General features: G+C 40.8%; 2 protein-coding genes across 2 annotated transcripts in view; one reads left to right on the top strand and one right to left on the bottom strand.

The window, feature by feature from the left end:
• Positions 1-3,755: 3,755 nt before the first annotated feature.
• On the top strand, positions 3,756-18,780 carry OPN3 (opsin 3). Its single transcript, XM_030499752.1, has 4 exons — positions 3,756-4,107; positions 13,934-14,253; positions 15,366-15,617; positions 18,483-18,780. The coding sequence occupies exons 1-4, from the start codon at positions 3,756-3,758 to the stop codon at positions 18,744-18,746; spliced, it is 1,188 nt and encodes a 395-aa protein (XP_030355612.1). The 3' UTR covers positions 18,747-18,780.
• Positions 18,781-56,512: 37,732 nt separating this feature from the next.
• The window catches only part of PIGM (phosphatidylinositol glycan anchor biosynthesis class M), a 5,346-nt gene continuing 910 nt past the window's right edge, over positions 56,513-60,948 (bottom strand). The window contains exons 1-2 of the mRNA XM_030499479.1: positions 60,009-60,948; positions 56,513-58,456 (exon numbers count right to left, since the gene is read on the bottom strand). The exon at positions 60,009-60,948 is cut by the window's right edge and continues 910 nt beyond it. Coding sequence (XP_030355339.1) covers positions 60,602-60,948 — 347 coding nt within the window. The 3' untranslated portion in view covers positions 56,513-58,456; positions 60,009-60,601. The remainder of the gene's footprint in view (positions 58,457-60,008) is intronic.

The raw sequence follows: 60,948 nt of genomic DNA, 5'->3' as shown, positions 1-60,948 counted from the left end.
GCTTATTGGTCAAGCCTTTCTTGAATTGCCGTGCATGGACTCCCTGCTCTGTGGAGATATGTAGTTGAAAAGAAAGGAGACATTACCTTTGTGGTTATTTAAATGATTGATATTAATCAGGTGTGTTTCAAGAATATAAAAATCACTTCAAAAAAAACAGATAAAGACCATAGTCTTTACACACACTGGGAAAATCAGCTGAGCAACATTTTTGAAACATACAGGGAAGACAACAATTTGGTATTAAACAAAGTTACTAAAAATAGCGCATGCAGTGTCTCTGCATGAAATAGCTAGTTCTTCAGGGGAAGTGGTGTTTTAAGATATGCTACCTAACAAAAGCAATCAAACTTCTTGAGGTTGACACAGAAAGGCAGCACTGAAAAGGGAGGAATAGCTTGGAAAAGGATGGATAGCTTGAAAAGGAAAAGGGAAAAGGGAAGGGATAGCTTGAAGGTGCATTTTTGCTAGTTCCAACAGTAATTCTCCAGGACAATGTTTCCCTTGTGTGCCAAGGTACTCAGTGGTTGGTCAGATACTGCATCTTGGTCAGAGTCCTGGTGTATTTGATACAGTGCTTCCAGCTGAATCCTTGTTCAGCAGTGTTTCCTGTTGATTAATTTTTCCAGTTTGTGTCATCTAAGTTTGTACAACATGAGGCTATATTTCTCATTTCCCAACTGTTATTACACTGGTTTAAGGTTTATAAAAGGTATTAACGTTCATCCTCAGAGTGGAAAAGTTAAGAACAGAAAGCCATGTTTTGTTACCTTGCAACCACCCGTGAAGAAACTTTATGTTATATAGCATAACAAAAATACACAGAAACCCCAAATAAGGAAGAATTGCTTTCAGTACCAGGTGATTCTGTTGTCTTTGATGTTTAAACTGAAAAAGAAAAAAATGTACAGCACAATTTTAAAATGAGATGTGATGACTGAGTGGATTGACATACAAAACCAGACAGGAACTGCATTAGAAGATAAGCTAAGTCTGAAAGGGAAATTCAATATTGAATTAATGAGTAACAGGAAGTCCTTGCATTAGTAAGTCTACAGTAGCATTAACGCAATGAAAAGCATTTTCTTTCCTGTCTCCCTTACTGAAACTGTGGAAAGCATTGGATATGGAACAAGGTAGAGATAATGTTTATTCAGAAGTCAAACCTCCCAACTCTCCTCATCTTAGTGTGTAATTGTATTAGTCTCAATTATTGGAAATTCTCAGGCCAGTGAAAAATTAAGCCTTTTCGGTCTTTATCTCAAGAACTATCATGAAATTCTATGCAAGTTTCAAAATTCTGACCATGTTATTTGACAGCTCGTAACAAATAACCCGAAGCTACTGCAAAAGACAAACAAGCAAAAGGTGACAGATCTTCTTTCCTTCCTCTACTTCCTTTACTCAAGGACAAATTGTCCCCAAGCAAAATAATGGTTCAGAATAGCCCAAAGAAAACACAGTAGCTCTAAAATGGCCTTAGTTCATAGAATCACAGAATCATAGAATCATAGAATGGTTTGGGTTGGAAGGGATCTTAAAGATCATCCAGTTTCATGCCCCCTGCCATGGACAGAGACACCTCCCACTAGACCAGGTTGCTCAAAGCCCTGTCCAACCTGGCCTTGAACACTGCGAGGGATGGGGCAGCCACAGCTTCTCTGGGCAACCAAGTTGTACACATGCCAGGTGTCCTAGAGCTTAGATGTCGTGGTACATGCTGCAGCCAACTTCCAGCTCTAGCACAGATGTTCTTACAGCATCTCATCACCTCCCAGGGTGGCCCAATTGGGTGCCCTCCCTACTGCAAACATTTGTGCTTCAGTGAAACATGTTTGAGCCAAACACTTTTCTAAATTCAGAATATTCTCAGTCTTGCAACTTTTCCACTTAGTCTGCTTTGTGATTTAAAGATCACATCCCAATGTTAACTGGATTATATAGCTAGGATTACAAATTCTGCAAGATCAAGATCTAATCTCAAACTTTGCCGTTAGGCTTGTGTACTTTTTTTTTTCCTTTTTCTTACATATTACATTATCAACAGACATAGATCTATGTTAAAAGCCTTGTTTTAGTGCCAAGTGGTTGGGAACAGATGAAAGGTTTCTTTTGCCCATAAACTCTCCTTACCCTACACAATGCAGCTATATATAGATACAGTGAATAATCGTTTGGCTTTCATCTGCCTTTAAGGCTAAAGAATTGCAAAGAGAACATGTAAGAAAAAAGAATGACTGGAGAAAAATGTAAAAATCCAAATTGAAAAGCTGAAGCCAGGGGTTTTTGGGGAGGCTTCTTTCTGGTTTTGTTTCCGTTTTTTCTTTTTCTTTTTCTTCTTTTCTCTTCTCTGGGACTGCAGTCTGGCTGTCTACCATGCCCTTTGAAATAATAAGTTTTACAAAGTTCAAAACAGGCAGCAAACCACCAGCATCTTCTGATTCCTGAAACAAATGTATTGAGTAAAGCTTTTCTACTCACTATCTGCTTGCCAGGAAAGACAGGAAAGAGCCTGTGACTTGAAAGGCATGCTAGCAGAAGACAGAGAGAGAAATTCTATATAGATATGTGTTTTGAAAGATATCAAACCAACTCAACTGTCTGTGTTTTCAGTCTCAGTTCACAAGGAAACACATCCTCAGTCTAGCCCTTTTAATATCACTATGTGTATAAGAGAAGAAACATAGGTATTGTTTGCCAAGACATATTTCCATGAAAATTCTGTTGCTTCCACAGCTGACATTAATTGTTTGGGGATTTTTCACCTACACTAAGAATAGATCTAAACTGAAAATTTTATTTGGGCCTTTGTGAAGGCTGCCGCACACCAGCACATGTGTAGGTCTGCTAGGAAAGCAAACAAACTGCAGGTCTTCCTGTGAAGAAAACTGATGTTTGATTTGGCAAGGTGTTTTAGGCCTTGCTGAGCAAAAATCACTGTGATATGCTCAGGGACAGGTTGGGTTTGGAGGCAGTATAGCTACCCTAGTGCATCTGGGAGTCAGTACGACACCCTCACTGAAACCTGCTAGGACTGTACACAGGCAGCTTGGCCATTCCTGTGTACTGTTTTCACGCAACACACACCGGAGACAAACATATACAATTAGGTGACTTCATCGCACAAATTTTGGTACCTTACTTGCTCCATGGCTGACAGAAAGGTGTTCACTTGTGCCACAAGTTTGCCTGAGCCATAATGCTGTTGGTTGCTTTAAGGACACAACTACTATTGCCGCCTCTGAGCACTGTGGGGAAGCACCTTAGAAGAAACTATCGCCATAATACGAGTTCTCATCAGCAGGATATCTGGAGAAGTTTAACTATGGGTTCAGCAGTTTCTGCCTCTTCCAGGAGTGGGGCGCAAAGATGATCTGCCCAAATGCAGCTCCCCAGAGGGGAGCGCTGCTGAAGGCAGCAGTGCTGAGCCAAAACACACAGAGAAGATTTTAGGGAAGATGAGGAGACAACCGCATCCAGGCCATGACCAGGCTGCCAACCGCAGCAAGCGAGGGGGAGAGGCGAGGTACTTGTTGAGAAGGAGCCGTGCAGCACCCGTGTATGGCGGCGTAAGACGCTCTCAAGGTTTACGCCGCCGGGCTCCCCACTGGCGGGCAAAGGCGAAGCCACCTGAGGGCGCGCCCTCGGTGGGCGGGAAGGCGGAGGGGGCTCCTCCTCCTGCCCTCACCAGCGGTCTGCCATGGGGCTAGGAGCGGGCGGAGAGGTTTAGCCCCGCTGTGGCCGGGCTACGAGCCATGCAGTCGGAGAACAGCACGGGCACGACGAGCCGCCCGGAACCCGCGGCGGCGGAGCAGGAGGTGCCGGGAGACCGTCCCCTCTTCAGCGCCAGCACTTACGAGCTGCTGGCACTGCTCGTCGCCACCATCGGCATGCTGGGCTTGTGCAACAACTTGCTGGTACTGGTGCTCTACTACAAGTTCAAGCGGCTCCGCACGCCCACCAACCTCTTCCTCGTCAACATCAGCCTCAGCGACCTGCTGGTGTCCGTCTTCGGCGTGAGCCTTACCTTCATGTCCTGCCTGAGGAGCCGCTGGGTGTGGGACGCCGCCGGCTGCGTCTGGGACGGCTTCAGCAACAGCCTCTTCGGTGGGTGCTGGGGTCACGGTCGCCTCCTGTTCCTCCCTCTCCCGTTGGGTCCCTCCTCTCGGCTGTCCGCGCTCTCCTTGCCAGCTTTCCCCGGGGCTCCCGCTCCCGTCCCTCCTCCCGCCTCTCCCCCGCCCTCAAGCAACCGCCGCGTACCTCACAGCCTAGTCTCAGGAGTTTCTTCCCTTCATCATCCCTTCGTCCAGTTCCAGTCAGCGCAGCCCGCCGGCCGCTCCTCGCTGGGAGAGGCGCTCTCCCTCCCGGGCAGAAGGGAGTGTGAAGAGCTGCCGCTGTGGTGGCTGGCAGGGGCCGGGGTTGGGGTCCCTCTGCAGGCGGCCCCGCACGCCGGAGTTCTAGTAAGAAGGTCGGCAGCGCTGAAGAAGATGATCCGGAGCCGACACTGAGTTCATTGGGAGTCTGTTTCGGCCTCCCGCCTATGCTGGTGTGACGGGAAACTTAGGGGAAAAGAGCAGCGTTGTTAAAAGGGGTCTCCGAGTTGACCGAGTGTTGCGCAGACAGCATGGGGTTATATTTTACGTGAGGAAACGCTGCAGTCAGCGGGCGAGGAGCGCTCCCGACTCCGGTGTCAGGGCTAGCAGTGTCCTGCCATGGTGGCACGGCTGGAAACGCGACTGCGCCCCGCAGCAGCTCTGCCCGTCCGCCTCCAACGCTGCCCAGCCTGCGCGGCCGTGCCGCCAATTCCTCTGTCCATATGCGAAGTTCAAGGACTGTCGTAACAGTGTCAGAGGAATGCGGCTTTGTTTTACTGATAAAGGATGCTGCAAAAGAACAGGTTTGTGTTTCTTACGGTGAAAGTGGCTACATCAGTTGCCAAATCTAAACCTCATGTCAGATACTTTTTTTCTGGGAGAGGTGTGTAAGTTAAAGGTGGATCACAGCGTGCCAGTGCAATGTGTATGCACTGAAAATTGGCTCTAGTGAGGCAAATTAAAGTCTTTAGTAAGCTTTGTAGCTTTCCTGCATAATCTTTGTTTCACATGGCACTCTGGTCTGCCTTTGGGTTGCTGGGACAAAGCAAATCAGTCATGATTCCAGTAGACGTAATGGATGGGAACCTGTTTATGTAATGAGTGGGAGCCTAGCTGACAGTTGATTCCCACTCATGGCCAAGAGGCATAACAAGTTAATTCCCACTCATGACTGAGAGACATAACAAAGTACATTTTTTGTCACAGTGTATTCGATAGATTATGTATTTTTATGTTCATCATGACAGTTTGTTGGAAAGAGGCAGGAAAACATAGGTGTGCAGCTGTTCTATGACCTTCATACTTGGCCACACTGGGGCTCCTGGCCAATGCTCTCGGTGTGGACAATAGTGAGATCATGAGAAACTGCATGGCCCCATGAGTAAACAATTATAGATCTGACATAAAGCCAGTTGTTTTCTAAGGGTATAAAAGCTGGACCCTCTTGCAGCCAAATCTGAAGCCTCACCTGCGGATGGATGTACTGCGCAGGAATTTTTCCGTTTACCTGATGCTCCCAGCATTGGCTGCAACGGGGCTTCCCAGCTGGAAGTGTGGGCCTGGATGGCAATTCAGTGGTAATTGGTGATGTATGTATTTCTTCTTAATTTCTGTTCTCTCTATGCAGTAGAGATTTGATGCATTGCTGATTTTCCTCTATATTTTACTTATATATATATGTGTATATATATGATTTGCTTTATTGTACTTATTTACTATATATATAGAGATATATACCCAATTCAGGTTAGTGTGTTTGTTTGCTTTAGTGTGCTTGTTTAATAAACCGTGCGTGTTATACAGCTGGTCTATGGTCGTTTTGTTGGTCATTTTGCTGCAACTGTCAGCAGAACAGTTGCTCTTGGCTAATTTGACTGCTACTGCATAGTGCAGCAAAAATCTTATGGCTTGTATGGCTTGGAAGCTGTGGTGGATGCAGGATGTAGTTACTCACTTGTGCAAGGCTTGGTATTGGATGATTTCTGTGGTGTGCAGCTCTCAGATATTTGCTAGTGTTACCAGGGAAAGCAGATGTTCATGTTCTGAAACTTTTCATTTCAGAAGGTCGCAACAGAACTACAGACTGTGTGTCTAGGAATAAATGGCTGGTTTTTGTGTTCCTTGCAATTGTCCGCTTCTGCATTATGATAATTTTATTACTAGGCAAGCCCATGTAGTAATATCTGCTTGTCTTGTGTTGTACAACTCAGAATTTGCTATTCGTGCTATTGCTGGCTGTTTTTCCTGGGACTTGAAAGTTTTTCATTGAGCCTTTAGAATGTTCAGAGTTTTGCTAGCTACAGTGCAAAACTGATCATTTTTACTACTGAATATATGTCCTTGTACACAAGTAACAATCCCAACTTTCTTTTACTCCTTAGAATCTGAAATCAAGATACAGTTTAGGTACATATGTCTTCATAATAGAGGCCATGAAAAGAGCTTCTCTTTGCTATTACAAAGCCATTCTTTGCACCCCATATACTAGTGTGGAGAAAACAACATGGATCAATTAACTAACTGACAAGTCTTTGATGACGTGGTTGTCTGTTTTAGACCTTAATCCCCATTTAATTTAGTTATACTGAGTTCCAGTATTTATTTTTAATGGGTGGTGTATCCTGGTGGAATATGATAGCTACTTCAATTAAGTGATGTATTTAAATTGTGAGGGTTGCCTTTCCATGGACGTGTGCAGTCAACTGTATGCTGGTCCCACTGAGTCTGCCACCCCCTCCTCATGTAAAAGCTTGTAACTCTTTCCCTCTTCTACTCTTGGTCTGTAGTTGACCAAGCTGCAAGTAGTAGCGATCCGTGTAATCTCTTAATCTGATTCAGTAAAACAACTCATACCTGGGAGGTTTGCTGTCTGTCACTGAGAGCATAAGTTTTTGGGTGTAATTGCTAGAGCAGACACTTGGCAGCTAAACATACCCAAATGTCTTTGTTAAAAGATACAGATATCCTCCTACCTGAAGCAAGTATTTGTGTGTGCAATACAGGCTCAAGGCATAATAATCTTTGTGTGCATCTGCTGGTTTTTCACAAGCAGACAAACAAGATTTTTTAAAATGACAGTGACTGTTGCAGGACTTGATGTGCACAAGAAAAGTTTGTATACTGCCCATCCCCAGGCAATGGATGTCTGCTTTAATGCCTTCTGCACATAGGAATAGGCCCTGAGGGTTCAGAAGTAAGCTAGTCTGATCATATGGAACATACATATGTACTTTTCAAACATAACTCACTTCAGCTACAAGAAATGGCAACTAAACCATCTGCCAGGAGCGTTCTTCTAACGCTTTCTGATATGTTTTATTAGGCAAAAGAAGAAAAGAGTGGTAAAACTGGTTAGTAACAGGAATGATCTTGAGGAACAGGAGCAAAAATCACATCTCTGAGGCAGTGTCTGGACAGAAGATTGCATAGTAAGGGTGTACTTTGGGGTAGGCTTTCTATTATTAAACTTTCATTGTTCGTGATTGAAAGGCTAGTGCTACTGAAGTGTGATTAGAGACACTTGTATTTCCTAACCGTAAGCTGTTCTTGTAAGGGTAAATAAACACTGCCAGCTTTTAATGTCAAGTTAATTGAAAGTATTATGACCCTTCTGGACAAGTCACTATTGGTATATGGTGGCTAGATCTTGATGAGATAACAAGTAAATGTTGAGATCCAGGTGTATACTCCTATCCAGTAATGTGAACTGGAGCACGGGAAATTTTGTAAGCAGTTTTACTTTCCTGAGAAAAGCTGCAGAGTGTACAGCTGAGGCCATGCTATTTACTTGCTTCAAGTCAAGCTGATTTCCTCCCTACTTCTTCTTTCTCTCTCTCACACACACACACATATTATACTGACATAAGGACTAATTGCTAGAGACTTTCCTGTGGACCTGGCTTCAGTTACAACCTATTTTAAAACAAAGCAAACACGTTTATCTGTGTATCATTTTTAGCTACGTCATCTAAGGATTTTCTCTGCATACTGAAGGAATGAGGCCCTGTGCCACTCTCTTGCATTAGCAATGTATGTTATATGCACAGATTTAATCTCACTAAAAGCGTTTTATACAGTCACTCAGCAGACGGTTTTAGGATCTTGTGTTACAGACAGCTGGAGACTCAGGTAGCGTGCTTTCAGCTTTAGCAATTTTTTTTTTAAGTCAGTTAATCACCTGCAGGATTGAATATAAAAGAGGTGATTAATTCCTCTGTAGTTTTATAGGAGAGGTGTATATAAAACATACAAGTCTATTATGCCTAGGAGAAGTGATTTTCATCCACCTAGATTTGCCTGCAGGTGCTCTACTTTGTTGAAACTTTAGAAGTGATACATAGCTGTTGCCTAAAACATATCATACACCTAATTGCTGAATTTAAATAGACTGGTTATATATTTTGTAATACAAAACTGCAGACTGAAGTAGCACCTTGTCTTGGACAAGAAGTTGCTTCAGCTAAATTGCTGCTGTCTAGCTTTTCAAATGCTAATGAAGCAAGGAGGGATTTCAGAAGAGAGGCTTTCCCCTCTGATTAGTATGCAAAATAGTAATTCAGCACTTGGATATAGGTCAAGGATAAATTGATATAGAAAGTATGTCCTTTGACAGAAGTCATGGTCTGTCTCAGAGTTGAATCTCTTTTGCTACATTATGCCATAGCATAATTTCTTCTTCTCTTCCTGGAGAGAAGACTCTGGGGAGAACTTATTGCAGCCTTTCAGTACTTAAAAGGGGCCTGTAATAAAGATAGGAAGAGACTTTTTAGCAGTGCTTGTTGCAATAGGATGAGGGGTGATGGTTTTAAACTAAAAGAGGAGAGATTCAGGCTGGGTGTAAGAAAAAAATTCTTCACAATGAGGGTGGTAAAACACTGGCACAGGTTGCCCACAGAGGTGGATGTGCCATCCCTGGAGACATTCAAGGCCAGGCTGGATGTGGTTCTGGGCAACCTGGTCTCGTTGGGGATGTCCCTGCTCTTCATGAGGTGAGGGAGGGGAGTTGGACTAGATGACCTTTGAAGGCCCCTTCCAACCCAAACTGTTCTATGATTCTAAAAACCCAGGGTGCAGAAGGAATAATTATCACATAAGAGACATAATCAAATTTACACCAAATGTAGTGTTTCAATAGGAAAACAAATAAAAAATGGCAAAAATTAAAATCTTCTTTCAAAAAAACCTAAACAGTGAGAAATGGTCTGTCATTCCTCCCTGATTCTGAGTGGCTGGCTGCAGCAACAGAGGAAGAGTTGTAATATAGAAATTGCACACCACAGGCTTAAACAAGAACACACTTATCTTCTGCTACATTTGACCTATGCAGCTTAGATGGGAATTACCCCATTCATGCTAGGGTAGTTTCCCAGACTTAAATCGGAGCCAAAACTAGCATCTGTAGTTCCTAAACAGAAAATGTGTTTATGCTTATAATCAGTACTTACAGATAGGAGTATTCTCTGAGATGAAAATCTGTAGATCAGACAAGTACTACCTGCAAACACTGAGCAGTCAAGTCTTTCAGAGACAGTCAGGAAGACTGATTTACTAGTAGAGTAAATCAACCCTAAGAATCTTGGGCCTTAGTCTTGAATCAGAATACATATATCTTGAGTATCTCAAGAAGCTTTAAGCATGACGAAATCTGTTTCAGGTAAAAACTAAAAATGAAATGCATTTTCATAAAAATGAAAAACGAAATGAAATGCATGTTTTTGCTAAGAGTCAAAGTAATCAATTCCCGTATTTGCCTCTTCCTCGCTTGAAGAATAGTGCAGGTTCTCGTTTCAGGGCTAATATCCAAACAATAACCATAATGGCTTTCTGTAGCAGATTTTTTTTTTTTTTAATCCGCACATATTTCATCGTATTAAAATATGCAACTCAGAATGAAATCTAAATCGTTTCTAGAAAAGCTGCTTGGGGGCTTGGAGGAAATAAATTTCAGTGTTTTCCTCTGCACTAGGCCACAAAAACTGACTTGTACATGGAAAACAGAGCCATCTACATGCATAAATCATATATGAGGTAGCTGGAATCAGTGCAAGAACATACATGATGTAAATATGTAATATGTAATATTTTTTTAATATCTTTGCTGCCATGAGTGTTATTAGTTTGTATTATTACATGTGGAGGCGGCAGGCATATTCCAGCTCTAGCCACTTAGAGTCCCTTGGGCGTCTTCTGCTTTTATGGCTTTGCAGCTTCATAATGGAATTTGTTGCCACAAAGTGTGCACACAGAATAGCTGAAATTCCCAGTAGTTGTGAAACTCAAATCGCATCTAAAGTTTCCAGTCATTGTTACAGATCATTCAAAGATATTAAAGTCAGTTCATACTTTAATGGTCTACCTCACATAACTAGAATAACCTCATCAATAACCTGTCCTGCTTCTTTCTCAAAGTTTTTGTTAGACATATCAAATGTGTGTTGGTTGCATGTTGATGCAGAATGGAAAAGATGCATAGCGGGGAGGAATTTCAGATTTTTTCTGTTCTAGTCTTGTTCTTCTCTGTATGGAAGTCATATTGAAAAACCAAGAACCTCCCCCATCCCCCAGCTCAAAACTGGACCTTATGGTTCACTGACTTATAGTGGAACATAAGCTCCTAAGTAATTTTGAGAGTTTTGGAGATTCTACTTATTGAGGGGTTTTGAGGTTTTTTTTTTGGTACTTTAGATTTAGGAATAAAAGAAATAGTTGGAATTTCTACAAGCTGGAAAACTCTTGCCAAGAATTACACTCATTATTTCTATCAAAAGCAAGAGTTTGTGGTGTAACTGAGAGTTGTGCAGCTGCTTGTATTTTGAGGGCTTAAAAAACTTGTGGTAGTATTTGAAACCTTGAAACCCTAGGTTTAACCTTCAAATTACACAGAGTTTACAGTAAAATCAAATCATACAGTCCACTAATGAAGATTCATAGAATCATAAAATACCAGGTTGGAAGGGACCCCAGGGGTCATCTGTTGCAACCTTTCTTGGCAAAAGCACAGTCTAGACAAGATAACCCAGAACCCTGTCCCACTGAATCTAAAGTTTCCAATGTGGGGGAGTCCACCACTTCCCTTGGGAGATTATTCCAATGGCTGATTGTTCTTATTGTGAAAAATTTTCCTCTAGTGTCCAGTTGGCATGTCCCCAGGAGTAATCTGTGCCCATTACCCCTTGTCTTTTCTGTGTGACTCCTTGTATAAAGGGAGTCTTTGTAGCCACCCTTTTAAATACTGGAACATGGTGATAAGTTCTCCCCTGAGCGTTCTTTCCTCAAGGCTGAACAAAACCTTTTCTCTCGGCCTTTCTCACATGTCTTCCCAGTCCTTTCATCATCTCTGTGGCCTTCCTGTGGACCCTTTCCAGCCTGTCCACATCTTTTTTTTGCATAGCGGGAACCAAAACTGAACACAGTATTCCAGGTGTGGCCTGACAAGCATTGAGTAGAGTGAGCTTTATCTCTGCTGGTAATGCCCTTATTGATGTAACCCAGCATCCTCTTGGCTTTCTTTGCCACAGCTTTCTCTTATTGAGCCTATTGTCCACCAGGATCCCCAGGTCCCTTTCCACACAGCTGCTCCCCAGCTGGGCAGATGCCTGTGCTGCACTCCTGGCTTATCTTTTCCCAGACCTTACAATTATCCTGTTGAACTTCATATGGGTCTAGTTAGCCCACTCTTCCGATCTTTCGAGGTCTCCTCGCAGGGTGGCCTTCCCCACTCAGTTTGATATTATCAGCAAACTTCAGGGTACACTTGATCCCATCACCCAGGTCACTCATGAACAGCATTGCTCCCCATATCGATCCCTGGGGGACCCCACTAGTGGCAGGTTTCCAGTTTGAAAAAGAGCTATTAACCACTACCTGGTTAATAGGTTAACCCTGGGTGCAGCCAGTTCCCCACCCACCACACAGGCCACTTGCCTAGACCATAATACATCAGTTTCTCTAGGAGGAGGCAGGGGGAGACTACCAAAAGTCTTAGAGAAATCCAGGTAGACAATGCCCAGCGCTCGCCTCACATCAACCGAACAGGTTGTAGAGGTTGGTCAGGTTTGTCAAGCTCGTTTTGCCCCTGGTGAGTCCATGTTGGCATTTCCCAGTTATGTGCTTCATAACTGGGAAATTAGGAGGATTCACGCCATAACCTTCCCAGGGACTGAAGTAAGACTGATGAGCCTGTAATTTCCTGGATTCTCCTTTAAGCCCTTCTTGTAGATGGAGGTGACATTTGCCTTCTTCCAGTCTTCTGGGTTGTCCCCAAGTCTCCATGACTTCTCAAAGATTATGGAGAGAGACCTCACAACAACATCAGCTACCTCTCTTAAAACCCTCATGTGGAGAGTGTCAGGGCCCATCTACTTATAGGTGTCAGGCTCCTGTGATAGTTCACTTACTACCTCTCATGGTGGATCTGTGTTTGCATCAACCTGGATTTTTTGTTCTCAGAGCCTGGGATTAATATCAAGCCCAGGAAAAAAGTAATATTTCCATATGTAATATGGAAACAGTTCTAAAATATTCCTATGCAGTAATGGGTGTTTTAAGTCATAAGAGTTACTCTCTGGGATTTCTATGTTAAAAAGATGGACAGTCAAATTTTCAATCCTAAGTTTTCTGCATTCTGTGGGAGTCTAGTAGTATGAAAATAAAAGTGCATGAAATACTCTTTTTTTTTTTTTTTTTTTTGGTAACATTAAAGGAGGGGAAAGCAAGAAAAAAAACCCAAACCAAACCCTGTGCAATCTTGGATATGCCTCTGAGTTAAATAGCTTCAGAAATGCTGATGACACTACTCAGAAGTTGTTCCTCTGGCTATTTCTGTTCCAGTCAGCAATGTCTGAATGCTGAGAGATGCTGCCTGTAGTTCAATTCTGCTCATTCAGTAAAAGCAGTTTATTGGTAGTGTGTGGATAAGGTAATGCTGAGAGCTGAAAATAATCTGTGATTTCTGGCATAACACGTTAGTAAGTGTGCAGTGGGGTTGAAAAGAAAGAGAGTGCACAAATAATTGAAAATAATGCTGATATTTTTGTGGTATCAGCAAGATAGGAAAGGACACTCCAAATAACCCAGTGTCTTCCAAATGGGACTCTTTCAGCAACATAAACAGCAACATTCCTGGTAGTTCTTTGGAATGCGAAGACTGCCAGGAAACCATGAAAGAAGTTGGAATTCTCATAGTCATTTTGTTCACATTAAAGGTGTACATCTATACTTTCAGTTGTTGAAGGCTTTCTTCGGCTTGAGTCTCAACTCTGAATTCCCTAGGTTTCTAACAGATTTTGTTATTGCTGATTCTCATTTTTATATGGCAGCTAAACCTCAAAAAGAAAAAAAACGCAACCAAAAACAAAACCAAAAAACCCCCAAATACCCCAACCTTAAAACAACTCCCCCCAAAAAACCCCACCCCAAAACAAGCAAACAAAAACACCCCAAAACCAATCAACCCAACGACAACAACAGCAAACCCCTCAACAACTGCTAACAGAAAAGTCTCAATGCGAGCATGATTTCTCACTTAATGAAGTAATATTTAGGAAGAAATATTGGTTTGCTCTATTTTTTTTTTTTTTCCTTGTCCTACTTCTTGGCTATTGTATGTCATGGGTCACATGTCAGCACCCTTCTCTGAGGAGTTTTGAAGTTAGTGATACTGTTTGAGTTAGTAGTGAGTGATTGGGTGTCACCCACAAAGCTTATTGGTGTAAGATTCCTAATATGAGCCAGCTAATTTTGAGTTAACCTGCTAGCAAAGGAAGCATTTGTCAAGAGGACTTCAGTCCAATTTGCAATGTTTGTGAATAATTTAATTATTTTCTTTATTTTTCTTACAGGAATTGTTTCAATTATGACTCTCACTGTTCTTGCCTATGAACGCTACATGCGAGTAGTCCATGCAAAAGTGATTGACTTCTCTTGGTCTTGGCGGGCTATCACGTACATCTGGCTCTACTCATTAGCCTGGACTGGAGCACCTCTTTTGGGCTGGAACAGATACACACTGGAAATCCATGGATTAGGTTGCTCAGTGGACTGGAAGTCAAAAGATCCCAATGATACCTCCTTTGTGATCCTTTTTTTCCTTGGCTGTCTAGTAGCACCTGTTGGGATCATAGCCTATTGCTATGGCCATATTGTTTATGCAATAAGAATGGTAAGTTAATTCAAAAAAGAGTTCTCTTAATGTAACATTTTTAGTGAAAAATGCTGTATATTAAGCTTGGATCAGAGCCTAAATTCACGCTCTTCCTTTCTATTCCAACTTTTGAATGTTTAATATTCATCCATGTCAGGGACCACTAGAAAGGATGAAGGGTTGGAGGAGAACCAACCTAGAGTTACCAAGATCTATTTGTTCTCTAGTTTTATGGAGAGGCAGTTTACAGAACAGCTCACACTCACTAATCCACATAAGGATTTTTTTTTTTTTTTGCCTTGAAAAAGGGCAAAAATAAAACTGCAGTTTTCCTGATTAAAGAACACTCTCCTCCTCCCCACTCCCGAGAAGATAACCCTGTAAAACTCTTCCAAGTGGATATTAAGCCCTGTTAAAACAGTTTTCCATGTTAAGGCAACTCATTTTAATTCAGTCCAGATCCTTTGTGTCAGAAAGTGTTAATGTTTTGTATTCTGTGAGTAATTAGTCTGGATCCATTCAAGTTTGTGGTCAACAGTATTGAAACAATTGATAATTGTTATAGAGAATGCTCACATACTTGTCCCATCTTTTCTTCACTTTATGACTCACTCAGATAGCACTGGGAACCTAATACTCTACTGTAAATAAAGATTTCATAATTTCAGGGTAACAAACTAAGTAGCAGAGCAGTACAGAGAAATCTGTTTACGAAATTTTCTTCTCTTTAAAGATTGCTGATGATGCAAATCTACAGGATTGTCTAACTAGTCAGACAAAGAATCACTAAATGTAAACTGAACTTGCTTATGCCAGTGGATGAGGGCAAGTTAGTTTTCTAAAATACTTATAATTGCAGCATGTTTTGCTATATCACTTGATTTGTTGTTTTCCAAAAGATATGCTATCCTGGTTTTCCTCAAATTGTATTTTTACACCTAATATACACAGTAGAAGTCTGGTATGCATGGCATAAACTTCCAGAAGAATTGTAGTTCACAAGCTAAGGTGTGCAGTGTCTCTGCCTAAAATTGAATTAGTAAATTAGTTATAAATAAATGTAGAACTAATAATTTTTCAATAAAATATAGAGTTATTGTACTTCACTATTTTCTCTTTTTCTCCTGCAGCTTCGCTGTGTGGAAGATTTCCAGACTGTTCAAGTGATCAAACTTCTAAAATATGAAAAGAAGGTGGCTAAAATGTGTTTCTTAATGATCTCCACATTCCTTATTTGTTGGATGCCCTATGCAGTGGTTTCCCTCCTGGTAACATATGGCTATAGCAACCTTGTAACTCCAACAGTAGCCATCATCCCATCTTTCTTTGCCAAGTCAAGCACTGCTTACAATCCAGTCATCTATATCTTCATGAGTAGAAAGGTAGGTGCACTAAAGTAAATCAGATCTAAACTCTGCAACTAGTTATTCAAATAAGAAAATCTTTAATCCGTAAATCTTACTTTTTTTTTTAATTTTTTTTTTTTTTTTTTTAATTTGAACAGCTAGAATAAATGGTGAAGATCTAACATAATTAAATTCCCTGATGGTGCTTAAAGTACTTACTTATCAGAAACTGCTTTTAGATGTCTGGATTCACACATGAGAACACACATGAAAGGGAAGGAGTGTCAAAATTTAAGTGTCTGGTTTTGACAGTTTACCTATGAAAAGGATTACACCTAGAAAACCGCATCTAAATCACTCCCTTATCACAACAGACCTCCATCAGAGAAAATTCAGAATATCCAGGTTTTCTAGGAAAGAAAAAACCTGCCTCTGACTTCTCTGTTATGGAAACACAAGGATTGAACAACTCTGCATGGTATTTCAAATATTACACCAGTAACATTTTGCAGAGCTACATTGTATTCATAACCAGAATCTCACGTGGATGACAGTGAAATGTTTTTTGGGGACAAATTATGTACTGTTAAGAAGACATACTTTTCCGTGAGAAACAAGTTTTTATTTTTGTCTGCTTTTGTATTCTTCATTATGAACAGTAGACTGCTGATATAATGGTTGTAATAGCTCATTTCAGTGCTTTACAGAGCAAAGAGACAATGGAAGTATTTGGAGTTACCAGGGGCGTGTCAAATATATGGAAACTAGAGAACTACACATCTTTCTCTAAATCATCAGTACTATAAAGATAACCGCTGAATGTTCGTGAATTTATTTAGACATTAAAATAGCTTGACTGTAACCCAGAAAACTAACTGGAAGTGTAACATGCACATCATAAACTTCTGAAACCAAAATTGTATAGAGTTAAATATATCTGTATTTTAATAGAATCACTTGAGAAAGGGTATAAACCCATCAATGATTGCTAGAAGGATTTCCCTGGGGTTTCATTACCTCTTGGCTCATTATACAGATGGAACTTTCTGTGATTCCTTACCTGGTTTGCAATTGCCATGCAGCAGCCTGAGCCAGCCAGCAGCTGTGGGGACAAGGCAGCCAAGTCAGTGGGTCTGATCTGCCAAGTCAGTGGGTCTGATCCGCCAAGTGGGCAGCCAGGCAAAGGGCTGTAGGGCAGCTCAGGCCAGGACTGAGGTCAAAGGTGAGCTTAAATGCTGTTTCTAAGTGAAGGCAGGAAGCCTCTAACGTGGTGTCTTGCAACTTCCCCCCCTGCCAGCCTATTTCACAGCAGGCTGATGCAAGGTTACACAGCTGCACGGTATCAGAGCTGACCTGGATATTGGGAGCTAATAACAATTGTGTTCAAAAAGAGTATTTTTCAACAGAAGGATTCTTTTTAGTACAGTGGCACTGACTCTGTACCTAGATGTCAGACTGAGTAATTTACCTGAAAAAGATTGTGTAGGTTCTGATATTCAGAAGCGAATCAAACTGGGACCAGGCAAATGCCAGTGAAGTCATAGCCAGGATAAGAACAAATCGGCTGAACACGCTTATTGGAGACACATTGTGAAGTGCTTCTCACCTCTAATTCCAGATTAAGACCAAAATGATAATATTTTCACTTATCTTCTGGGTTATTTTGCCTTCAAAAGGAATCCTAAAACCAGTTCTTCTCTAGAATATCCTCCCTCTATTTGACATGTTCTAACATGCTTGTGCCTTCTCACTTCTGTGCTACTCTGAGGTATGACATCATCTCCAAAATCTTCAGGGCCTCCACATGACCATTCTCTTGCACCAGATTGTCTTTCTCTATCATCTTGTAACTTGCTAGGTCCCCTTCCCAAATGGACCTATTGCCTCACCTGTGTCAGAATAGCATTAATTTCCTATAAGAAAATCTTGTTCCAAACTGGCATGTCGGAGGGCTTCTTGCATAATAGCTGGAAAAACAAATAGCCATGCAGGATAATACAGAATAATCTTTAACACAGCTAATAGAAGACTGTTAAGAAAGATGTCCTCCCTTTTCCGAGAAAAGGTTGATTGTTTCTTTCTAAGCCCCCTTTGTTGTTCTGTGGGGTTTTTTTCTTGCAAAACCAGAGAATTTCCCCAAAGGATCATATTTAAACTTTAGATGTGTGCAGACGTGGAACTACTGAGTGAGTGTATCCTTTAACCCCCATACCTGAATGCTTTGCTTTGTGAAGAGGTGACCATAATTGGAGCATTTAAAACAGTGCTACCACTGGAATTATCATTCTTTGTCCTGATATGAGCTTTCAATGAATACTTTGCATTAATTTAGTCTCAAGGTGGAACAGACTTCCTGTATCATAAGTGGTTTCTAGTTAGCTGAAAGACTTCTGTTCCCTCCATATCCAAAGGGAACACTTTAGTTCTGTGTTACCAGCCATTGCAATTTCATTTTATGTCTGTGTCCTTCAATGCTTTTGTTAAAATTCCAGACCCTGGAATTAAAAGGAAGAAAACACTTTGTGTCTCCTTCTTCCCCTTGTTTCTTCCCTCTGCATCCTCCTGTGAAGTGTTTATGAGAATATTCTTCCCCTGCTAGATCAAATGTGTGATCTTTGAATACAGGAACAATACCTATAGCACTAGGAGCTACATGGAGCCTAGACCCCATGTTCTTTGCAGATCTTGCTGCTGGTAAAATATTAAATTGCATTTCAGTGCTCCCTACTGGTTAGGTGATCCTAAAGGTACTCACTAAAAACCCACCATGTTTGTTACAGAAATCTGCATGTTGAGTCATTTACTGTACTGCTGTCTTCAGTAGATCATATGTGATAATGAACGCTTAGGAAGTGAATACTTAGGAAGTTGTAACTTCATTCTGATTATTCTCTCTTGCAGTTTCGACGATGCCTTTTGCAACTCCTGTGCTTTCGCTTGATGAGATTCCAGAGGACCGTAAAAGAGACACCAGTGACAGGGAATAACAAACCAATACGGCCAATAGTTATGTCTCAGAAAGCAGGAGACAGGCCAAAGAAGAAAGTGACTTTCAGCTCTTCCTCTATAATTTTTATAATCACCAGTGATGAAACTCTGCAAATAGATGACAACAGTAAACACAATGAGACAAAAGTAAATGTCATTCAAGTAAAGCCACTATAGAGATGAGTTAAAGAGATGTGAGAATGAGATGGACTTCAGCCAGTAGACTGTTTAGGCTGGAGACCAGTTTTAGTGGCAACGCCTGTGGACTACCAAAGGAAAACACATTCTTAAGCTGTGAAATACTGAAGGGATTCTGCATCTAAAGCTCTGCAGGCAGTTCAGTTTTGATCACAGTGCTGAAATCTCTGCATCTGTGCCAAAATTGCTGATGGATGTCTTTACTATTCATTTTTTTAAAGCATATTGTAGGACTTCCATTCAGGAGATCTTGGTCAGGCTGGAGGAATGCACTGACAGAAATGTTACAAAGTTCAGCAGGGGTAAGTGCAAAGTCCCGTGCTTGGGAGGGAAAAATGATCCTGTAGTACAGCAGGCCAGGCCCTGGATGCCTGGGATGCAGCTCTGTGGAAAAGGATGTGGAGTCCTGTTACTTGATGAGTAGGACATGAGCCTGCAGTGTGCCCTCGTAGCAAGGAAGGGCAGCAGCACCTCAGGCTGTACTGACAGGATTGGAGCTGGTAGTCTGAAGTGATTATGTCCTTGATTCAATCTTCAGTAGACCATATCTAGATACTGCATTGACTTTTGGGACCCCAAAACAAGACAGACATCTGTAAACTGGGGTGAGTTCTGTGGAGACCCCAAGATTGTCAGGGGTTGTAGTACTTGGCTTGTGAGGAGAGGCTAGGCGTGCTGCACTTGACCAGCCTGGAAATGAAGCATCTTCAAAGGAACCTAATATTAGCCTTCCAATAGGGATGGGGAGGTTTTCAAGAAGATGGAGCCAGGTTCTTCAGGGCATTTTGTAGCGGTAGGATCACAGACAGTGAGCATGAACTGAAACGAGAGATTCAGATGGGTTATAAGGAAAAGGTTTTTCACCTGAGGACAGCCAAGCAATGGAACAAGTCAGACTAGAGGCTTCCCAAGGTTTCTTTAGTATGGAATTATAAGGGTGGAAGGAGGAACGTTTGAGGTTGGCTACAGTTCAGTTGGTCTGAATTGGTGCTTTGCAGTGTAGGGGCTGAGAAAAGTCATGTCATCAATGACTGGGGTTATGGTTAAACCAGAAGCCCCCAGAAAGCTGTCCCTCTGCACTCGGCAAGCCATTCTCTTGGTGCTACCTGGTAGGACCCCGAGCTACATAGTGAAGAAAATAATGCAAATCAAAGCATCAATGAGAAAAGGTCATTGAAAAGGGAGACTTGGATTTTTATTTTTTTGTGTTATTATATGTGCTTTATGCATCTTTATCTTGCATCCATTTATTCTGTACATGAACAGAATAGGACCAGGAACATCATCCTGTATTAATCTTGAACCTGCTCTGGTGAAAGTAACTGTTAGGCAAAAGTTACCTTGCTGTTCTCTAGCTGTAGTTGTAATGTGAGTAATGAGAGATCTAGTTGTAATGTGAGTAATGTTTTTCTTGCAGTTCAGTGAACAGAACAGAGAGATTTTTACCCCTTTTTTACCTTTTAAAATATTGCTGGTACAAAATGGTGACAGGATTCTGCCCCAGACATGGCTTCCTGTCAGCACTGGGTAAGTTAGAGAACTAATTTTTCATTACGGCAGTTGGTTCTCTACCACATCCATTGCACCAGTGTAATTTCTCTGCCTCAATCTGCTAAACAGGCAGTGTGGATCTGCAATATGCAGCTTTTCCACCTCTTTGAAAACGGTAAGAAAAGTAAGAAATTACTTGTTTCCTCTGCGGACAAATCTTCTGAGAGTTTTAAAGGGAATGTGCTAAAATGCTGTTGGCACTGTAGCTGTTCGTCCTGCAGTCAAGAATAAAGCTTAAAAAATAAATAGAAAAAATCAGGGTCTAAACATAGAAGCTTTCATCTAGTGTTCCTGGGGAGTGGGGAGTGACTTCAGCTCAGAACAAGTGACTGACTTTGTGCTTGTATCTCTGTTTTTGAAGAGGTAAATTCCTTATATGTGCACCCCTCCAGAGCTTTAGCACTGGTAAACAGGCTCTGAGTCATGTTTAAAAGTGCATCTGGAGTCCACTTTGGTTTCTGGATTGAATCACATAATCTGAGAGAAAACAGATAGTGATATACTTGTCTTTGTTTCTTTCATATTTGTTATTTTTAATTTATGTATTTTTTAAAAAATATGTAATTTTAAATACACAGATAAGTTGTCTTACCATGTCAAAGATCTGCCCTTACTGAAGCATCTTCATTGCAATGTCAAGAACTATGTTTTCAGCCTGTGATCACTACATCTATGCACATTTGTATTTACAAATGGAGAAAGATGTACATCAGCATTCCATGTAATGATTCCATCCTTTTAACATAAAGTTTGGTATTTTAGTGTTTTCTGTATATTGAGTCTTCAGTGAGTGATTAAATGTACCTTATTTATATTAATGTGTTGTTGGTGAAATACTTTTTCCCCCACCAAGAAGGAGATGGTTTGTGTTCATTACTTGTTAGATACAGCTTGAAGGGTGGCCTTAGGCCCTGAAATAACAATACCATTTCAGTAGTCCAGCTGACCTTTGTGAAGAACAGGGAACAAGTATAGAGTCTGTAAACAGAAACTACTCACTGTTCAGATTTATGAAGGTAAAATCTGAGTGATTAACAACAGTATATGATTTTTAATAATTGATGTACAATTATTAAAATACATAGCACGCTAAAAGTTATGTAACAATATATGAAAACTAAACACTGAAAATTGATGTAAAATTGTTATCTTGGCTACTTTGCAGAACTTGGTGGCCTTAAATGATAAACCTTATGAAACGTTTGAGGTAACTTGGTATAGCCTGTAAAGCTTCACTAGCTTTGTAAATGTACCCATGTGAAGTTAGCGTGCTGCAGCCCTATTTGCTCATCTTTTAAGCTTAACTGTTTTTTGTGGGTGGCTGATATGCAAAATTCACACCCTGCTACAGAATTTAAGCATTGTAACAGTCAGTCTTCTAATATCACCAGGTTACTTACAGATTTTTTTAAAATATTTTTTAAAAATTTCAAGTCTGTCTTTGGTCTATTCTGGGGATGTCACAACTGGCTAGTTTAGCAAGGACTCATGTGGGACCTTTCTCTCCCAGTACAGCGAATGGAAGAGGAAGATGGTTAGCATTAACATTTGGACCATTAGCTGTTCCTAAACTAACAGAAATGCAGACTAAGAAAGAGAAGGAGAAAGTGCAAAGGGCAAAAGGATACACTATATATGAAGATTTTAAATAAACTAGTCGGTAAGAACTTTCATGAACCTGTCATCAAAGGGAAGTGGCAGGTGTGGTGAGTACCATGACAGCCTCAGAGCCAATTAATTTCTCTTAATGATGTTTCATTGATTTTGTGCATTACTGGAAAAATACATATGATGATTTAGCTAGGATGCTATTTGTAACTTGCAAATGCAGGAACCTTGGTTAACTTGCTGCCCAGCAGCTGCTGTTCCAGGACTCTGTTGTGAGGCATTTCCACATCCCTTTCATGCTGGGGAAGGATCCCTTCTCACCCTGTGTTATGAGGCAGTCATGAATCTTGAAGCTGTGTCCACCGACCTGCCAGTGTAGATTGCTGCTGCCCTGGGTCCCATGGAGGCAAGGAACTGTGGGATGTGTGGTGCAGATCTGCTCCACAGCCTTGTGACCTTCCTCCTTTTTCAGCTCTCAGAAGCAGCTAGATTTATGCTCAATGTATCTGACTTCATACGTAACAGTCAAGTCTTAAACTGCTTATACATTATCTTTTATCACAATGATTACATCAGTCAGCAGATCAGTATTCACAAGCATTATCCTTTGAGCTCCTGTCTTTGTGTAATAGTGGTCTCCTGCTGCTATTTCCTGCTAGAATACTGCAACAGCTAAGTGAAATGGATATTTGAGCACTATATTGTGCTAAGCCATCTAGAAAGAACAGCCTTTAGGACTACATTTATCCTTGGCTTATAGAAACAACCTTCAGCTCCAGAATGGAATTTCACTGAATAATATTCAGAGGTAAGAGATGAGAAAAATCTGACTATGATGGTAGAAGGTTTCACAATCTCGTATTTGACCCACATATAAACATCACAGGTTTAAAATATCTCGTCAGGTATTTCTTTTGTCAGTCTATTTCACCACAGTTAAAGAACCTTATTTTTTGTCTATCACAAAGGAAAAGAGGAGGAGGGGGGTGAGGCTGGAACAGTCCCAGAGGGTGGGGATGCCACTTCCTGCTGCTGTTAAAGGTTGGCAGTAGGTGTCCCTTTTGAATTGGACTGGTACTTGCACATGCTCAAGTCCCTCCCTCGGTGGCATGAAAATCAGGAGGGAGAAGAGCACAGCTGATCTCCCTTTCTTCTGCAGTGTGCAAGCGGTGCAGCCTCGTCCCCACTTGTCTGACACCCAAGGTCGCTTTGCCTGCTGCTCTGACCTGGCTCTGCATTTTATTCATCCAGCGCAAGCTGAACATTATGAATGACTTTTTCTTTCTCTCTCCTTACCAGATTAGTATTGAAGAATTACTTGTAACGCATTAAATCTGAAGAGGAAATTAAATTGATTTTCAGCACAAATTAGAATGTAGGTTATTAGCAACAGACTTGGCGTTAAATGCTGCCTGGAACTGGCTCTGCCTCTCGTTTGTTGCATTTTCAAACAGTGTTTGCGCTCCCTCTTGTGGCTTGCTCACACCGGTGCCTGCTGATAGGAGAACGAGCCTCCTAAAAACCTGTTTTCATTACACATTTCCCCTGCATATGGAAAGAATCACTGTTTCATGTCTATTATATTTTGTTTATATTGCATATGCTTCTGTCTTTGAAAAGTTATGTGAAATAGATACCTGTAAGTAATAGGAAATCTGGCCTGTCACAGTGATAATTTGAGGAGTTTATGTCTCTGCACGTTCTGGAGAATGCAGCCAGATAGGAGGCTGGTTATATAGATTGTGTAGGCATGGTGCTGGAGCAGCATATTAAAATGCTTCTAAATCAATTTTTTGCCTTGCTGAAACTTTGTCCAAGTGAAGGTAAAATTCGTTCTGTTACTTGTCAAGGCAGCTTGAGGTCTGCTCTGAGGGAGAATAAAGTGTATGCATACTGGTTAGCCATGCTAGTTTTCACCAGTCTATCTTTATGGACAGATGATTGAGACTGAGGCCAGGATATAGCGTAGAATTATTAAACCTTACTTAATAGGCCTACTGGCACTTCTTCTTTATTTATATTAAGTTTCCAGATGTAGCTAAAATGGGATTTTGTTTCCATGATGGATGGATCTGAGAGAGCAATGAGAAAATTCTCTTATCTTCACCTATCCCATCGTCTTCATGGTTTAGTGAATTGACTTGCATTAATACACCCTCGATATACTGTGTCTTTCACTTTGGTTTGCTGTGCTGGTGTGAGGTGTGTATTGAGTAGATAGCATGGGCCATGGCTGATACCTTGAACAGTGTCTGTGCACATTCCATCTGAAATTAGTCTTTTGTAACGCTCAGATAAAAGCCTGCAGATGGAGGCACTTACACAATTGGGCGGTATTTTCTTTCCTTATGCCAAATACATCTTTATTCTGGCACTCTTTCAGTAACATGTCTGCCAGTTGGGTCCAAGGAGAGCTTAAAGCATGCCTGATGGGCTGTTGAACATGAATTCTGATTATCCTCCTGGAGGTAAAATACAGAAGAGGATTTTTGTCCACTTCTGAACTCTCATCACTGAGCTTAAAACATCTTCTGGGTAGAGAGTATTAGTACAGCACCTACGTGCATCACACAATACCAGTCTACACCTCCATTTCACATGATGGCTTCTATCAATCATGACTCAGGGCTTTGTAGAGATGGTTGCAAAATAAGTGTTTTCGTTGAACCCATTAGAAAACAATGAAACTTTACAAATCACAGGACTATGTATGGTTTTCAGTTGCCTGAAAGCTTTTAAATGAGGGAATATTAGGACCGGGGCGGGGGGGGGGAAGGGGGGGGGGGGGTGGGAAGGTGTGGGTATAGGAAGACATTCTTTTATTTTCAAAAATACCAGAACAATGCCTTCTAGTGTGAGGCAATGATGGTAGACATATGACTAGTACACATGATGTTTAAGAGTATAAACCATGTCTAGAGATGCTCAGTAAATAAATAGGTCAAGTAACATGGCTATTTACAGCTACACAAAATAGTCCAATTCATAAATATGAGATGTATTTAAAATTTTAAGTGGAAGCTTAGCTATAGCTGTCTCTCTCCTGCCCTGAAGCTACTTCTCTTAAAGTTAACAGCATGTCTGGTTTCCAGAGAATTGCCATCAAATGTACTGACAGTGGGGGGGAGCATTTGTTTTGATAACTGTATTGAAATAGCTTATTGGTACCTATTGCTGCAATAATGTGTGATAGAATAATAATCATATTTACTTTGAGTTTTCTCTATTTCATACATCCAGGTCAGGGTATTGTTGTAAAAGACACTGAGCTTTTAAAATCAATTTGGGGGATCACATGCTGCCAATGTCCAAGGTGAAATGAGGCATCAGTGATTAGAAATAAGACGTGCTGCTGTGTGATGTGGACAGAATGTTTTCCGGAACAGTACATCCCAAGCCTTACCTTTTGAGCATCATCTCCTAATAACTGGTCCTTGAAAAACTACAAAGAGGCATATAAATGCATCTTTCTCAGAAAGATAATCAGCAACAGAAATTATGTCTAAAATGTCAAATATAGAAAATTTGCTAACCACGTCTTTCTTTATCTAGGCATTTATTCTTCTTTGAAATGGAATTTTTAGACTAACAAAGCATTGCTTTTTCTGAGTGAAGGCCCTTCCATTTTTTTCTGGTTTTCAACCAGTTATAACATTCTTTCACCAAGATTGTGTTTCTTTCTAACAGAAAGGCTCAAATGTGTGGATTTTGGTGAGTAAAGAGGAAAGCATAACACACTTGAGATTTCTACCTTATTGCAAGGAGGTTTGTGAAGTTACCATTAACTTGGCAGTGGGGAAAAGGACTGAATTACTATCTACAGAAATTGTAAAGTGAGACAGCATTGGCATGTACTTTAAATCTAATATATCCAATCATTTATTTTGCACATAATACACAGTTATATCTAAACTTAAGAGATTCGTTGGTCCTAAGGATATGCCAGCTTCCATTTGAAACAGCTTGGGATGTGCAAGTTACACAGTGAGACAAATAAGGTGTGTCACCCTGCAGAGGGAGCCGTTGGGTTATCAAGCCAACCATGACTACTGTATCTTTGTTGCTGGAGTTTCACTTTTTTGTGTGTTCATTTGTTGCATGGTTGGTTTGGGGGGTTTTGTTTCTTTGGTTTGGTTGGTTTGAGGGCTTTTTTGTATGTGGTTTGGTTGTGTTTTGTTGTTTTTTAATAGTGAGCTTGCATGAATGCTTACAGTTTTAGTTTCCTTCAGGCTTTGCTACATTTTGCAGAAGCTCATCTCTTAAACCATTTGTCCTTCCTAGAGGTGACAATTACATGCTTAGTGCTCTCTCTACTAATGAAATAAGATAGGAAAAGAGGTCCATCCTGTTCCAGAGTACCAAGGACAATGCTTAATTTGTATATAATGCAGCAGATCTCATAAGGGTACAAACTGTCCAAGCGTCATAGAGTGCTCTGTGCAGATGGGAGCAGCATTCTGCTGTGACTGAGGAAAGGAGAATTGAGTTAGTTTCATAGGAAAGAAGCCTTACCACCGGGGACAGTCTAATGTAACATGCACAGAGAAGAGGTGGTCTTTACTTATCAGAATTTTATTTGTTGTTGTTTTTTCTAGTTTTAATTATACTGTACTCCTTCATTGCTAGACTCCCCCCAAACCAGAAAGCTGCTCTCCTTTGCCAGTCTCTGAGGTAACTCTGGCATTGCCTCAGATGTTGGCAGTAGACACATGCTGGATTGTAATTATGTCAGACTGAGAGTTCCTCTTGGGAAGCTAATGCTGTTCCATTTGCATTATATGTGGACTCAACTGGAGGACATAGACCTACTCTAAGAGATTTTTAATTGCAGAGAGCTTCAAGATATCTTCCATGCTACAGTGTCATACTCCTTGTATGTCAATGTCCTAACTCTTACTCTCTAGTATTCCCTCTTCACTTAAAGGTATTTATTTTGCTTTCTTCATGAATAAATGTGCCACCAAATTAGGAACTCCACTCGTTTCATAACAGTAAAAGTCTGAAAAATGTAACAAATAATTTTCACCAGACTGTGTCAGATCATTTCCTACTGTCTGTGGCACTTTTCTCTTGATTTCGGAGCCTATAAGCAGAGACATATCAGTGATCTGCAGGACTTTCCTGCATTATGACAGGCTCATAGCATCTTTCTTGGTGCCAATATGAGTCCAAGGAGAGCTCCTGTTCTTTCACAGGTCCAAACATTAATTGCTTTAGTCAACTGTAAATCTGTGTTGCCTAGAAATAGTTTTCCTATGTTTTCTGGCTTGTCCTTGTGTCTTTATATCCTTTCTGAAATAGGCCTCCATTGGCTCTGCTATACCCTGGTTTAGATAATAATGGATACTTATCTCCTCACAGAAATTTTCCATTCTGAAGAGAGAGGAGCATGCTTTAATTTTAAGACCCACTAGTTTTTCCCTAGTAGATTTTCAGTCCAAAGTTCTCAAATGTGGCTAAATTTTTGTCAAATCATGATGAGACGTACTAACTTGTAACACCTTTCCCAGTGACACTTCCCCAAATCTAACTCGCTTAAAATTAACAGCAAGAATTGTTAATATTTTCTCAAGCTGAAGAATATACATCAAAGGTCTCAAAACTATGTTGGTGGATGAGAAAAGACCAGCGGGATGGGGAGGCCAGGAAGCAATATCACTGCTGCAAACCATTCTCCCTATTCCTTTCCCAGCCAGTGAAGTGCATGCTTCTCCTGCTTCCTTTTCTACACTGGGTAACCCTCTGTCCCAGGCAAAATTCATAATTCATAAAGTCAGGGTAAACTTTTTTCCGCATCCCTAACAGATTCAATTCAGTACATGCTGCTTGGACTGTACTTCAATTTGCTGTGTTAACATGGAAATCTTTCACAGTGATTTCACACTCCTACAAAACTATGCTAGTACTTTAGTTAGGTTTTGGCTTTATTTTTCCCCCTGTCCACTTACGTCTTTGTAGCCCAGTCATCTCATTGCTACCTCAAATGGCCTTGGAAAAGATTTGGCCATGCAAGCCTCTTCTTGGAGGCTTTCACATGAGTCTGTAATGATGCTTTTTTTCCACTGCATGTCTGAAAGTCCCTGAAAATAATAGCAGCATTTTTCTGACAGATCTATTAGATAGGTAGAAACAGTTTGTTGCACTCCCTGATCTGGGTGATGTTACACTGTTGTTCAGGCAAACCTGTGTGGTACAGATAATGATTTTACTCAACCCGCTGTTGCCCAGGGGGTTGGCAGCAAGAGCCTGAAAAGCTCTGGTGACACTTAGTTCCCACCTGAAGAGTCACTAAGACCTGGGCTTGAGAAGCTGAGGGGGGCTGAGGAGCCAAGGGGGACAGCTTGTTCTTCGTGAGTAATAAGTGAACAAGGGCTCAGTGCACCTGGGTCCTGAAACACTGTCCAGGTAGTGCAAAAACCAGCATTTGATGGGGATGGACTGTCTGGAGTAAGTATCATCAGTTATAAGCTGGCAGAAGTAGAGTTATTCAGCTTACCTTGGAGCAGATATATGTATTTGACTAAATGCCAAGTTCTGTGGATTCCACTGCCCTTTATCAACTGAAAACTACATTGACAGTGATGCCTGCTTATCACAACTGCATGGCCTCAAGTTGCTGCTCCACTAGGGTGCAAGTCACCTGTTGGTTCTGTATCAAATTTATCAGACACCTTGAATGTCTTGAATACCCTGGAGCATCTCAGGTTGCAGTAGGCACCCGCATGGGTGCAAAAATATGGAGACTTAGATCTCCACTGACTACAGTAGAAACCTCTACATTTAGTTCATACCCAAGCATCCAAATATGGCTGATTGTGGCTTGAATCTTCTCCCTCTTGGCTCTTTAACACAATGACTCTGTCACTTCATAGAGTTCTGTTGCAGGCTCCTGTTTGCTTCCCATCTCTCTCTCTCTCTCTCTTCCTTTCTGTCTGTCTGTCTGTCTTTCTGTCTCCCTCTCTCTTTCTCTCTTTTTTTCCTCTCTTTTTTTCTCTCTTTTTTTCTCTCTTTTTTTCTCTCTTTTTTTCTCCCTCTCTCCCTCTTCCCATCTCTCCCTCTCTTCCTCTTTTTCTTTCTGTCTTGAGCAGAATACCATGAACTTTACCCAGCATAGTTCTCTGGCAGTTAATCACCTAGCACCACGGCTGTCAGATGTAATAATGCTTTCTCCAGATGCATGGTCTGGCCCAGTTTTTTACAAGTATGTCAGGTGGCTGATAGTTTGACGCAAGCTGTTGTCTGGACTGTACTTTGTGTGTGTATCGTGATCAGTGCTGATTTCTCATATGAGTTTGACACTAATGAACGCAGTTCCACTAAATGGTGTAATTTCCTTGGAACGGTGTATTCTGACTGAAAAGCATTGCATTGAAATATTTTTGGCTAGCACTACTTGCTAAGAATGAGACAAAAAAAGGTCTTTCAGTCTTTTCTATAAATAAAAAGTCTTTAAACATGTTTATGTCATCCCAAGCCTGTAGGGTTTCTTGTCATTTCAAAGTGAGCAGCTGCTGAAGTATTACAGGCTTCAACTGCAGATAGTTAATGCTACTGTAAAAGTAGCAGAAGTGATGGAGAGAAACTGTTGAGAATATTACTCCTGAAAACCGTGTTCTAACAAAAGTAGTTTTTCTTGGAACGGATTATTAGCCTGAAAAGGACAATTTTGACTTCCCCATGGAGAGTGAAGAACCATCAATTGACAAATTTACTGTTCCTGAGAATCCTTCAAGTCCAGTGCTATTTGTTCCTTCATACTTGTGGGAAGTACAAATACATACTTCATTCTTCATTCTGAATCTAAAATAGTTTTCAACTTGTTTTTATCAGTTTGTTGACAACCAGTGGAAATGCCAAATGGAGATGCAAAATTCTGCTAAATGAAGATTACAGCAATTTGCATGCATTTAGCATTCTGGGGAAACTAGCTGCATGAGATACAAGGCAAAAGGGACTCAAAACAAAGCTTCTCCAGTAGAACCTACTTTGCATCCTGAAGCAGTAGGTATCTCCATATGGGCCCCCATTTGTAATGATGCTCCATTACTGCCTGATCACCCCAAATTTTCCTCACATTTCTCTACAGTGGCACAGTACTGTATCTCATACAAGAAACCAAGCTGAAGGCAGGCCCCACAGGAAAGTCTGTGACAGCAGAGGGAACGTTTTCCTGTAGTAAGCGCTCTGTGAACATTCCTACTCCTGAAAAGACAACCCTTCCAAAAGACATTTGAACCACTTTTCTTCCCAAGCAAGAAGATATATTTATTGCTGCTAACAAGTAAGAAGAAGAAAGCAGAGAGAGCCACAGGGGGGGTGATTTTTCTGCTGGTGAAAGTAATTGTCTTTCATTAAATAACTTGCAGTCCCAAACTTCAACACTCCTTTCCTTAGCAGCTATTTTGGGATTCAAGAACATTTGAAAGTTATATTTAATTCCAGTGTCTAATTATTTTTTTAAACTTCATTTTAAAAGGCTGTTGAAATAAAGGTCACAAAATGCTAACTATAAATTTCCCAGGTCACTGCCTTTCAGTGGCTGTTGCAAGAATGGGTAACAGTGTTTTAACTATAATATGTATTAAATATGCTAAAATATGTTTCTACTCCTATTATCCTAGCAAACTTGAAGATCACAAGGCATAATCATTTAGCAGACATTTTTCCACAGCTTGATCAACCACTGAGTTGATATAAGAATCCCTTTCAAATACAGTTGTTAGCAGTAATAGCAATGCTAGATGTTTCTTATTATCAGCTAATGACTTAGTTTCAGGGAACTTGGGTAGACATCATGGCTATTTTTTTCCATAGTGCAGTACAAAATATGTCATTATCAGAAGTTCAAACCCTTAAAATGCTGAACAGATAAGAGCTAGCTTTCTCTGTCTTGGAGACAGACTTTCCCTTAATTTTGTGAAAAGAGAGCACAGGGGTTAAGTGCCTTTCCAGCTTGTTGTCTTAGTCAGACTTCATCATCTGTCAGATTTCCTTACAGTCACTCTCACACTTGGCTCTCAGTATTACACTGCAGTAAGAATGGGAAAATCATTAGCAAGAGAACAAGTTCTTTGGAGATGAACTTTTTGTTTCGTTTTCATATTATGCCCATCCTGGTTGATATTGACCATAAGTACTTGACAGCTTACATCACACACCACCATGTCTCATATAGAAAGGAACAGTATTAGCACTCTCACACATTATGCAAGAAATCTAGCTGAACTAAATTTTGGCACATCAAGTCATAGCTTCAGATTGACAAGACAGATCACGATAGAGACTGTTCAGATGGCCTAAGACTGACCGTGGGTAATAAAATACCGTTTCATGTTCATGGACATGAATCCATTGTGGAATGCCTTGGTGGCAATGCTAGAAGCAATGCTTCAGCACATGCAGAGTAGATAAGCAAGCATGTAGAGGAAATAAAAAAAAGTGTAGCTCAAAATAATGTGTTGCAAGCATTTGGATGAAGCAATGCTCAGAGAAAATAGGATGAGAGAGCAAAATCTGTTTGTAGCTGTAAAAAGGTTTTGGCCTGGGCAAGACCACTGCTTAGCAGTGAAATATGAAGCATTGGAGCCATAGCTATGGTAGAGGGGCAGAAGGGACATGGCAATAAAGGTGCTACCCAGGAACTGGGGAGACAGATCTATGGCAGATAGCTGGATGGGAGGTGAGAGCAGAGGAAGCTTAAAGAATCTGGCAGGAATCTGATATCCACAGAAATAGCTGTCTTCTCCTCCCTCAGGCTATCCTTCTGAAAATAGGACAGCTGCTGATAGTGTAGCTCCTTTGTTGATGATATACAGAAGCTATGTTTTAACTGCTGATTTGCCAGAGATGTCACTCAGTAAACCTGAAAATCTGTACCAAAATAAATAAGAAACTCTATTTAACATGGGCTGAATGGCAATTAGTTGTTACTGTTGAGTTTGCCGAGCCAGAGGAGAATGTCACAGGTCAGTTGGTTGATACCAGCAGTTTTTGCTCACCACAAAAGAGGTTAAAGTCAGTGGGCAATTGGTGTAGGCAGTGCCCTTCAAAGTTAAACACAATTGTTTAACAGATTAAATTGCCTTGACTATCTGTGGATTTTTTGTTTAAATGAAGTTATACCATTCCTCCTCTATCTCTTTGCATTGGTTTTGTCAACTGCTGTTCTTTACAGGAAGCATTAGAAAAGAAGCTAAGCTAAAGACCCAGCAGAGTTCCTCAAGGTCAGCTATTATGTAGCTGTTGTCTATTAACAGCATTGTGTGTATACTGTCAAGGTCCGCAGGCTTTTCATTCCCAGCAACTGCCATTTTCTCTTAGTGGTAATTGGGAGGTAAATCAGGGCCTTATGACATATCAAGCCGCTAAATCAGAGCTTCACTTCTCCTTTTGGTGGCATAAGCACTGAGAAGCAGTTAGTATGAGTTTCATATTAATGCTTAAGGATGCTTGGATATCACAAAGGAGCATGGGAACTCAAGGGCAGAAAAACTACAGCACAAAGGAATGCATGTATTTTGAGGCTTTAAACACAGTAACAATGAAACACAGTAAGAGACAGCTATATGAAATACTGTGGGCTGTCTGTGACCCTCTCAGTAGAACAAATTAAACTAAGATCAAATTCCTCAAAGCCATCTGTAACAGCAAGCTCAGACCCATGCTGGTATCGTTTTGCATTAACGTTAAGGAGAAGTATCCTCTAGCGCTGAGCAGATCTGGCCACAGGGCAACCCCAGGCCTAATTTTGATGCAGTGATCTCACTTGGAAATGCTAAACTGGTGCCAGACTATGATGATGACACAGGAGACAGAAGAAAAACTGCAAGTGTTAACAAGTGTCCATCTGTCTGTGTCTCTAAACATCCTTTGTGTATGTGTAATTCACCCACAAGGAAGCTATCAGTGCTCTGTTAGCTTCTGGCTTTGCCCTCTTCCACTTTCTTTTCCTTTTCTTTTCCTTTCCCTCAGGAAGCAGTGAACCTGGCAAAGTTTGAGTTTGTTTTTGTTTGTTTGTTTTTTTCTTTTCCTATCAAGAAACCAGTGGTTTTGCACACAGGCATCTTGGGCCTGTGGGGTTGTGTGTGAATGAAGAAATACATTTGCATGATAAAGCCTGCAGTTCTTTGTAACCCCTAAATTTTTTGTCCAGTTCCAGGTCTGCATTTCTTTAAGTGACTACTGGTGAGACTTATAGCTGCAGGGTCTCCAGTTCCAGCCTGTGTCCCATCCCTTCTCATCCCACGCCTGCAATCCTCTACCTTGCATCCAGTGTTACCATTGCTCAAGTACTCTCCTGTCATATTGGACCTGTATTTACCTATGCTACATCATTATGTTAGAATCATAAATATCTTATTCTAGATAAAAAGTTCTTTTATACTCTTTTTTACGTAATTACTATCAATATAGAAACTTTGCTTGTGCCATGCAAAGAAAAGGGGAAGTAAACCAAGATAAGCACAGTGACCTGGTAGTTGGAAAAATCGAAGTGAACCAAGTGAAAACAAAGCTGCAGGCAGGTCAAGAGAAGGTCAGACAGAGCAAGCCTGACAATCCTCTGTAGTGAGGCCATGCAAACACACTATAAAGTGTGCAGCCTGTGACTGCAATGGCAACACTTTCCTCGCATATGTTCTTTGTAACACATGAGGAAAGGTGCATGTTTGGGTTTTAGCTTTTGGGTGCAATTCTCCCAGCTCATTCCAGTACCTACATTCCTGTCTACATTTATATCTGTGTCAATACTTTTTCTTTGGCACTAGAGTAGTGTATGCTGTCCTGGATTTCTATCCCAAACCGCAAAATGCTGGAAAAGATTTTACTCTCAAACTCTAGTTACCTCGGGCAGAGACAAAGCATGGAAGGTTTAAGCCAACAAGGAATATAGTAAGTGAGGATTGTCTTCAGTTAGAAGACTCAAATAACTTTTTGCAATCTTGATTGCCTCTAGCTACTTGCAAAAGCCATAATGAAACATCTTCTCTTTAAAGCCAGATTTGCCTTCTGGGCTCATGCTGGGAGTTCAGCTTGTTAGATATAAGAAGATAGTCTTCCAAGTGGAATACAGATTTTGCAGAGGTAAAAACTGAGGCAGGCTCATAGCTGATGTTAGTCTTTAAAGACACATCAGTGCTGAACACAATGTTTAAAAAATGTCTACTGGAAGATCAATCAAAACATCAGATTCTTCAAGTCTAAGGTAATGATATGTTCTTTTTCATCTCAATGTCAACCTACAGTCAGTCTGCATTGTGCTTTATAAGGTCATCTTCAGCTACACAAGACTACTGAAGAAGCCAGTATTTAGATCAGAGAACGCACTCTTCATTTTCAGTGACAAAACAGCTGCAAGTTTAACCTCTTTCTTCACTCCCAACCGTGAAAGTATCCTGTGGGGAGAAAGCGCTGCGTGGCTTGGGGTTACAGTATTAAGAAACTGTTTTTTCCCTTTTTAATGTTTAAATCCATCATAGAGTTGCATTCCCTCAACTCTTTTCTGTCAAGCAGATGTGGTAGCTAAACCAAGACGAACCGGCTGGCAGCTGTCAGCGAAGAGATGTTATAAAGCCTTCACAGGTAGCATTTTGCTGTCAGCTGCATCAGAGGTGTCAGGAATTGAAGTGGCCTACAGAGTGAATTTTCCTCACTGAAAGAACTCGGTGCTGCTCAGCAGCATGGCTAAAAACAAATGTTGAAATCCTAAGCATGAAATATTGTAAGCAGAGACCTGATTGCTTATGTCGTGAAGTGAAGGACACAGAAGGAAAAGAGATAGGATCCAGAGCTGGGGCAAGGGGTGTGGAGAGACCATTTTGCTTCTCCTGATGCTGCTGGGTGATCTGGCAGTGAGTCAACAGCAACTGATGAGTCTTGGCTTCCCCGTCTTTCTTCTTTTCCACATCTTCCTTTCCCCATCCTCCCCCTGTCCCCTTCAATACCCCCCATCCTACATTATCATTTGGCAGCAAATGGTATGTGCCCTTGGTGGCTTCCCAGGACTTTTGTGAATCAAAATAGGCATCGGGTCCACAGGCATTTCAGTGTCTGCAAGCAGTTCTGCCATTCTCCATATCCTCTTTTGCCTCAACCTGAAAGCAAGGGACCTACTTGCCCTGCTTTGCTGCAGAAAGAGCCTGTTAGTGACCTTATATGTGAAACATGCTTAAAAATAGACAGGTTTTCCGGAATGTCCAGTACCTTGCAGCATGTCCCAGGGTTGCAACCTCCTCTGTAGCATTTGTGCATCAATTAGTGACTGCCTTGATGATACAAAAGTTTACTCCAAAATGCCACCTTGGGAATAGATTCACTAAGCTTATTTCAATCAGGTCCGAACTCATTTTGTCATTTTGTGTGGCTGAGGTAACATAAACCCACCTGAGACCTGTAATGAAAGGATCCCACTTCATTAATGAATTCTTAGGTGAAAGAAAGCTTGTATAGTCTTGAGGACATTGGAAGTCCCTAATGCCATCCTCAGTTTAATAGCCTTTGCAAGCAAGATTTAAAGTGTGGCTCTCAGTCACCTCCACACTTTGCCATTTTCTTTCCTCTGAATCAGAGGAAAGTTCTACAAGACCTGGTTTTATGGTCACTTTTGTGGGCAATCTTGGCATGTTAGTATGTTTCAGTAAAAAGAGCTAGAAAAAGATACTGTGTTTGGGTCGCACATTTGTCCTCAGTAATTAAGTACGGTGGGAGGCACAAAGCTGTCAAGGACATGAGAGGTTTCAGTGACTGATTTTAAAAGGTTTGTCTTAGTCTTAATGTACAGTTTAATTATCAAGAAAGCTCCTCCTATTAGAAATACTAAACTCCATGGTAGCTGCAAGCTTACAAATTCAAGGAAAAGGGAGAGAATAGGAAACGTTGCTTGAAGGTTTCATTAATCTGCAGAGCTGTTTAATAAATCAGTGCTTATATCTATTTATCAACCTGACAGCTGCTTCCCTTGTCAACACTGCTTGTTGCCATCATGTTTATTTCTTCATTTTTTGAGAATGGAACATTCAGACGATAAAAACTGGTGTAAGAAGTGACTGGTATGGGGACTAATGGATCTAGTGAAAATGAAATCTTTCATTGATTTTGCTTGAAAGGGAAGGTGACCCTACTCCATGTGAAGCTGTAACCATGGCAGCAAATCCAGTCACTGAGAAAAAAATTATTCTGCTTTTACAGTAGGAGGTAGAAATGGACACTCTGAGCTGAATGTTTTCAAGCCCATGATTGGGAGCTTGAGGTGTTTTCATTTAATAGGCTTTGACTTTGAAGATGGATTATGTTACTATATTTCTTGCAGAAAAGATGTCAGTGGGAAGAGACCACATTTGGTAATTGGGCCACACCAACCTAGAGAGCTGAGGGATGCTTGCATTAGAATAAAGCCGAATCCCCAATGATAGTTTCCAGTAACAGCTGTCAGGGATACAACAGAGTGGCCCAGATACATAGGGACCAACTGTTACTTAGATAATGCACCTTTACATCATTGGCTGCATAAAGGGACCTTGAAGCATTGAAAAAGGGCCTGGAAGTAACCAGGAATCGAGGCCATAGCACTTATGGGGCACTGTAAGTCTCTCAAGTTCTTTACAAAGAGCTAATTCTCATTATTACCTAGGAAAGAGGGCAGCACAGATACTGAGCCAGCCAGGTCGGCTTGCTTGCCTAAAGCCAGAGAGAAAAATCTATGTCAAAACTAGTGCTGCAAACCTTGGTTTTCAACCCCTTGCCCAGAACATTCCTGATCCTGCACCAGTTGCCCCCAGAGCTCCCAGAGCGTCTTCCTGAGCTGTCCACGCATGGCCACTTTAATCACTGATGCACGTTGCTATAAAACATGTTCTGCTTCTCTTAAGAGGTTGGAGGGACTCCCAGCCATGGAGCGAGCTGAGGGGTCCTGATCCAGCAGCTTACTCTGGTTTGTGCCACAGGTAAACATAGCATAACTCAGCACTTGTGGGTACACTCTCTCCTCTGCACCCATAGTGAGAGCTGGTTGAGGGCTGATACCCGTGAAAAACTCAGTTCCTGTGTGTCTCCTCAGGCTTGCTTCAGTCAGTTTGCAAAGGCTTTGCTGAGCACTAGTGCATGAACAAAGAGGGCCGGAGTGTGCCTTCTCCGTTTTACAGAAAAGTATGTGGTATACCCATACTTACGAGGTACAACCGGTTGCAATCCACATAGTGTAACTGATCCCTTCTTGTGTTTAAGATAAGCACTCTCTAAGGCCATAGCTAATCGGTACACTGGGAAAGTTACTGGGAAATGACAGAAACCTTTAGCTTCTATTGAGACAAACCATTCTTTGGAATGTTTTTAATTAAGATTAATGTACCTCAAAGTGTATATCAATGATAGCAACATAAACTGGTGTACAGTCCTGCAACCCAAAAGAAATGTTCATTGTTATATTAAAATGTTATATCTATTAGGCACTGTGTGCTTAATTTCCTCTTTGTAATTGCATCAAGAATAAATTACTTGGACTCCAGAAACAGGAAGCTTGTTTCATAGCAGCACTTTTACTCAAAAAACATTTTGTAATCCCTGCTGTGCAAAATAACCATACTAAAATTAAAAACACTTGTTCTTGTAATGCCAGGTAAGAGAGTGACATATACACAAGCTGCTGGTTCTGCTTATTTTTGATGGAGGTTGTCCTGCAGATATAATCTCAGCAGTAATGCACATCCAAGTGGAAGGCACGGGAAATAAGAGAAATCAATATGCAACTTCAAATGTAGCCTTCAAAATCTAGCAATACCAGGAATCCTGCACACTGCCACAGCTGGGCATGCTGTACGCGTTCTCGAGTGGGATGTATGGTTTTTGGTATATGATATCAAAAGATTCCTTTTTAAATCCAAGCATCTGATCCCAGACACCCTTACTGGTTTTACAAAAGTCTGTGGCCTGATTTGTACATCCTGGAGAGATGACCAGCATAAGACTTCCTGCAGAGAGGCCAGTCACATTTCCAGTAGAGCCATTAAGAAATCTGTTTCTCAGCAGGTGACTCTTATTGCTCCAATAAAGACATTCGCTCGGGTTTATGTCTACAGCACTGTCCCCTGGCACAGTCCAAGCTAAATAGGAAAGTGGGAATGTGACTTTCAGTGGGCAATAAAGCAAAGAGAATTTGCTTCAATAGGCACTGAGGAATTAGAGTCTTGAAAAAGACTGATTTGAGGATAACGATCAAAGAAGAGAAGCAGAGGTCAGAGAAAAAGGCAAGTGTGAAAGCTAGAGAATCAGAAGATGGGAGAAAAAGACATTAAAAATATATGGCAAACACTGTAATGATTTTGCTTGTGGATTTCAAAGGAGGACAAGGATCAGACTTCCTTCAGTGCTGGGTCATTGCTGGAAGACTTCACTCAGATTCTCCAAAGATGCATTTTCCATCTTGGCAGCTGACAAATGATGGTGCAGGCTGACTGGCAAACCTCTTTTTCAATAGACTAATCTGCTACTGGGATTTTTCTGGCACTATTTCTTTTAAGTAGAAATTGGAAGAGAAACAGAAAGATACAATAAAGGCAGATCTCTGCTTTCTCTCTTCCCTTTCATATGAAACCCTGTTTTTCCCACCTCAAAACTAATTCTGGTGCTGTTTAGAGAATATATATCCATAATAGTAAATGGGAATGGGGAAAGGGAGAACTGGCTGCAGAAAGGCAGGAAAAGAGAAACTAATAGAACTGAACATTCAATGGCAGGAGAGCACCCACACAATGTAGGACATGAGAAAAAAATTAAAGCAGTGTCATTTTTAAGATAAAATTCTGATGTGGATGGACAGATTTAGGGTAAAAAATAGTAGATAGACATATGAACAGTTAGGGAATGCATAAAGGTAAGCAAGATGTTGTCTCAAACTTCTATTCAGGCAGTAGATAATGCTTCCACACTGTTTCAGTTTTAGCAAATTTGTTTTAAAAAACCTGCAACAAATACCTTTGAAGTAAAAGCTTTAATGATCCTGTATTGGTTGGTTTTGCATAACCTAAGCAGAACTAGCAGGGCATATTTCTAAATAACTAAAGAAGCTTATTAAAAGCTTTTGGCAAGATTAACTTTGTGTGAGTCAGATTAGCATATAGAAAAGGCATAATCATATTGACAACAGGAGATGAAAATGTCCAGTTTTGCAGAAATCTTTGATTTTTGCTGTATTGTGATCAGCTGTGTATTATAGCCATGTTGTATTAGGAGTTTATTAACTGTGAAGCCACATAATATTAAATACCTTCTAGTGTCATATCTTACCAGAATATCATTTATAAAATCCTCATTTGGCTTAGAAAAGGTGATACTAGTAGAACGCTGAAGGAGTGTTTCTCTGCTGAGAGATCAGAATAGCCCACAAAACGCTCTAATGGTCACTGATCTGGATAGCCATACTATTAAAAACTTCTTTAGGCTTTCATATGGCTCAAAGTGGATGGTAAATATCAGCGAGCATGTGCATCTGAATGTGTGTGTATGTGCAGAACAGGAGGAAAAACACAGATACACACACAGAAGGCAAAGGAAAACCGCTAGTACAGAACATAAGGGGTTTTATCTATTGAGTTACTGTACTATATTAGATATTTTATATAAGAATTCATGATTTGGATCCTGAAAATGCTAATCACTGCTTCTTATAATATACACACGTTCTTCAGATCAAAATCACATTAACCTCCTAAAAGCTCTTACGAAATGCCTGCGTTTCCCTCACTGACAGCTGTGTGGTCAGAACCTGAGCCAACAGGGATCAACAAACTAATGAGAAAGCCTTTTGATGGAGGTGACAGAGCTGAACGCCCATGTAGGCTGAAGCCTGAGGCAGGTGCCTGTTAGTCTGAGTGTACAGAAAGCATCTACTTTAAAGACAAAGCATACCATGAGTGAGCTAAATCATAAATTGCTTCAATACTGGCCTTTGTTGCAAACCTTTTCTCCTTGCCTACTTTCTCCTTCTCCTCTCCACTCACCCACATGTTGCACTTATTTGGATAGGGGATTCATGTCAGTACTTAACCATATCAAGAAAGAAGTTAGATTATAAAGGGAATGGTGACTTTCTCCAATTTTAATTAACTGGCTAGCTGCTCCCATACTTGTAATTCATGTTGAACATCACAAATGCTAAGTTACAGTAGAGAAAAACAAATCCTGCTCTGTACAAACAAGAGGGTGAAGAATGTAATCAGTTTGGGTAGGAGCTTGAAGAGACCTGTGGGTCCAACTTTTTGGGGCTTTGAGCCACCTATTCACTGGTTAGGCTAACTGAATTAAAGAAGAGGAATATTAAACTACAACTGTTAGGATAATGAATAACATTGCATATCGAAATTATACAGATCACAGTTTTGTCTTTTTATTAGATATCTACTTGTTCATCCACACAGCTCAGGTAGGGTGCTCTTTGCCAAGGTTGTATTGTATCAAACACTTTGTTGTACTTATTTGGGCTCATGCTCAGCAATTCCTCAGGAGAACCTTTCAGTCACCGCCTTGCTTGCATAAATACATGGCTTGAACGTTGACCGTTCTTTCTTGTCCAGTTAACTTTATTGTTGTTCAGAGTAGAAATGCAGGCAAATATCAAAGACATAAAAACATTTCCAAATAAGAAGCTAAGCAGTGAGTATTGTTCAGGGTCTGCTGGTTTCCTTCAGCAATGTCCTTCGCCTGACAGTGAAGTGAAGTCTTTCACAGACAGAGGACTACTCCTAGAAATATCATGCAAAGGAAGAGGAAGACTTCACTTTGTGACTGGGTGGGGATAAAAATACCCAGCTGACATACTGCGACATGTGTTTCTATAATGCTGAGGAGGTCTAGTTAATTTTCTTCTAATTCCTCCCTGCTGACTGTTCCATTATTTGTAGTGTGTTAAATATCATTCTACTGCTAGTAAACATATCAAGCATTGCACTGGGGCTACATCTGACAGTAACAATGCTCTTAGTTTTGTATAAGCTTTAAAAGTTAATTGTGAAGTTTTTCAGTATTTCTTCTCTGAGAGCATGGCTTTTGTTTCTTGGCTACATAATCAATTGCATTGTATTGTTTCATGGGGACAAGAAAAGAATGTAATTGAATAAATAGTCTTAGACTAAGATTTGTGTCCATGAGTATATATTTAAAATTATATAGTTATAGTAAGCCTGTATCTGTGCAGGGGGGGTCCACCAGTGCTCACCCCCTTCTGGCCAGCCGCCACCATCCTCTTTAGCCACAGTCAGTAGGCCAGAGGAGCACCTTGGAGCAAGGAAGATGGAAAAGCTCAGGAAAAGGGCTGGAGAACACACTGCATTTATCTTCCATTCTTGTGTCTTCTTCAGCAGCCTAATTAATTTATGTATACATGAGTTTCTTTAAATTCTAGCCCTGGAGGAAGGAAATTTGGGATTAGTTTTCACGAAGAAAGAGCTTCCCTGTGTCTAAGAGCTCCCAGTGTAACCTTCCAGGATGTCACTTGTGCAGAGACTGGGCTCTTCTAGACAGTGACTCCCCCAGCACAGCATGTGGAGTGCTGGTATCACCAGCCACCTTCTCCTTCACCTAGTGTCTAATTTAGGGTGCCTTGTAGCTGAAGCCCAGAACTGCCTCTCTACCCACTTCTGGGCTGACAGAAGGGCAGGGCAACGCAGAAAGCCAATGTCCTTCAGAAACACCCTTGGATTTCTCTCTAAATTCAGCTGTTCTGGACCCCCTAAACCAGTGGTCACAAAAGCCACCCAGAACTCAAGTCAGGAGGGTTACAAGCATTGACGCAGCTGAAAATCTGTCCCTTGTCCCTTAATCTTGCCTCCCCCTTTCTTTACTGATTCAGTGTTAGGGAATCAAAATGCCAGGCAGAATATTCAGCAGCTAATAGGTGAGAGGATCAGCTAAATAAAATAACTAGGATCAGTGGGAGCAAGCTAACCTTATTATGTGAGGAGACATGTGAGTAGATGTATTAGTAGACAAAGTAATGTTTGGTTTTGGATTAGGTGTACTGCCCTGAACTCACTGCAGTCATTTAGGTACAAAATGGTATAGAATTTAAAAAACAGGCTGGTGGCAGGAGGGACATTTTGTTTCCTCCCAGGACAAACTAGAAAATTCACATGTACCTTCCTATATCCAGCTTCCTTTCTGTTACTGGGAAAATAGCCAAATGAAGATGTTTTCACAACAAGTAAAACAAAAAGTGGCGACTATCTAAGTTTCACCAGATGCCTGTGGATGCCAATGGAGAACAATCAGCAGAAATTACTTGTTCAAAGAAAATCACAAATTAATTAGATAATTCTTTTGGATGCCTGTCATCCTTGATTAGAAGAGTACACCCCTCAAGATGTCATGGCTGAAAAGTGGGAGTCAGCCACACAAAAAGCCTTATTTCACTATGTAACAAAATACCTTGAGATCCATTCTATGAGGTAAATAAAAAGGCAATGATCTCATGAATCTCCATTTAAAAGAAGTATGTATTTCAACAATTAAACTGAAGGAATAAAAAGTTGCATAGATTATTGCTAATATGACCAGTGAAATTATGAAGGTCTGAAAGAAGAAAGAAGAGCTGCTTTTCCCATGGATAGACATCACTAGTTCTGCTCACCCAGAAAGGCTGTTTACTTTCAAACAGGGCCTTCCCGCATTTCGCCTCCTACATCAGCCAAGATAAAGACCACAATGTATAAGCTTTTTCCCTCCGCAGTCTCTGAAACAACTTGGGATAATGTGCATAGGGTCCAGTGGAGATGTCCAACAGATGGCTTGGGAGACTTCAAGCCAGTTCTCCAAAGCAATTTAGGAATTAAGGAGCTGGTGGGATGTGGATTTACTTGGGAAATGGAATTTTAATGGAATTACCACGCTGCTTCCAAATGTTTGCCTGAAACCTAGTTCTGTCCAGGATATATGGTGAGCTAAAAAGCATTCAGTTTAATTGTGCAGGCGTAAACCCATTTTCAGTTTGTACAGCTATTTAATTTACCAGGCAAGGTGCTATATGTTTGACTGGTTTTGTAGGTAGAGCTTACGGATCTGAAGTACAGTACAGTATTTTGAGGTCAGAACTGCTGAACCAGATAAGCAGAACGACTTAGTGACAGATAAAGCCTGTAAAGACATTGCAAAGGAAGCTAATTTGGCAAAGATACAGAGAGGTTTTAGAAGAAAATCTGCAGAAATGGAGCTTTCAGATTACTCTGAAAAAGCATCAGCTGGAGCCCAGATTACTTTTATTTGGAATTTTATTTCCATACACAAGGCTAGGAACAACAGAATACTGGAAGAGGACATTAAAAAGCGAACTCTGAGGAAGCAAAGTTAGGATCCATCCAAACCAAAGTGAAATAGTTAAACAAAAAAGCTGACAGAAGTTAGCTGTCTTTGAGCTAGGGACAATGCTACCCACAGCTACTTAATATGGATAAAATGAAATCTCCTAGAGAGATATTTTAGAAAAGGATCTTTCTGACCCAGAGAGTGTACGATAAGATTTATCACTGAACTGGAACAGTCACACTAACAACTCAGACAATTTTCAGAAAATACCTCAGTGGAAAGATTCTCTGAGGAAGAACATGCACAGGAGGAACACAGCAACAATGGCAACAAATGTCCACGCACCACGGTATAAAAGTTTTATAGCAAAAATGCAGAAAGAAAATCTCTGAGTTGAAAAGAGTCTCTGTTATAAGAGATGTTCCTAAAACCATGGGCTCATAAACGAGTGGGGCCCCAGGAACAAGGCTGAGGACAGCCCTTCCCTGGTGGGGAGCAGCACCATGCCAAAGGCATCCACAGAAACATTACCAAGGTCAGCACACAGACAAGCCTGCTTGGAAATACCACAGGTGCAGCAGTACCAAGCTGCTGAATATCCCAGCCAGGGGAAAGATGCTGAGGACACACTGCTGGGGAGCTGTGGCTGCTCCTAACAGGAACAGGCAGCTTGTGTTAGGCTGTTACTCTGGGGATGCCTGAGGGAGTGCTGCTGCTGCTGGGGATGGAGAGTGAGTCCTGAGTTCATTCACCAGAAGCTACACAGGTCAGTGATCAGACGGCTCCTCTGCAGCATTGTCTGGCTTTTCTTGTCATCCTGAAAAGGAAGCACTTTCATTTTGAGCAGAATTTGTGCCTACAGCCTTAGTTGTTGATCTCACATTAGTAAAACGATGGTCTGGAGCCCAGAAAGATAGGGAGCCTGAAGTATTATCAGCAAGAAGCTTCCCTGAATCTCACTAAGCACATCTTTCTGTAAATTATTAAGCATTAAAGAAACGAAACCACTCACTTTCATCATCCATTTTTCCACTACTCTGAATCTAGGCAATAAAAATCAGTGGAAGGAGTTTTCACTTTCTATTACTGCAGCTTATACTGTATCTGTTTGAAAACAGTTACCTCTGGTTCAAATTTACACATAAGCCCTTTCACACAGTGTAAAGGAGCCTTAAAGGGTGTCATTTACATTCACACACACTTCAAGGGCTCTATTTTGCCTGAACACCAGAGCCATGGCAGCCTCCATGAAAGTGGAAATCGGACATGGTTCCTCTAACAATGAACTTCATTTGGGCAGATCCACATCCAGCATCGTGAAGGGGAAGGGCACCTGGACAGCTAAGGGTGAGAAGTACTGTATAAAGCATTGTCCATGAAGCTGTGCCCTTTAGCACACACCTGTCCTTCCCTCTTTCCTCTCCTGCTTGTACATCTGTTGCAGCACAGAGCTCTCATCTCTAAATAAGAGAGAGGCAGGAAAAATGATTTGATCGTGATTTCATGTGATTCCCTGGGTAGGTAAAAATAAAGTTGCTAAACTGGTGACCATGCATGAATCTCACAGAAGTGACAGCACCAACTCCTCTGTGCTTTTCTTATATAGCAGTGCTAAAAATAGCAAATAGGATGTTGGCCTGAGATTTTATAAGACTGACTGTGTTTCTTGATGACAAAGAAATAACCTGGCAACATCCACACCAGTGCCAGAGAAGAATATGGCATAGAATAAATTACATCAGGAACAACCAGAAATGAGAAAGAGCTTTTCAACAAAATCCAGGGAGAAGATTTCACTGGGGAGAGCAGGAGACTGATGGGTCTCAGAGTGGTCAGCGTGAGGCTAGGACCAGGAGCAGACGGTATGCAATCGATATCACATGGCGAGAGCAGGCATGGCCTCTTATTCCCTCCTATATGCAAGAGCTAAGTTTTTTTTTTTTTGTTCTGAATTCTGAATCGGATATCCAAGAAACTTCTCTGGTTTCAATGTCAATAATAGTGCTCAGATAGCACTAATGATCACTCTCTTCCTGCTCCCCCACAGTACTCCAAACATATCTCCAGACATATCTTTTCTTTTGATTTCACTTTAGGATCAAAATCTCTGCATTTGTCATTAAACAGAATTATCAGACTCTGGCCAGCGTTAGTGAGAAGGAAAATGTGGTAAACAAGAGATTCATGTAACCTCAATGCGTAATTATTTTTCAAAGCACACTACAGTAGTGTAAGGATTGAGAGAGGGTGGAAGAAACACTCACAGTCGAGAAAGAAAGGGCTCCTCTCTGACCAGAATCACGCCTCTACATCCTTTTTGTCTTCAGAAGGGTCTCACAAGACTGGCTGGGAGAAAACCTGACCCAAGCAGGCTTTCAATCAAGTTAAAACTGCTAAAAGAAGTGCCTAATAAATTGATCATGCAAAACCACTTCACAATTGCTATTGCTTTTCTAGCCCACAGTCATGACTAATCCCTCGTTTCCTTCCTTCTTTCTTCCACAGGATATTACAAGGCAGAACAGATTGCCAAGAGAGCAAATGAAGGGATGGCACCAAAAGCAGCTGTCAAGTTTGGATTCCTTAGATAGGAACAGTCTGATCAGCAGCAAAGCCCAAAGAAATATTTGGCTTTGAATAATTTTCTCAAGCACCATGGGGAACAGAAAACGGGAGAGGGAGAGCAGTGAGAGAGAGCTATAGATTATTTTGCTCCCTGTTTCATTTTGCGCTACATAGCCATCTATATAATTGCAGAATACAAATTTCTCCATGTCCATTACATAAAGGAGATGCCCAATATGAAAAAATGAAACAGAAATTTACCAAATGCTCAAAGGATATCGCTCACATTGAGAAGGCTACTCATGACAAAGCCATGAGTATCTTTTATAGTTTGAATGCATAGCTAACTGAAAAGGACAATTATTCCCATGCCAGATGAAAGCAGGGGAATGTAAAGACTCGATCAACCTCTTCATTATGGAAATTTTGCCACTTGGTTCAGGACTGGACTTCCCAATTTATTTGGGCAAGCTTCATCTATATGATTTGTTCATTCCTTTCAGTTTTTACCTATGATATCTGTTTTATATTTCTAAAGGGTCTCAAGGGATTAGTGCCTAAGGTCTTGGTGGTCTTGTACACAGTTAAGTACAGATAGAAGAGACACTTTCAGTGATCTTTCTAGCAGCAATATAAGTTGTTTCAACACTTGTGTGACACTAAGCATGTGGAGTGGCAACCTTCCAGTTTTTGCAGGAGTTGGCAGCTAGTATTGGTCCTTAATGGAACAGCAACATATTTCTCTTTCAGATTTGTAGTTTCTAAATGTCACTCTTTTATTGTTGATTTATAGACATCTTTTCTTGTCAGACCCAACCAGAGCAATATATACATGAAATAGATATTACGAACTCAAAAAAAATGCATTTTGCCCTTGATTGAAAAAAAATAAATACGGTAAAGCTTTGTAATTTTTGCCTCCTTCAAACCATTTAATAAAGTAAATCAAATGGTTGGATGTCTCTGAAAGAGAAGCCTAATTTTATGTAGGACATGGCACAGTGCATTGAAGAATAAAGATGAATGGCTGCTAATTTACAGACACTCTTGACCATATATTTAATTTCCATAAAAGATCGTCATCTCACTGTCTATTTTGATAAATTTGAATGATTAATGCACCTGTACTGTTTACTGAAAGGTATACTTCAGATTTGTCTTCTAACATTTTACTTGAACACTCTGATGCCCCCAAAACCTACATGAAATGGGGAAAAAAATAATAATCTAGTAATAACAGTACCACATATGAGACTTTAATTGGACAGAGCCGGGAAAGACAGTCAGTTACTCAGCAGTCTTACCCCTGTTATTTCCCTTGGAGAAAGAGACAGTATTCGGTGGTCACTCTTGCCTCACAGACTGCATCCCAGGGAATTACAGATACTGCAGTGTCCTGGGTTCAGCTATAGCAGTCATTTTTCTCCTTCTTAGTAGCTGGTGCAGTGCTGTGTTTTTTAACTTTCAGCCTGGGAACAACGCTGATAACACTGATGTTTTTAGTTGTTGCTAAGTAATGTTTATTCCAACCAAGGATTTTCTCAGTCTCATGCTTTGCCAGGGAGGAGGGGAAGCCGGGAGGAAGCAGAGACAGGACACCTGACCCAACCTAGCCAAAGGGGTATTCCATACCACAGCACATCATGCACAGTATATAAACCGGGGGGAGTTACCCGGAAGGCCCAGATCACTGCTCGGGTCGGGCTGGGTATCGGTCGGCGGGTGGTGAGCAATTGTATCCTCTCCCCTTGTTATTTCACTAATCATTATTATCATTGGTGGTAGCAGTAGTGGTTTTGTATTATACCTTAGTTGCGGGACTGCTCTTATCTCAACCCGTGGGAGTTACATTCTTCCGATTCTCCTCCTCATCCCTCCGGGAGTGGGGGGAAGAAGGGGGGGAGTGAGCGAGCGGCTGTGTGGTTCCGAGTTACCGGCTGGGCTCAAACCACGACAGTTCTTTTTGGCGCCCAACGTGGGGCACGAAAGGTTGAGATAACGACAGATCTGACCAGAGTGTGTTTAATCATATTTGTGATAAGCATTCATTGTTACTACTTGTCACAATGGTGATTATTTGGCTCTCAGACTTGTTGCGCTTGATCTCAGAGTTTCAGCATGTTGTACCTTACTTACAGCCACTATTTGCTGTTTTAGTGTTTATCGGCTGGGTGGCCTAGGCTAAGGTTCTTGTTTCACTGTACTTCATGGTAATGACTTGTAATACAATAGACTCATTGATCATGAAACTGGTCTGGTTTGTGCTTCCAGCGTGGCCATCACCTCTATACATTGGGAGGTATATAATGAAATATTTTAGCAATTGCATATCCTTTTTTTTCTCCTCGGGGGGTAAACTTACGAAGGAAGCATTCTCTTTCACCCCCCGTTCCCCCACCAGCCAATTGCAACAGCAGTTGAGAGTTCTGAAGGTTTTAGATGGCCTTTGAATACCCTTGAAACCTGCCTGCTGATTGTGCTGGGGATCAGCATGTTGGCAAACATACGGAGTGTGTTTTACCCACGGCCATCCCGTCGTAGGAACATCCTATTTCTTTAATCTCAAAAATTCAGCAGTATCAGGTTCGAATCTGGTCTAGGATTAGACGATGATATAGGAGGACCACCAGGAGATTTCCCCTGAGGCTGGACAGTTATGAGTGGCAGGGTGTGTGGGATAGTATGGGCAAGTATCTAGGCCAGTGGGCCCCTCCAGTGCTTTGGAACTTCACCACTGAAAAAGTGCAACATCCGGAAAAACTAGTAAAACACTTAAACGAGGTGTGCTGTCGTCCTGGTTATACCAGAAAGGGACAAATCATGGCAACGTGCTGGGGCTTGGCCTACGCCTACAGAGCCCTGCTCAACACTATCCAGCAACTTCCAAGGGAAAAAAGTGTCTCTGGATCTGATGGCAAAGCAACAGACAACGCAGCTATGCCAACTACAAGCACAGCAGCTACTCAGACCCTGACCACAACAGACAACACAGCTACTCCAAGTACAGCAGCTACATCAACCCCAGTGACAAGCACAACAGCTACTCAAACCCTGACCACAACAGACAACGCAACTACTCCAACTTCAAATACAGCAGCTACACCAACCCCAGCGACAAGCACAACAGCTACTCAAACCCCGACAGCAACAGACAATGTGGCTACTCCAAGCACCGCAGCCACACCAACCCCAGGGACAAGCACAGTAGCTATTCAAACCCCGATAGCAACAGACAATATGGCTACTTCAAGCACCGCAGCTACACCAACCCCAGTGACAAGCACAGTAGCTACTCAAACCCCGACAGCAACAGACAATGCAGCTGTTGGTGTTACTCAACTCCCAAGCACAACAGCTGCACCAACCCCAGCAATAGACATTGCAACCACTCCAATCCTAGTGGTAGACACTGCAGCCACTCCAACCACAGTGACAAACACTGCAGCTAAACCAAATGGCCAGTTTGTGACAATGTCTGTTGCCCCTGTAAGCAAAAACAGACGAGAGGCACAAAGAGCAACCCGCGAAGCGAAGAAAGATGAAGACTCAACGCCATTACTACATGCAACAGCATCTGAACAAGAGTTACTACTACATGGGTCAGAGGAAGAGGAAGAAGAAGAAGAGGCTATATCATGTTCCTCCATCTTAGCAGAGCCACGCATCCTTCCCTGGACAACATTTTAGGCAGGCTTTTGATCTCAGCAATTGCAGGCATCTTGTAGGCCTCCCTCCAGCAAATTTATCTGGATAAAATTATATTTTGCATGATTGCCTGGACAACAGTATCATAGGTGAAACATCTAGCAACATAGCCTTTGGAACAGACTCCAAAACCTTTGAAACCAGCAGGACAGAGCATCTCAAAGCATGCCCCTTTGGCCAGACATGCCTTTTCAGGAAAGAAGGGTCACAGGGAGTGATGGTGTAAACGTACTTGTATCATCTGCTGGAAAGGTTAAACAACACTGACAAAAGTCATAACATTGCAGAATAAGTGGCCACAACCATTGCTCTGTCCTACAGCTCCAGCAAGCGTTATCCCTCTAATGATATGACCTTGTACTCTTTGTTTGTGCTTGACCCACATAACACAATGTTGAACACCCTTTCTACTTTCTACAGAATATTTACATCAAATGACTAAAATCTGAGGCTTTAATCAAGTGAATATATGGTAAATACACAAAATATTATATGAAGCTTAAATACAGTGTATTAAATTACTTTGTAAAGCCAGGAAAAAAAAATAAATTTACAAGTATTATACTTTTTAGCCACAATTCAGAGAATTGAAAATTCTTGGATAAGGTGTTACTGAAGTTTCAGAATAAAGAAATCTGAATTAAAGGAAGCAGAATGGCTGCTGAGATGCCTAAAGATGGTTAACTTAGGTGCAGACCTTAGTCTGAGTACAAGATTGAATTTAAAGAAAGATGTAAACAGGTTAACTGCCAATGTGACATAAACACATAAAATAAATTGATATGATATTTTAAGATGTACTTTTGGGTAATAAGTATTATTTCAGAAAAGCAGCTATACAGAACAGCAACGAATGTCTTTCCACCCTGGTGCACTACAATACTACTATTTCCTGCAGTTTCTTAATGAGCTTCAACTGCATTATCTACAGTAACTATTTATGTGTGTTTGATTAAATTTATAAATAGACCATCAGAAAATAAAATTACAGGAAATAATGGGGAACACAACAAAAATGAAAAGATGAAGGACTTTTTAGGATGACTAAAGATACATTGTCATGGGTGAAGTAAAAATAAAAGTGAAACCAAGAAATTGCTAAAACTCTTCCTCAGAGGCACATGATTAACATTTCTCTTTCTAAATGACTGCTAAGTAAAAGGCACAAGTGTTGGGTTTACCATATCACAGGATTTTTTTTCTTTGTATTCTGCTTAGTTATAATACTTGTAATCAAATTTAATCTGTTAATAGCACTGTATTAAGCGTGCTTTTTCCAGTGGGAACCTCTAACCCTTGTTAGCTTTTGTAGTTATGTGGCCAACTGGCAACATGAGCACTGACATGACTGCTGTACCACGGCAATCACAAAGGCCAGCTAAGAACTGATAAAAAATTGCTCCATCCCCAGTTCTTGCACAAAATTATTTACTGTCTGTGTGGGTCTCAAGCAGGACACCCAGACAGGAAGTCCTGAAACTTCTCCAAGAGGCGAATAAGACATAGCTGTGTGAAGAACTGAGACAAATGAAATTAAACAAAAGGAAAGTTAGCAACTAAGATTGTCAGAAGCAGATTAGGTCAGATGTTTTTGTTTTAGTCAGAAAAAGAAGATTAAGAAGATTGTTTGCTTTTCTATGTTCAATGTTTTTCTTTTTTGTTCTTCCATAATTATTTCTCATGTCAAATGGCCAAACCAGGAAAGCCTAATCCAAAACTGAAAAGGAAACCTCAAAAAACATGTTTTGTTTCAAGAAGGAAAAAAGAATTGAAATTTTGCACTGATGATTTTCAGAATGACTGTGTCTACTATTGATTTAGTTTTTTCTCTTTTTTTGTATTGATGAAAATCTAGAGGGGATGTCTCAGTGGAATAAACAAGACCCATTCCCAGAGCTGAGGTCTGGTAGCTGACAGCAACCGTGAAGGTGCAGATGCCTTTACACAGCACAAGGAGAATTCAGGGTTATCACAAGATGACTCAACCTGGTTGAAGAGCACTTTACTGGCGCATGCACATTCCACACATGCCATAAAATTTCATGGCAGTGCTTTTCCTGCTGGTTTGGAGCCTTCTATTCCCAGCGAGGTCTTGGTGATCTTTAGGTGGGCATCTGGAGCAGATCTTCATCCAAAATAAATTCAGATTCTGTATATTGACAGCTCACTGTGATGCAAACCAACACACAGTAAACGGGGATAGCTGGGGAACTCACTCCACTACTGCTCTGAACTAAAATACAAATTTGTAGACACACTTTAACAACTTGAACTGAGGTCTGGTCACACCTTGTCATGAAATTTCTGTAGCACCTTGTTCTGGAACCTTTATTAGGAGACAAATCACAAATACAGCATTTATCATCTGGTCTTGGTGACATCCTATGTTGCAATTCTTCCTCACCTGCTTTAACAACATAAAAAGTACTTGGTTTAAATAGTTGTAATGCTTTTAGAAGGCGTTGGTCAGCAATGCTAGGGTCTGGGTTTTCCTACATCTCAGGAAGTTTTGCGCAATACACAAGTTACTGATAAGTCCCTTAAGGCGAAAGGATCACTTCTTGTGAAAAGGGATAATTCACATTTCTGGTGCATCAAATTTTGACTTGTCAATACCACACAAGAACAAGTATAACTTATCATGAGGTTCTTGCTATACTATTTTCTGTTTATTTGGGAAATAAAGGCACACATTATTTGTGGTTTAGATAAACTACTGAAAAGCTATCAGATGAAAATTACTTTCTGTCCCATACAATTGACTGCTACTGATGACCTTGGTGTGGCAGCTTCTAGATACCAACCTCTTTGCCATCTGGTCTCTCAGAAGAGCAAAAACCCTGCATTTGCTTTGAAAGCAGCTCTGCCATATGGCAGCATAGTACCTATTTAAATTCTCAGGGCTGAAGTATACCCTTTAGTTTTCATGAGCGTTCTTGAAACTGCTTTGCAGAAATCTGGCACTGGAATAACATCCATGTTGCCCATCTAAATGTGAGCCACCGGAGTTTTTTTCAATATTCTGATCCCCCTCTAACAGATAGTTTCTTCATATTCATTTGCCAAACATGCATAAGATTACATGTTCTCATGAATATATTTCACCTTTAAGTTGCTGAACACTATGCATGTTCATTGACTAATGCAGCACAATTCCTTTTTAAAGTGCTTTGATTTGGCCTGAAGTCAAAGCACCTGAATTACTTCTAATACCTTGGCTTGACAAGATGTAATTGTATTAGTTTCTCAGTTTTTGCAAAAACACTTTAATTTAGGTCCAAATAATGCTCAAATTTCAAGCAGCTAAATTCCCAGCTGAGACCTCCTGTGTCATCCCAAGGATTAATTTTAGACAGAATGTAAGCTACTAAACAACACTAAGGATCCAATTACTTGTACTTTTTCCAGACTGCTAAATGAATTGTTGCTTGATGAACTGCACCAAAAATATATTTTAATATGGTACTGTAAATTGTCTATAATGCCTCTAACAAAAGTTCACTTCTCTTTCCACAGAGGCGTAATCAAAGCCAGAAGTACACGAGAGTGAAGTAAAGAGACAAAGTGCAGTAAATGTCACTGGCAACTAGTGGCTTTAAAAAAGGCATTTTCAAACACCTTGTAAGACACAGTGTTTACCTTTGATGTCTCTTGCTGGGCTTCTAACCTGTTTGTGAAGAACCTGGGACCAGGTGGCTCTTAGAAGGGCAGAACACACTCTGCTCCTGTTGTGATGAAATAGTCAAGCGTGGCACCCATACGCCTGCAAGCAAATGTGAGAAAATGTGCTAGTATGAGAATAATTGAACGGACTGGTTTAGACAAAAGCAGAAACTTCCCCAACACTAATCTATTCCAGATTGCAAGGAAGATTTCAATAGCTTTTGTCTTCTTTGAATTCTCAGAGGACCATTGTAAAATCCAAACCAACGAATGACATACACAGGACAATCTTTCACACTGGATTAACAACGTGAAAGACCTCAGGATCAAAACTGCAGGGAACCACCAGATGCAAGACATGTCTATGTATCTACCTGCACAGGAGTTACATGGGAATTGTATCACTGGTAAGTATTTGCCTTAGCAGCTGCAGTCACACAAGCAGCCTGTAATATATGAACAGTTCTGATCTATACCATGTGTAGTGAGCTTTCTCCTAACCCTGACATTTAAAACACTGGCAACACAAAGGAATTCCTTTTGTCCAAAGCCACATTTTGGTGTTATGCTTGGCTGCTCTGACAGGGAGGTGAGGGAGAGAACCAGGCTAAAATTTGAGTGCCACCTTCCCTCAGAGATGGCAGGTGCCATGCCAGGGATAGACAGAGGGAAGGAGACCTCCAGCCTCTCCAACACAGCAGCTGTTTTCAGCCTGGAATTTCTGAGATCAAATAATTTCTCAGCATGGGTCATCCCAGGCTGCTCATCACCAGCTATGCCTGGAATGTTGCCCATTCCTCTTTACTTACTTAAATAATGTTTTAGACACAAAATTGGCCAAACTCTTTAGACTTGTACCCTGACAACTGCCGTGGTCTGTGGAAAGGGTTTATTTTCTAACAAAAGATCATGTGTTATCCGCAGCCATCACTATTTTTCCTTACCCACAGACTTCAGTTAATAATTCTAAACGGCAGTACGTATCATTCCAGAGCTAAAGGTAAATTGTCATTGAAGCAGAAGACTTTAGTAAAGACATTTTTGGCTAAGGGCTGGATCTTTCCAGTGACACAAGTCATTAACAGTACAGGTGACTGGAGTTGTGCAAATTTATCTGTTTTTTCCCCTCTTCTTTCTTTTCTCCATCTCATTGAGAGCATGTTAAGTCCTGTAAGAAGGCTGTGGTTTACTTTTAGGAGAGAAGGTAACCAAGCTCTACGGCCTTGTTATGCTTGAATTAACTTGGCCTAATAAGCTGTCTGAATCTACCTGTTTTTTTAATTACCTAGCCAGCTAAAAACACGTCTCTTTGATCATACAGATATATTTTGTCAGCTTTGACTTTTCTTTTCTACTCTTCTTACCTATCAATCTGTCACCAGCTGCTAACTGTCAACTGTGAAATGCCAATGAAACAAGTCGCAGTTGTGGTTTACTGGCACAATCTGGTAGCATCCCCTCTGGAAAGAAAAGAAAGAGGGAGCAGATGCACAGGCCCAGAACTGCGATGTTAGCTGACATAAAACTTCATGTGATGAAAAAGAAAGGGCATAACCAAATAAACCTTGGTTATGGGAATGGTCTGGTGAGAATGCTTGTGTGGTCAACAATCTAGGAACAACCATCATGGATCAGACCACTATCCTCCAAATGTTGCCAGCAACAGATGCAAAGGAAAACTAAACAGATGGAGGAGAGATTTACTCAGAAATACTTCCCTAGTTCACCATGATTTGCAGCTTGGTAAATTCCCAAGACCAGAGAAGATATTTTTTTGAATTTAATAGCCCTTGACAATTTTTTCTTCTATGTATTTGTCCAGTTGTTTTCATAGCCATATAACTTAGCACCCTCAGTGCCCTGTGTCTCCAAAATTAGGAAAATATTTGTTCACCATTTCCATTACTAAGGAATCTGTAAAGTCCCAGTTCTCTCCATGGAAGAGCTGAGGACTTTATCCCTTCCTTCCAGAGGGAGCTCAATCCCAAAACCTCAAGCCTTCAGCTGATGTAGGATTATTCTGAGTGTAATGAAATTCACAAAGTACTTCATGTGTGAGCTTTTTCTCTGATCATACTTAACAGGGGAACTGGGGCTGGTGTCAAAGGTACTTCTTACAGAAGGATCAACTATTGTTTAATCTTCACATCAGTTTTTTCTACTGACACTTTATTCTAGACTCTCTAACCTTTCTAGACCCTACGTTATGTATGAAGTAAATATAATGAAAATTACTTCTTGTTCTGTGTCATATTTATTTGTATGCTTCTAATTTTATATATGCAGTCATGCCTGCATCCACTGCTAAAAACTGGAATTCCATATTATAAAGTAACGCTGTGGTTATTATAAAGTAAAAAACAGTGGCTGCCATTATATATTTTACTAAGAGGCCAATCTGTCCCTCCACTCTCAAGCTATTGATACATCCTGGTAAAGGGCCTGACATGACCATATAACCCAAAAGGGGCCTCTTCCTATAGCCTTAAGAGATGTTTATCCAGTCGGGGCAGGCATGAAGTCTCTGAATTTGCTGTTGTATTATTATAGATGAGGAGATATATATAGTTACATAGGATATGTATATATGTCTTTAAGATACGTATAGATATATGAGGAGATACACATAGCTATTGTAGATAGATTAAGACAACATCTGGATGACTTAAGAACCACAGAAAAATCTATTCTGGGCATGCTATGGGGAAGTCTGCACCTGAGTGTTCCCACCACCTACAGCCTCCAACACTCAGCACGCACTTGTCCGAGAAGCTTAGCAGGCTGAAGCAAATTTACTGCTCCCAGCAACTGCTTCCGGCACAGCACATCTGGTTGGATTTCGTTTTGGTAATCTGTGCGTCTTAATGAAAGTTATGGAGAAAGACCAAGGTGAAAGAATTGTTTCACCTATACCTGAACACAGAATTGTAATTTGCCTTCATAATGCTGTAAAACTAGTAAATTTTTCTTGGGTATCGTAACATATAGGATGTTTTATGAATACACAGGAAACAGTTATTCAGCCATTCTCTCTCCCATATGAGGCAACAGTAACTATTTATACAGCTGCAGAGCTGTCTGTGGTTTAATTTCCCTAACACAGTTTCAATACGAACTTCCAACGCAATCTAAGCAGACCACTAATAATAAAATCTTATTTACTCGTGGTATTAACTACACTATAATTTTGCTAAATGATTTTTCTTAAATTGTCTAGCTTTTTTCCATGAGTGCTGTTAATCTGCTTCCAGATCTTCATTTAGCTTCAACAGTAGTCCACCCGCTCATTCAAATGCAATGCTGGAATGTACCCGAGAATCGAGAACCTAGCATACCCCACAGAAAATGTTTAAATATGTGCAAAAAAAGGATTTTGAATATTTTTTAATCAAAATGTCTTTAGTTAAGTGTTTACAATTTACTAACAATTAGGCTTGTAACTGTTTCAAACAAGACTGCAATCACTTCATGGCAGTGTGCAACAGGAATGGATTAGGAGACACATCCTGGCTTGAAGAAGTTGTCATTTAAATGGATCAAGCAAACAAAAGTGGCAGAGGAAAACAGCACCACAAGCTGAAATCTCTTGTTAATGATAAATTAGTGGCAGAGGCAAGTCAATAGTCAAGGTCTCCAGGGCCTCACTTTTGCCCGTTTCTTGATCACTTTGCTCCATCCCGCACATGTGCATTTTGGCCCTATCCATGCAGTATTTCTTCCAGTGAACAAACAACATTTGCTTAACTTCCAGCAACAAACTTTCTTATACTCAACCAGTTTATTAGAGCATGAAGGAAAATTGGTCATGACTTCAGATCCTGTACTGCTGGAATTAACAAGCTGGCTCTTGCCAGCACTAAACTTAGAAGTGCTAATGGTAATTACAATGTATTTTCAAGTAAATCTGACAGTTTTAAGGTGGAGAAGTATTTGTTACTCATGTGAGTTTCCAGATTGTGTATAGGAAAAAAAAAAAAAGTGCTACTTTCTTCAGGAAGATGTCCACTGTGGGAAAGAAAGAATTATTAATGAATTATTAATGCTGTGTGATACAGGATTTGTTCTCCTTCAGTGAGTTTATGGCTATATGTGTCCTCCAAACTCTTTGCATAAGAGAAGCTTGAAACTAGAATTTAACTATATTTTGGTTTTAGTTGTTACATTGTTGCTATTACAGAAAGATGTGGCAAAATAGTGCTGACATAAACTATCAGTAGATTTACTATCATTTCACAAAAGCCCGTGTAGCCCGTTCAGTCAATTGTCCATCAGATGCTTTTGTGTAAAATACCTTATATTAACAAAGTCCTCTTAACACCTAGCTCAAATGGGACTGCTCCAAAATGTAGTCTTCTTAGTTATTCAACATATTCACACTATGCAGAGCAGAAAATAAACAAAGGATAACAGTGAGGGTGGTGAAGCACTGGAATAGGTTGCCCAGGGAGGTTGTGGATGCTCCATCCCTGGCGGTGTTCAAGGCCAGGTTGGACAGAGCCTTGAGCCACATGGTTTAGGGCAAGGTGTCCCTGCCCATGGCAGGGGGGTTGGAACTAGATGATCTTAAGGTCCTTTCCAACCCTTACGATTCTATGATTCTATGATTCTATGCTTTGGTTTCCACTAAATTTTCTAATCCTGCTTCCTGGCTAATTCAATCTACTGGATCAGTGGGAGGGACATAGGATAGGTTAAAAAAATGTTGACTGTCAGACCATCGGGGGATTTGAATTAATGTTCTTTTGCACAGAATGGAAGCATACGGGCCACACAGTGCAGCTCTACTTGGAAAATTAGTCAAAACAGTACCATCTCTATTAACACAATTGCTGACTTGTGCAGAGATCGGATTTTACTTGAGTTAACCTTCAAAAAGCAGTGTCAGAGTGACTGCTCACTAATATTCTCTTGCTACACCAACAGTGTTGCCTATCAACAAGTTATACAGGTCACACCTGTAGAACTCCACAAGTGCTACTGTGTGATGTAAGAACCCATAGACCACCTTAAATAATGTTAAGAAAGCAAGGTCATATTCATCCAACTTGACAATTGCTATCAAGATTCCATTTTCCTCCTGTAAAAAGGGAAAGCGCACTTGATAAAATACTCTTCATATAAATAATACAGGTTTCACAGTATGGGCTTACTGCTTAGTTTGCCTGCATTTCAATTCATTTCCAAGGCTGGAGTTCTGTCTTCATATATAATCAGATAGAGACATTCCCTTTAGATATTTCTTCCACAGATGTTCTAGATCTCTTCCCCATCAACTTCCACAGGAAACAGCGAGGATCTCTCACCACTCATTTCTTTACATGCAAGATAGAGAACATTTTATTTGAAGAGAATGTTAAAGGCTCAAAGTTATGCTCTAAGAATAAGAGGCTGAAGCTAAAGCTTTATCTAGGCATTAAGTAAGGCTGCCTCCAATAAGCAACTTCTTGTTTCTGCAGCCCATGCCTGCCTCAGCAGGTGCCAGAAAGGAGAGTCATGAGAAAATCTGCTGAAACAAGCTACTATTGACTTACATCATTAAAAATTTACAATTTTTTGTCATCTTTGATCATTTCTTTCATCCAGCTTTTTATGAGCCACTGAATTATTTCTAAATTCCAAACTCGCTTGGGTGACTAGCTTACTTACACAACAACAACTGTGAAAAGAGAGACACATACTGGATGATTAAACTGATGACTGTAAATCTAAGTTTACATAAAAACCTTTTTATAACTTATTTATGCACGACTTTCTCAAATCACTGCTGAAGGGCAGGCATTAACCTGCAAATAGAAGGTACTCTACAGTCCCTGTTGCCAAAGAACTTGCCTTCTGAAGGCCTCAAAATAATTTAGCTTTTAGCTACTAATGAATTGAGAATGTATTTGTCATAAGGAAATTACTTTTTACCTAAAAACCATTACAATTCTGTCATGGGCACACTAACTCAAAATGCCTTTTTTTTTTTTTATTTTTTTGAAGGTTTACGAAGCTGGAAATGCCTTTTGGCTTCATGTGGTTTCTTTGCTGACAGGAGGAAAAAAATGGGGGAGGGGGAAGGTCTGGAAATGGCATAAGTACGTCTGTTAAAAGCATACGAATCTGCTTTGGAGAAAGAAAATATGCTGTTTGCAACAGAAGAATGTATAATGGGTAACAGATCACTTGTGAGGGAAAACGAGCTATTGGCTGCATGTTGGGATGGGGTAGAGGTATTGGCACAGAAGAGCCTCTTCAGTCTTCTGGTGAAACACTAACTGGGCATGGCAAACTCTATATGGGAAAATAAAACCACATGGACACTTTCTCTTGACACCCTCATAACACATACAAAATGTTTTGGTGATTAATATAAAACCACAAACTAAACTGTGTGTGGAAGCAACTTGTGCCAATAATCTTTAGACTGATAAACCTCTTATGGAAGATGCAAACAAGCTGGTGGTAGAAGTCTTTCTTCCTTCATAAAATCCAGGGCAAGGAAATCAGTGCCCCATCTGTAAGACCTGCCCAAAGAAACAAGGCAGTGGCCTATTTTCTAGATCATGGCAGAAAGGAACACAGCTCTTTTTGCTTTATACATCTCTGTGATCCAAGACAGGTATTTGGAAAAATCTTCCTCTATGGCAAGGGGAATAAATCTGTTAAAAAATTCAGTCAATAAATTAAAGTTTTCAAGGAGTTAATGACTTGTATGAAACAACCACTTCCCTTCCTACTTCATTGAAGAAACACCAGTTACAGGCCACAAACACTGTATAGCTAAAATGTTACTGTGAAAACATAAAACCCAGTGTACATAATCTGTAATTGCCTTATATTAATTCATTAGCTTAACCTTTGTAAAACACCCCACCAACTTACTGGAATGTACAAGACTACAAGGGGACGCTGGAGTTTGACAATCATATCCTGTGTCTTCCTAGACAGAGGTCACAGTCCTCAACAAGTAAAATAACAATGAGAAAAAGGGTGCCAGGGAGTAAGAAGACTGGGGCTGTTCCATGAGGGGGTATGGGCAGGAGCTGCGGTGACCCCAGCACATGCCATACCCTCACTGGCCAGGGCGCAGTCACAGTGTGTCTGGAGATGGCAGGTGGAGATGGGTGCTAGTAACAGAGTCCATCCACAGCTCTAGGCATGTGGGTAAGCAATGAACTGGTCCAGGGTCCTTCCAGTGAGTCCTGTCAGGAGCAGCAAGAGACAGGGCTGAAGACAGTTCTGGAGAGGTTACAATGCAGTTCAAAGGTCCACATGAGAGACAGGTACACTTGCAGCCACTGCTCAGGGCTGGACTGCGGCTGCTCAGGGCAATTAAGGCGAATCGGTGCCCTGAGACAGTATCACTTACATACAACATGCTTAAGTACAATGTACACACATTGATATTAAACAAAGTGCGTGTGGTATGAAAAGCCTTATCAAGGCCAGTAGAACTGCTTCTGGATTTTGGCCTGTTACCGCTGTTTGAGTTTCTTTGCAACATGTGCTTCTTTTTGATAATGGGAAATAATTTGAACAATTATGAAGCTATTAATAAGAAGAAAAAGCAAGCCTGCCAACCATATAAGTAAAAAAGTGTTATAGCCTTTGAACTCCAGAAAATATGCAGGAGCAAGCCACAGGCCTTGTCCAACAAGCCACAGAAAGAGAAGCAGCACACTACGACGCCAGGACATCTTAATACCAGGCATTATGAGGGGCAAAAGGCAGAGATACCAGACAAAGTACTGGGACGTGCACACTTTGTTGAAAGTCACAAAAATTGCAGTGTGAAGGAAACAACAGAAGGCGAGGTCTCTGT

Source organism: Strigops habroptila, chromosome 10 (genome assembly GCF_004027225.2).
Source record: "Strigops habroptila isolate Jane chromosome 10, bStrHab1.2.pri, whole genome shotgun sequence".
Lineage (NCBI taxonomy): Eukaryota > Metazoa > Chordata > Aves > Psittaciformes > Psittacidae > Strigops > Strigops habroptila.
Note: the sequence above shows the minus strand (reverse complement) of the source record. Positions and strands in the feature narration are given on the sequence as shown.

Bases quoted from the DNA above. Each gene is read 5' to 3' on its own strand.
- OPN3 (XM_030499752.1), top strand. From the start codon at position 3,756: ATGCAGTCGGAGAACAGCACGGGCACGACGAGCCGCCCGGAACCCGCG. The intron at 4,108-13,933 runs GTGGGTGCTGGG...TTTTTCTTACAG, and splicing joins CTTCAGCAACAGCCTCTTCG to GAATTGTTTCAATTATGACT. The intron at 14,254-15,365 runs GTAAGTTAATTC...TTTCTCCTGCAG, and splicing joins TTGTTTATGCAATAAGAATG to CTTCGCTGTGTGGAAGATTT.